Source organism: Eurypyga helias, unplaced genomic scaffold (assembly GCF_000690775.1).
Source record: "Eurypyga helias isolate BGI_N326 unplaced genomic scaffold, ASM69077v1 scaffold24625, whole genome shotgun sequence".
Classification (NCBI taxonomy): Eukaryota; Metazoa; Chordata; class Aves; order Eurypygiformes; family Eurypygidae; genus Eurypyga; species Eurypyga helias.
The window spans coordinates 1-60,741 of record NW_010252473.1 but is presented as its reverse complement, the minus strand read 5'-3'; the positions used below and the strand labels follow the sequence as shown (position 1 = coordinate 60,741).

The window sequence follows — 60,741 nt, the reverse complement described above, 5'->3', positions numbered from 1 at the left end:
GGGCACCTTCATGGATTTTCTTCAAGTACTGAGTCTGCTTTACAAATCTTTATAAACTTTTATTTTGGGCCTAATACGAAATGGCAGCTCTTCATCTACAATACCACAGACTCTGCTAATCTTTTATGAGTGAGTAATTGTCTTCATAAAGTACCCATTTAGTCAAGAGTGGATTCCATGCTGGTGCAAAGAATAATTCTGTATTTGGTAAAAAGGAACAATCCTGTGCTTTGAGTTGATGTCAAGAGTAAAGAGAGTCTCTAGGGAAAGGATGGGTCAGATGACTTTATTTTATGGAAAATATTCTTCACATGCACAGAATGGACTCTCATTACCTTTCCCTCCAACAGTCAGGGGAAAAAGCGTATGACAAAATAGGGAAGATGAACGTAGGAAAGGCAAAATATTGCACACATTTCTATTTCTAACCTAGATAAAAAACAGACAGACTTCTCTCCCTGTCACCCTCCTCACTGGACATTCTATAGAACTGTGTTGTTCTGAATGCTTTCCACAAGCTTTTGTTTAAAGAAAAAAAAAAAAAAAGTATTATTTGTGCTTTTTAACAAAAGGCATATTTTCACTTATAAAATCTGAACAGAAACAATTAAATGGAATAAAAAGTACAGTTTATATCTGTAATTTACTATAACCATTCTAATGTTTCAGACACCAATAAACATAGTTCGTTTCTATTTAATGTAAAAATAATCACTCCAAGATGGCATTAATTTGCCATCCTAAAGAAAACAAAAATAATAAACCTTTCACTTTCTGCATTCAAGACTCTTTGCACTAAGTTCTGTAACCTAGCTATATAAATATTCTAGTGTAAATATTTAAAAGGAACAACTGAATTATCTTTGACATGGAAGATTTCTTAACCTCTATTAATTCATCTTTTATTACTACTGTAAAAGGAAAATATTAATTACATCTATCAAATCTTGGACATGCTTACATGTCTTTCATGACAAAATCTATATTTTTGTTTATCCTTCCAGCTTTCTGAGAATGCCTGTTTTGTCCATTGACTTATGGCACTTATGAAGTGCAAATACCTGGTCCAAATGAGAAAAGTACTTGTATTCCTTAACTTACATGCAGTGAATATTTAGTTTAAGTGTTCTCTCTTACACTCATATGAACAGATGCTTTTTTGCTCTTTTACTGTCTGAAACTATATTAGCAAGAAAAATTGTCATTCTGGTCAATTGTCTAGGTCCCAGTTCTGTAAAATGAGTATCTGAAAGCTAGGCATTTTGGAAGAAAACTGAAAATTATGTTATTTTATATAAAATTAGAAACATGAAGTTGGCCTACTTCTAGGGCTAGGAACAAGATGAGAAAGCTGCCCAAAGCATTGACAAAACATGGAATATTTCTCACTGTGTGGCCTGTTGACTAATAGATGATGCAACAGGCTGGACAAATCATGAAACACATCAACATTATTAAAACTTAATAGTCTTCTACTAACAACTTCATAAAAGCTCTGAATAAATCTGTTCAGAGCTGGAACTCGAACAAATATTGGTCAATGAGAAGCAGAATATAAGCTGTGTTTCAATAATTACTGAATTATAATTGAAACTAAATTGTTGCACATGGAATAGGATAAAAACTAGAACTAATTAATTACTTTGGAACTAAATAAACATTGGTACTGTGGTGTGAGCCTAAGGGGTTTTTGTTCTTCCTTTGTGCTATCAAAGTTTTTATGCTTGGTTGCAAATGGAAAGGCCAAGATTTATCCAAGTTTAACTATCCTGTGGATATATGGGAGATACAGGAATCCAAGGTGAGTTTAGCAAGCTTTTAAGTGTGGTCCAGTTAAGGATCTGGACTCTAATTGGAACTTTGAGAACTCAGTACTGCTTACAGCCAACCAGTATAATGTCTGGAAATTGAAATGAACCATAAGTGTGATGACATGGAAATATGTACAAATACGAAATATCTCATGTTTCAGTCACTGTAGAGTCATTAATTGACTCTATGTTGTACAAGTCTTTGGATACCTAAGAATAAGGCTACTCATTACATATTCAAATGGTCAGTCAAAATTCGCCTCCACAAACACCCTCACAGTTTAAATAGGCTGCAATTTCAAACCATGGACATGGCAAAATACTTGATTTCCTACATTTGTATTGTCTCCAAAGACCACAGTGATGGAATTAGATGCTTCTTACAAATTCTTGCTATTAACCACACTGTGTCCACCTAACCAGGCACTGAGTATTCTCAGGGTTTGCCTCTCTCTCCTCATTGTTTCCAGTCATGTTGAGTTGCCCAGAACCTCACACTTACACTGACTGGAAAAGGTGTGATCTCTATCTGTGCCACATTGTACTTTGCTGAGAAGAGGCAAAAGACCAAGCTAAAGCTATATAGAGACAGTAGTAACAAAGGATCTGGCCTGAAAATCACCATTTTGAGAAAGCAATGGTATGAATAAGGCATGAAAAACCTTAGGAGAGAATTCAGTAAAGGGGCAAGGGAAGAAAAGAAGATGGACACAATGTGAGGTCATGAGGTTTCTTGTAAACTCAACGCAGTGGTGAAGTCACCACCGTGTGCACCTGCTTCTAAACATGGCTATCTGTGTAGCAGAAGAAAAAGCACCAGCATAGTTTGATAAGATACTGATCTTTAATCTATAGAGAAGATTAAATTCAAAGTTTAACAGTATAAAAGAATAACAAATACTTTTTAAAACAAAAATACAAGGTAACACACGGTTGCATCTTGGTTCCTCCTGCTGCCAAAGCCTAGAGTACATCAAAGTTTAACAGTATAAAAGAATAACAAATACTTTTTAAAACAAAAATACAAGGTAACACACTTGATTCCTCCTGCTGCCAAAGCTTAGAGTACACAATTTCTGGGGTACAATTCCACTGCATACAGTGTTTCCTATCACTTCAGCATCAGTTGAAATTGAAACAAAACACTTTTATTTGCAGAAAAGCTTTTCCAGGTACAAGCTCAAGCCAGGGTGCTATGATGATTAGCTAGTCACATGTCAGATCCCACACGTTATTTAAACAATCCAGAATAAAATCACTTCTTGCTGCAACATTCCTGCCTTTTCATGTCAGCTCCTAGATGCCAGCAGTCCATCTACCACTGCATCGATCAACACAGCTGCTTGTAACTCACAGTCGTTCGAGAGCTGAACCTTTTTTACTTGGGTCCCCTCCTCTAAATTCACATCCACAAGTTCTTATTTTCCTCAGGCACACACACAAAAAAAAGCACTGGGGGGAAAAATGACAGAGAAGGTATGAAAACTTGTGAGAATCCTTTCAGACAGCCAGAAAAAAGCCTCAGGCAGGGGTGATGTGAATAGCCCGTCCTGACAGCAACTGTTTGTAACTTGTTGAGCTTTACCTTTCGTGGACCCCGAGGCAAACTGAAGAGTTGATGGGGGTAGCCAGGTGTAGGGGAACAAAAGGTTGAACAATCTGTTTAGCCCTCCCCATCTCCTTATAGTTAGATTTACAATTCTGACCCATAAAAACTCTGCTTCTGCTTTGCACTGACCCCAGAAACATGCTTTTAGGCCTAGGCTGAACCAGACTGGTGTGACATTGCAAGCCATTTTACTCCTTTTTGGTTTGATGTATTAATAACTCAAGTGAAAACAAACGGGGAAAAATCCTACCAAAACTTATAATGGAAGACACCTCAAAAATGGATAAAAGGATACTTTTTTCTACAAGTATCCCAACTGAAAATAACTGCTTTGAATCCATTACTGGTTGCATTCTCATTGCGTGATCTTTGGAAAGCATAATAACAACAACAAAACCAAAATGAAATAAAATATTGCCACCGATGAAAAATCTGCTCAGTTAAAAACTGCAAAATCAAATAAACAGCAATTTACATGCTTCCCTCAGTGCTGCAAACCTGAAATATCCAACACTGCTTGGACAAAATTGAGAATACAGTAGACTTTTCAGCATAACTCAAATGACAGTATTGACTAAGAAAAACAAGGCATACTATTGAAACCAAAATACATAGAATCAGGTTTCTGTGCTACTCTTTGCCAAAAAGCTATCTTTTAAAAAATGGTTTAAATGCAAACTTTTACACCTCCAACACGTTTTACATATTTAAGACAACAAAAGAATACACATACATTGTATGTGATAATTTTTCAAAACTAGCCATTACATTTTCACAGATTAAAAAACAAAAGTCTGTTTAAATATTTCATTTCTACAAAGTGAATTTACATTTTAAGTACAAAGTGCAAATACTACAGTTGTTTTTATTGCCTTTTGGTGAGGAAATCTCCCACATGTCAGAGATCTGTCTTGGATCAGTAAGGTGTTCACCCTTGCTTCTTAGAAACTTGCTGAAAGAAAGTTGGAAAAATTTGCATTAATCATATTTTCAAGTAATCAAGTATCAACATTTATCTCTATTTTTCAGTAGTGTCCACATGCTACTATCATAAAAAGAGTTCTGCACAAAGATATATGGGGAATAAAAAAATCCTGGCCCTGTAGCTCTTAATGGCACCTACAAACAAGGGTATGAACAACATCTTTATTATTTAACTATAGCCTCTTTAAACCTATACCTGTCAAACACACAGTTTTAGCAACTGCCTGGGCAAATCCCTGGTGCAATATACCTTTCTATGGCATGTGATGTATAACGAATGGGCTGCTGGCCAAGGTCTTATGAACAATCTATGGTTGCCTTGTAAACTTTCTGCTAGGCTGCAAAAGACCCTCTGGGTCTCATTGACAGCATGTGTGCACATATGTGTATGTTTGTTGGACAGGGTGGAGTTGAGCAAGGGAAATATACCTGGCCACTACCCCAGTTCTGTCAGATATGTCATGTATTTGAACTCTTTCAGAGCAACCTCCACTGAGACTCAGCACATGAGTATATGCATCTATATCTGCTTCCTTTCAGTGAGCTTGTATGTGCGTGTACACATACAGAGGTACGCATATCCAAAAAAAATGTATTAAGGAATACATGCCTAGACACACACGAACATATATACAAAGGAACTGCCACAATAAACTAGTAGAAAATGAGCTCTTGAGTGCTCATCTCCTGAGTGATGCAAATCTGATTGCTCCTTATTACATGGGAGCTTTCATTCGAGCAGCTTCAACTCAGCCCAGTTGCTTTTCAATAACTTCCTTTCAAGTGAAAAGTTTTGTGATGAAAGCCACCTTCTGCATTTGCAGCCTTGTATTGTTTGAGCATGAAACTGCCAACAGATGGTTTGCTGAGCCAGCCTTAATTCAAGGCTATCATTTGTCAGCAACAGCTTTTAAAATAATTGGTGCTGAGTCAGCAAAATTATTGGACAAAATTAAAAAACATAGATGCTCTAGGACACTTTTATTACAGATTCTGCAAGTCAGGATCAGATTACAAGGAAGGGGAGAGGGCTTGTCGTGCTTCAAGTGTAATGCACGTGTGCCAGTAATTGCCATTATATAATTAAAATAACCCCTTTGAATGTTTTCAAGTTCCGACGGGATAATTGTTTTCAGGCTGCCCTGTTTAAAGCATAAGTGATTTGTGGGGGAAACTTGAAAAGTTAAGACCACAAACCTTTGTTTAAACAAACCAAAACTTATCACATCCCTCTAGCTGTGAGAATATTTTATATTCCATCAAAGGTATGTAGGAGGTCTCTGGTAGAGCCCACAACCAGTGTTGAGCTTGCCTTAGGAAGTGTGAACCTAACATCAAACAAATCAGAGATAAAGCAAGTAACAAATTGACTAGCAACAATGAGAGGAAGATTTCTCTTGGCTTGTAGGGAGGTTCACCCTGGGTTCAGTCTTTAACAAATTAATCTAGCTGTCCGATAGATGGGAAGACGTTAACTACAACTATGGCTTGGGGATATTTTTAGCCAAATTCCTTTTTTTCCAGCTGCAGGGATACCTGAGCTGTTCTTATATTTATAATAATATTTTTAAAAACAACTCATCATTTACTGATGCTTTTGTGTGGGTATTGATCATTTAATTTCTCTAATACAAAACTGCATTTTATGAATTGTACAAAGATGACTCTTTCACTAGACCATTCACATAACTGGCAGACTCACAAGTCCATTTTCAGACCCATGTATCAGTGCTAGAAAGGTGTGACCATGTTGCCCAGAAAAATCAGTCTTTAGGATTCATGATTATAAAAATAGTCACGCACAAATGAGAAACCCTTTTTTAACCTTTTTTTCCTGAGCTTCCACTTGAGTATCTCCTTCTTAATGTGTGCCTTTCCTCTATTAAAAATTCTGCTTTTGTGCCTTTTGTAGCTCTGAATGCCTAGAGCAGCCAAAACTCCATGAATGACATACACTGGTGTTATTCAGAAAAACAAAATCAAGTCTATGCAGAAAATTGATTCAAAAACAAATCATGGATTATGTTGTCAGGGCACTTGACATTTTATTTGCTGCAATCATTCTGCAGACCTAACCAATTTTAGTTTTAACATACATCAGCAGACTGATGCAAATCCTAGTTCACCAGCATAATTTTGCCCAGTCAGTAAAGGCATTTGAAAGTGACAGCTCTTTTCTTTACACTAAGATTTTAAAAGGTCTTTAAAGCCACCGTGTAATAATTCAGTGTGGTTTCTGAAATGTATAGATTTTCATAGGGCATGGGAAATGCATGGCTTTGTTCACAAAGAGTAATTTCAATCAATGTAGGTTTGTGTTTATATTTTGACTATAACTATTCAGTTAAAGTAAAAGGTAAATGAAGATAAAGCAATGCACATCTAAAAGTGTAGGGGAATGCTGTCATTCAGGAATGCAGAAGACTCATAGGAGGGCTCAGTTACACTCCTCTAATTGTCACTAACCTATCTGCCAATTCACACTTTACTAGGAACATACCATGCAGGCCTAATCCACTTTGCGTTTATGCATATTTACTTTGCACCTGTGGTTGACTGATTCAGGTTTCTTTAGACCAAAAGTAAGTCAAAATTTGGCACCTTCCTGGCAATTCTGCAAAATGGCAGATGAATGCAGTTTGAAGCTGCAGTGATAAATGATAAAACTGTAAGAATCAGGGTATTCCTGGGCAAGGCAGGAATGGAGATCTTGCTCTCCTCAGTACTCACCTGCCTACTGGATGAAGTGCTCTCCGTGTTGGTTTTAGGGGCCGCTAAAGGAGGGAAAAGAAAACGCTATAAATATGGTTTGCAAGTTATATGGAACATCCGCAAGAACTGAAGCCTTCATTCTGAAATGGTATTTTTTTTAGAGCAGGATAACTTCACCGCTTTCAATAGAAGAGATCAAATATTTCAGATCTTTCATTGAAACATCTACTTTTTTCTTTCCTCAATACAGGTGTTGCTTCTTTCAAGGAGTTATATGAAAGTTGAATGACATGTATGACATTTGCTTAGGACAGATTGCATCTAGTCAGTGTCAAACTCATTAAATCTTTAGTATTAAATGTAGCCTTGGAAGGAAGCGTGGACAAGCACTGTCTGGAAAGCATTCACTTTGCCTAAAGATAATGCACAGGAACAGCTCTATGAGCCAAAGACATTGTTCACATTTAATCTGTAAAACAACAAGATTTTCACTGTTTTTTAAATTTCTTAGTGGCAAAGTCCAACATACTGATCTACATGGGGAAAAAAAAAAAAAAAAAGAAAAAAACAGCTACATGAGTCTCCTGGCCCATTCAACTTCAGAAACAAACTCAGGAGGCAAAGGAGGAATTCACTCTTGTGCTTGGTTTTCCATGACAGTTTTCCAGTCAATCAAGTTTCACTGGGACAAAGAGAAACGAAACTGGACCTTGAAAAATAATGCAGCAAGTAACATTCCCCTGAGAAAGTATATTTTGCAGCTCTCTGGCTTAATATTGCTTCAAATGGTTTTCACAGGACACCTGGGATTCACACAGAATAATACAGAACTGGCTTATCTCAGCTCTCACACTTCTGTTCATGGGGTCTCACTGATTCCTAGAAATATCACACTGGCTGTAGCAAAGTAGAGATTGGTTTCTTTTGTATAAGTAAAAAGATTATCAGAAAGGAAATTTTAATTAACAAGCAGGAGAAACAAAACAGAATGCTGATATTTCAACAAAAGCATGTTTTACTCTCTTGTTTTTAAAAGTATGTATTTCTAGAAAAGCAATCAAATTATTTGGTTTTGTTTTTTTTTTTTCCAAAGTTGATGCCATTAGCTTTTCAATGCCAAAGTTTTGAGGTATTTTTTCCTTCCAAAAATGAATGTACTCATTATTGACTACATTTTTTTGGAGAAGTTCTATTAAAAATCTCCAGTTATGGTGAATGTGATTTTTACTTTAGTTATATCTCTGTGTGATCTTCATATAATTTCATGCATCACTCTAAGGTCCCAGACAAACACTTTGCCTGTATTCATGTTCTGTAACTTCTTACAACTTCCAGAACTTCTGTTGTGTTTACAATTTTTTTTTTTTTTTTAATTCTTCCTCATTTTCATGCATTGTGTTACTGAACTCTACAGGGACTGTTACACACTGCAGTTAGCTGTTCCCCTTCCTACCAGTTTGGCACCAAGGTAAGCTGGCTGTTTACCAGCAGTTGTTCCACCTGTTTGACAGATGACCACATTCCTCACAGTATCTCTAAACCACACTGGAGAAATAAGAAGTCATTAGAAAGCTCCACAATGTGCTTCCTTCCCGGCAGGAATCCAAAAAGCACAGCTCAGGATACTTCGGCTCACTCAGGACATAGCACTGTAATAACATTAAACTGGCTTTTTGATGACTGTTGATGTTATCGTATCCTCCCTGGTTTGTTGCTGTATTACATTTAAGGATCAGAATCAACAGCAAGGTTTTGATTCTGTTGGAGCAAAGTGATGAATTGCTTACACAGAAGCAGCTTTCCTGCCACCTGCCATAAGCAGCAGCTGCAGTAGCTATAGACAGGTATATTCTTCCACTTTGTATACTTCTGGCACATACAAATATCAGACTTCATCAGCTGTGAAGAATCTAGTAAAAAAGACAGTTAGAAAAGGTTCTTACTATGGTGTTTCTTTGTTTCTGCTTTACCTTCTTCTTTCGTTACTCCCAAGCAGCCCATTAATTCTTGAACTGACAAGGACTTATCGTTGTTCACATCACAGTATTCCACAAACTTCTTCACACATTTTTTGGGTTTTGATTTCTTTCTTAGGAATCTCTTAAATGGCTTGATTTCTTTCTTGCCAATGTCGCCACTGGAATTTTTATCTAGTTGTTTGAAATACCAATGGACCACTCTCTCTTCCAGAGTATGATTTGGATCAGGCTCTGAAACCCTGAAACAGAAAACAAGGAGTTTAGTCTTAATTCTGATACATGAACCTCAGATTATACCTTTATTTCAGAATAGTTAAAGCAGTGTCAGATGCTTTGTTACATAAATCATTCACTAGCTTCTTACAGTGAATCCCTCTTTTTTTCACTCTGACCAACTGTATCCCAAGTTTTACACTAAGGGGTGAAATCTGTTCTTAGCTGACTGTCTGAAACTGTATTGAGATCAGCATCATACTCAGAAAACAGTGCTGTCCCCTTTCTTTTCCTGAAACAGAGAGAAGTAAGAAATAAAAGACAAAAAGACAGTTTCATAGAGAGCAGACACATTAAAATGCTTAATATACCCAACTGAAGTAGGTCAACAGTCAGCATTGCCAAATACCTAGACTCCAATTACAACACATGATGGATGCTCTTAGAGATAAAACACCTAAATGTATTGAATTACAGGGTAAGTTATAACAATAAATGCCACCTCCAGTTCAGATGGTAAGAACTCCTGACCTGCAGACACCCAGTGTTTGACATTACTTACACATTTTTAATTCTACCCATGACTGCTGATAGCATTGGTTTGTTTTACAAGCAACTGTGCAAAATAAGAATTAGGAAGGTAGGACACATTCATCAAGCCTGAGATGAGTACGAAGACAGACACACTTGCACCAGCAGCTACAGATAAGCTCTAAACTGCACTACTGCTGAGAATTCAACTATCAAGTGCATCCCTGTTTAGTGGATATAGTCCACTGGGGTAACTTTGAAGTAAACTCTCCTAGACACGTTCCTGGAAATTTACCCTTTATGAACTGGAAATTTACCATTTATGAAGGCAGAATAAGAATTACTTCTCAAAGCCCTCAACAGTTCATTCACCACTGCCAGAATCTTTTTGAAGACACACAAGAAGGATCTGTAACCCACCGGCTAGAAGACAGTGATGGATCAGAGACTGCGTGCACCATATCCGTGGACAACGCATCCAAAACACTAGTCAGGAATTCATTCTTCTTGGCCCCAGGGCAACCTAGAAAACCAGATTTTTTTTTTTTTCTTGTTTCCTCTTTTTACAACACTCAAATGCCAACAATAGTTCAAACTTAGAGACAGATGTGACTCTCTGTTCCCATAAAATGTGGACAAGTACATAACATAATTCAAAGACAAGCATCTAAGTTCAGATAAATATCTGTAAAATAGAACGGGAATAGAAAAACATCCTTTTGAACTCAAGCAAGTGGGAAACTGGTTTGCAAGCCTTGGATCCCTTTCTTTAAATTTTGGGCATTATTTTTCCTCTTTAAAGATAATTTTTATCTTAATACTGGCTGCCACATTTTGAAAAGAACAGCTTTGAAACAACAGAAGTTTGTACATGACACAGACCATTTGAAACAAAGACTAGAAGTCCACAGTACAGTACTTCTTTCAGATTTCCACCTTTGTTCCTGTGAACTACCATTGGTTTTCTCAACACACATTCTCTCAATATATTGGTTTTCCACTCTGTAAAATGACAGTCATCTCCTTGTCTCTTTCACTTTTCTCTTGGCCAGGGCTTAACTCTCACTGTGACACCTAGCCCAGTTGGATGCTGTTAGTTGGCACTTTGGTTCATACTGTGGGATCCTCCAGTTGTGCTAGACCATCCTCATAATTATACTCCTTATGCCACAAGGTTCTTCTCTGAAACTAACAGCACATTTCAGAGACATAATACATCAGATGAATATATACTGAAAGATCCACTCTTAGAGCAGTGCAGCTGGAGCAGATAAATTCATCTGACAAGCACATGGATGTTGACACATCAAGGTTTGCTTATACAATACACCTGCTTCCTCTCCCCTTCCCTACAGCCCTGAGCCAAACATCAGGTCCATCCCTAGCCCGGTAATAGCTGAAGTAAACTCTAGGATGATCCACATGCAGTGACACAGAGATGACAAGCTTGAAGCTCAAGCCCACGACAGGACTTTCACAGACAATTCTGTGCTGGAGGCGTGCTTACCCACAGTTCTGTTCTTAAGTGAAAAAGGGAGATGCTTTGAAGTGTTGTGGAAAAGGAAGATTAGTCAATCAGTAGGGATTCGTTATTTCATTACACTTCTCAGAGACCTCTGGAGTAGGCAGTAGGATTATCTGTGCCTGAAAAGCCTCATCTTGCCCAGCAAATTACTTTTTAATACATCCCATGTTGATCCAAAGAAATGAACCTGTGTTATATTAGCCCTTAGCTGTGTTGCAGTAAGAATAGCTCAGCTATTATGTATAGCAGCAGCAGCAGCACCCACTACATGTTATTGTCTAACACATTCATGCAGTTATGAGTTCCCTGTCTCTAATGTGCTCGCCTTTGGCACCAGGGACATTTTATTCCAGTAACTGTAAAAGGCGTATAACAAGAATTAACTCAAGCAAGTTTCACTGCACTAAAAGTAGACATCTGAAACCAGTTGTCACCCTCCTAGATATATTCCTCTTTCCTTAGCCTTTAACAAATTAGAACGAGGGGGGGAAAAAAAAAAGGAAAAAGGAAAAATGAAAGGGAAAAAAAAGGCCAACCTAACAGCTATGAATATAATCCTAAATTTGAATTCAGTGAGACAAGCAGTTGAGCCTTCTCTGTAGGGCACAGAAATGAGAAGGGTGGCAAGAAAATAGTAGAGACGGACAGAAGACTGTACCAACAGATTCCTGGTAGCATTCAGTGTATAATTCAAAAGTATATTTTCCAGAGCAAAGAGCTTGCTGGTAAGTAAGGCTCAGACACTACAACAGTGTAAGTAAATTCTGCATTGTGATTTAAATGAAGCCACATGACTTTGCATATCACAAAAGAACATTTGCCCCGAGAGCAGGCAGAGCCCAGGCAGTTCCCTCTACAGAAGGCACATCCAGCTGGTAAGTCACTAAGCAACCTACTGAGCTCAGCACTACATCTTACTAGCAAGGATACTTGTCCTCTGGATCAGAGCTGGTTATCTTCAAAGGGAGAGGCAAAACCTGTCTTGAGTGATATAAGCTTTATCCACTTTGTGCTGTGGTTGTGTTACTGTCATCAGGCAGAAGCCTGAATCCTGCTCCAAACATGAGTTCTGAATTGATAAAGGGCTTGTGAAAAACACAGACAATAATACCTCAGCGTATAATAATGCAACACAATATGGAGACAAGACATTTTGACTTTTTTCTGTCTCTGTCCTTCTTTGGATAGATAATAATGTTAATATCCAATTTGATTTAGGAGGTCCACCTGCATTTTCTATGTTAGTTATGCATGTATTCCTGAAACATCTGGAAGAAACAAAAATGTGTTCTTTAGGTAGTTCCAAATGCTGTCCAGGGAGCTACTGAGTGTACATATGCTACAGATATAGAGACCAAAATCAGGACTTAGCATGCTATTTATGAGATACAGCTAGGTAGGCAAAAGTATCAACTTCTAAATTCACAAGAAATCATGGGGAAAAAATTCCATAGTTTAAAGCTAGTCTCTGACAATTTTTCCTAAGATTAAGTAAGATTCCTAAATGTGTATTGCATAAAGTTGCAACAGCAGCTGAAATCTCCTCATAGAAAAGAAATCTTGCTGTTAAAAACAAGCACAATCGGTTTCTGTGAAACATTCTGAATTATAACTCTACTATTTAACGTAAAATGACACCCCACAAAATCCTCACCAGTTAAATACAGAGAAAATATTCAGTTTCTCCCAATTATAATTTCTGCTGATGTGTGGGTAATCACACAGCAATTTACCTCACAGTGAAATCTCTGTTCTTTGCAGGTGTTATTAACTCAGAGTATTTCTCTGGAGGCTTCACGCTGAGCTTTAATTTTCAACAAACTTGTGGATGAAATGACAAGACTGGGGGAGCTTTAGCTTGATTGTAATGAATAATTCACTCTTACTGGACTAAATACAGAAAGGGAAAGACTAGTCTCTTATGGGAGCCTTATGCTTCTCACTATGGTTTATGTGCTTCAGTTTCTTCTGCAGCTGCTTGTCTTGTGTGAATTTGACAGCTTACATAAATAATAATTTGTTGTTAAAGTGTTGAAGTTGAAACCACATGGAGTTAACCTACAGGTTCAGAGATGTAACATAGAGTTTAGTGTTTGCTTTAAGGATAGTTTTACCCAGAGCAAACCTTAGACCAACAAATACATACCACAAATGACAGGAATATACAAACACCTCATTTCAGCTATAATATAAAGGTAACCAAAGAATCGTCATTATACATTATATATCTCATATGTACATGTGTCTCGCTATAAATATATCTACCATTAGTACTGAGGATGGATTTTGGAGCCAAATCTGTGGGGAAATTGTCTATAAACCTCCTAAAATATGCACCCAAGTGCCTTTGAACTCCCTGCTTGGTTGATAATAATCTACTAGTGTCAATTTTGAAAAATTATCTTTTACAGCACATCTGAAGTCATGAGCAGAAAAGTATTTTGTTAATTTCTGTAAAAGTGTGAATACAATAGATAAGATTAATCAGTTTAAAAGGGAGTTTCCATTAATCTTCCTGCAAGAGAAGAAATTGTCTTGTCTCAGTCACTCGAGTTATTAAAGACATGACAACTTCCAATTAGCAAATCTAAAGCTTCTTTTTTATTCCCTGTTTGTTAATATGAGTATTATGACTATCAGGCTTAGCAGTGCATTCAAATGTAATAACTCTAAAGCTTATAAAGAAGTTTAGATCTACCAAAAATCAAGATGATCAGAGCTATTCATGATTCTGTTGCAGTTTTGAGTTCACTGAACCACAGTGATACCAGGAGAAAAGAAAATTTAACAAAATTTGTCAGTGATATTGGTTATACTGGGAGAGCAGGCAAAACAAGGAAAATATTTTTTCTTGGACTTTTATCCTATACACACATATATGCATAGCTCATGAGTTTTTTTCTGTTGGTCCAGATAAATCACAAGTTTGTGTTTGTCTAGATACACTGAGGGCCCTCATCATTTTTTTTTTTGGAGGATTTCCTGAGCCCCATTACAGAAAAAAAGCTCTTCCAAAGCTTTTGAGCTTGTGAACTGAAATTTGTAACTCTGCTGGAAACTAAAAATCATGTCCTCAACAGAGTCCATGAATTTATCGCTCACTGCAGTTTTTCCCTCACTGCACCTCCTGGTAACTTTTCACAGGGTTAGTCTCTAACATAGGGGGGTTGAGGACATTATCATCTCTCCATGTTAATGACCCTCAGGTATTACTCTTTTTTTTTCTTCTTTTTTCTCTCAAATATTCTTACCAATTAAAAGAATTAAGTTAGACTCAAAGCCAAATATCTCTTTTAACGGTGCTTACTCAAATTTAAGAAATAATAAGAATACATCAGATGTTAGCTGCAAGAGAGTTACAGATCCATTGCTTTGTAGCCCCAGATCTCCATGTCTTACAGGAAAAAAGTATTATTTCTGAAGGGCAGGAAGCAGATTTCAGTTCTCCATATACATTTATTTTTGTTACTATTTTAAAATGATCTTTCTGTTCTAATTTTTTTTTTTGGGGGGGAGGGGGGGAGGGAGGGGAACAAAAGAGATAACAAAGGAAGTTCTTTCAAGGCCCCACCCTTCAATCCCCAGCATTCGTATCATACCAAAGCGCCTTGCGTGGGATTTGTTGAACTTGAGCCTCCTGAAATGTGGTGTCTCGCCCATAACAGTTATTTAATTCAGTATAAAGGAACCCATTCAGAAGGCATTCATCCCAACTACCTTAAACTTTTTCTTAGAATAGGGCACAATCTCCTTTAACATGTATCTCTCTTTCCCCATTAACTACTGAGGAAGCCCAGACAGCTAACTTACTCTCCCAGGTGATGGAAAACTGCTGCTGCTGAATTCTATATGTAGCTGGTTTGAACGTTCATTTAGGCTCAAACTACTCTGTTATTCTTTGGGTAGAAGTGGTGGAAAGAGGGGATAATGTTCATAGCAGACCCACATTTTTGCAGGCAACTGAGTGACAAAGTTAGGCTAGGCCATTTGGTGATAGGAAAAGCAGTTCATTACATTTATTTCAGTTCTTGTAATACCGTTAAACAAGAAAAGGAGAATCAGAACATCGCAGCATAACACAGGCAATGTGAAATGACTAAGTTTTGATGATCACTTTTTAGTTTGCTTTTTCTTCCATGAGAGTTTGAAAGGCTTTTGAGAAGCAAATTTCTTGCTGCTAAAAGTTCAGAGATGTCACTAGGAAAACAGGCAGGATCGAACAGCTAGAACACTGTAATCCTCTCAGACACCATCCAAAACTCAAAGCAGAACTTTAAAAGGTCTGTCAACCTTATTTGGGCTTTTAAAATGTTCTCTTGTAGACTCTTACCTTTCTAGTTTTGACTGGGAACAGGAAGAATTTTGAAAACTCAGTTGATAAGGAGGTCTTGCTCCTTAGCTGCCTAACTGGACACAACACAGCTGGTATTTTTATAAGGTAGTCACTGTCTTGCAATTTATACACCATGTTTGGAGGTCAAAGATATTTCAGTATGTGGAGAAGAATCTGAAATTCTCAGCATTTAGGTTCAACCTCTGCCAATGCAAAGTCCTAACCTACAGAGGCTTGTCGCCTTACATTTAACATGACCCGCAATTTAGGCATTTGGTCCAGCTCCAGTGTAAGAAACACAACATATTTGTCTGAAGTGTTGGCACCATGACACAAGTAATTCAGCCCACTGATTAGGGCACAGAGAGATGAGTTTCAGAATGAGAAAACGGCCCAAAAAAGTCCAGAAGAAAAAAGCAACTGGGTCTGATTTTCAAGAGGTTATACTTCTGCTTTACACACCACATTCCGTGACTGTCCCATCTCTGAGATACACAGCTAGTACTTCCGAAAGCTGTAACACTTTCAAGAATAACTTATTAAACTGAAGTGTTGTGGAATAACTTATTAAACTGAAGTGTTGTGGAACACAGTTTGGTATGGTATGGCAGGTGTCTGAATCTCAACATTATCACTCTGAGAGTCTTAACAATTAACAACTGGTATTACTTACAGAGTCAAAATGCAGTCCTTTTGAGTAGACATTTATTACTTCCAATTCACTTGTATTTTCATCATGCTGTTATGTTTCCTCTCAGGAGATAGGTATGAAATAACCATATTTAATTACCTCCATTTAAATATCCATTAAAAAGGAAAAGCTATTACAAAAAATGTATGTTGTTGCAATTATGGAAGTGACCTCAGAAATAAGGTGCATAATTCTGGTCTCCTGCTGGAAAAATTGAACTGTGGGGACTTGCTTAGTGGGGATGTTTTTTACATTAGTTAATTAATCTAAGCAGCCTGCTCCTTGGGAATGTTCATGAAAAACAGCTTCTTCTAAAAACCGTTGTTGATTTTAACCTTTCTGGATATCTCTTACTGAGACTTTTACCATTGGAGGCATCAGATGAAGATCCCAAAAGGATCCAGTCTCAGCTAAAGCCACAAAAAAGCTCTCTATTCAGATATTAAGAACCGATGGTCATTAAAGCAAAAAGAAGGAAATTCAGAGTTGAGTTAGAAGCTGTCAGTCCAGCAGCACACATTCATGTAAGGGCTATTTTTGAAGAGTCCCTGCCTACAAAGTGACACAAGGTTTTTGGAGAGCAGAGCAGAACCTTCATGTCAGTCTGTGGTTCTTACACTTTCATAACACAGGATGGATGAAGATGTAAGGCCTTTACTCCTTAAAGGTGCCTTTCAGTCCCTCAAAAGGTGTCACATACATGATGGATTTTTTCAAATGCGCTTCTGAAATTTTTTTTTTTTTTTTTTTTAATAATCCAAATGTAGATAGTACAGAGCAACTCCAACCTGTGTCTCACAAATTGGGAATCCCACAGATAGAGTGACTCGGTGTCTCTCTATGCTAGAAATGAAAGTGGTAGCAGAACCAGCAATTACTAAGCTAAGTCACTGCTACAAGGTCACAATGCATACTGTTGGATGATATAGGATGAGATGGAAAGGTGATGGGTGAGGCAGGAGAGGAAAGGAGGCTGAAGATCGAGCTATACTGCAAGCAGGCAGGCGAAGTATCAGAATTTTTATCTATACTTTATTTTGCTTATACAGATTCCTAAAAGTGCTGAATTTGAATTAGGATACAACTTTTCCACAGTTTTGTCTGGTTATTTTTTTCTCCCTCCCATAACTGGCAAATGAAAGGTTTAGATTGTATTTCCAGCACAGAGGGGAGCTGGGAATAAGGGGAGGCAGGCATGGCCATTTCTTGGAACATTAACTATATACTGAATTTTAACTCAGAATGAGTTTTTACAGCAGTGATTAAAAGAAGTTTGTAAAATGGAAATTGTGGAAGTAACTGAAATGAAACAAGAGTCAGCAAGAAACATTAAAGCATTACTTGAACACTGTGGAATGAAACAGTCCTTGGGAACTGGCATCACAAAAATATCTCTCTCTTTATGCAGTATTTAATTTGAGATCGGCAGTTGTGTTACCTCTGTAGACACTTTCCATTAAACATGACAGACTTCATCTGCAAATACCATTTCAAATCTCACTGGCTCATCCTGTGTTAAATAAAAAAGCTGTAAAATGACTAATATAAAAGCATAAGTAGAGCCTTACAATTGCTCAGTATGACGCTTTTACAGAGTATGTTATTATGCAGAAAAAACACCCTTAGTTCCTGCAGAAGGATATGGGCATACTATGACAGACTGAAGGCCCAGGCCTTAGTAATTAGACACTATTCATTTAATTTTAAAATGAAGATCCACTCCTAATTTGCCATTACCCAGCTTACTTCTCTAGGGTTGACACAGGGAGAGATCTCTAGCTACAGCAGGTTTCCAAACCAAATTTCTTTGCAAATTGACCTCTACTTGGAATAGATTCCCCAAGCCAAACATAATAGTGTGTACCTCATTAAACCACAATAAACTAATGTTCAAGTAATGATGAGCTTGACTTCATCCCACAAAAAGCAGGGCAATTCAGAGTTAATCATGTCACCCTTATTTTGCAATTTACAGTAAGCACTGAGGAAATGAACACATAGCACTTGGTAGCAAAGATCCTGCAATGACAGAAGCACAATGAAGTAAATTAAAGATGGAGATGAATGTAATTATGGTTCTAAAGTGTCTGCCAGGAAGGATGCAATGCAGCTGACTTCATGTAAAATAGTTTACAGCATGTGGTTTGATTACAAAGTGCCTTGGGTCGTTTTACAGCACGGAGATCCAATTACATGATAGCACTCCATTATGGATTATGAGGACAGTTTCGTCACTGGACCACTGCACTGTCTGCTAGTTTCATTGTGTACAGTGTGGTCTGTTTTCCTCATGGGCTACACGTCCTGCATTTGGTCCGGAACCCAGCTAGGAATATCCTGCAGCCAGGACAAGGTCTGGATTTCCTTGTATTTGTGAAGAACCTCACCCTGTCAACTTCAGCAGAGGTTGTGGAGTTTAATGCTAATCAAGTTGCCAGATTCATTCACTTGGTAGTAGCAGGTAATACCTGATATGGCAGAGGAGAGAGGCTACTGAAAAGGGAAAACTGTCTCAGGCTTACTGACCATGGGACTCAAGAGGAAGCAAAGAGACAGAGAAATACCCAACCATACCCCTCCAGCAGTCAGGCTTGGTCTGCAAATAACATGAACTCATTTTATACACAAGCTGACATGACATGGACTGCTGCAAGAGTACTCAGCATGTGTACATAATTATAGGAGCACGCATGTCCTATTTCTGGAACAGGCCATGAAATCTCATTTGTTGATAACACAGCAACACATGAAGGAGTTTCTCATGCATCTTGCTGCCTGCTTCTGCATAAATGGAAAGAGAGGGAAACAAGCCATCACATTATATCCTTGTGCCCTGGGCATTGCAGGGGATAGGGGAAAGTACAGTCTGAATGTACAGCAGCATGCCAAATGCTCATACCCAGCAAAACTGTGTCCCTCTTGTGCATGTATAATAAACTGATTTCCAGCCATGCATTTAGCAAGAGTAAGTGCTTGCCTGTTGGTGAATGGAACTGAAATAATGACTCTGATTATAATTCATACACCCACATTTCCATTCTAATTCTCCTGTGAATACTTCTTTGGTATAAATATGCACACTAATGTTGATTTAGTAAACAGCAGTCATTTTCCATCTCAAGTGAATGAATGTAAAGAACTCTTATTCAGAAATAGAGGTCCACACTTCATACTTGGAGGTACCCAGCACTGCGAAGTCCAACAGACGCGGACTTTCAGTCCATGAACTTTATATCACCAGTGTAAACTGAGCCCTCTGCAGATAGTTATAAAAGGGTTCACATGCTAGATATTGTCAAAAATTAATAGGTGATCTGCTGGTTAAAATCAGAAGACAGAAGAGAAGGTAATCAGAAAATAAAGATCCTTAAACCTTTAAAAATGCCTGGGATTAGATTAAGAAATTCAATATGTGTGTGTGGATTGCCAGGACAAGATAAACAGTTAAATCCATCCATTTCTGTCAACTGATATAAACACATTCATTCACAGAAGGTTTTGCAGCAGGGTTCAACTATGTGTGCCATCCCAAAGACCAAAGCATAAGACAGAACAACTTTGTGGGCAGAAGGAGGACATGAATACATGGTCAGGGTAGGGAAAGGGGAAAAGAAGCATGGATAATTAGAGAGAACCAGGTAGAAAGCCAAGAGAGAGAAGAGAGGAATGTAAACCAGTGGGGAAACCGTTGCTTAAAGTTTCAAGTGAACCCACGTGGACAGCCTGTGCTCTGACACAGACACCTCTGACAGCACTGACATTGACAGAAGGTTAATCTTCCACTCCCATTCTCCTCCACAAAGAACTTTAGTTCACTGCGATAGCTCTGGAGTTCACATGAGTAGGTTTCTGGTGGCTTTGTTTTCTCTGCTTCTGCCAAAGCCACGTGGATAACATGGCTAAATCTCAGCATCTTTAGCTGCTTTTCCAGAAGCAGAGGGTTTTTATATCTTCCTATTGCTTCTGGCGTTTTCAGTATGTGACCACGAAGTATCTCTCTCTAGGTCTGGCAAGGAAACAACAATTCCATCATGTGGAAAGTGTCAGGATTGGGTAATTTAGAATTTAGGCTGGTGCAGATTGAGCTTTTTTTTTTTTTTTTTAAGAACAAAACACCCCATCCCATCTTGGCCAAATAGCTTGGTGATGAGGGCACGCAGCTGAGATGGGGGAGACTGAGTTTCAGCTCCCTGATCCAAACCAGACAGAGAAGGGAGTTGAAACCTGGCTTGCTGTTATCCCAGTGGAGTACCCTAATCTCTGACACCAGAGCGTCAGGTTCAATTCCCTCCTCTGTCTGGTTTGGATCAGGGATTTGAACCTAGGTCCTTTCCTCTTCAGTTGAGTGCTCTAATCATCGACCTATTGTGTGTCCACAGAAGGGTTCCTTTTGTTGTGAACAAATTCTTCAGAACAAAGAGAGTGCCTATTGCTATACTAAAACATTTTCTTCAGAAAAATAACAACAACATTAGACTGGACAGCACGTTCTTTAAGTTAGGGCTTAATCCTTCGTGGTCTACAGAAATGCTACCAACGTATTTCAAAAAGCCTGGCAAGCAGGTCAACAGAGTGCTCTCACTAAATTAAATAATGTGCTTAAAGAAAAGCATGGGCTTCAGTGCTTTGCTGGCTCAAGGCCACTGCACTTTGTAGACTCAAGAGTCAAATTCTCAGTAAATAAGGTTTTTGCCTCACATGTTTAGGACCCAAGGTTTTCTGCCTTAACAAACAATAGAGTTGTGGGAATTGATGCTTAAGCAGCACTTTATCATTCTGCCATACTATAAGCCACTGTTTACATATTTTTTCAGCAGTGCATATACACAAGAGAAGCCTGTTGTTTGATATAGGAACTCATTAAATCTGTTGGATTTTATTTTCTAGTTTTAAATACATTCAGTTTAAAATTGAGTACTTAACTTGTCTATTATTCAAGATAAATGTTTCCCTTAAGACACATAAAGAGGATAGACAATACAGCTTCCAGTAGAACAAAGTTGAATTCAGAGCACACTGGAAAAACAGGGGAGCTGGAAGGAATCAAACATTCAGACATCATGGAAAGAGAAAAAAAAATAGGAAAGAACATTCATGGGGGCAACAAAAAGCATAGGGTACTTCAGTGGTTCTATCTGAATTTGATAGTTATATTTCCATTCACAACACAAGTACAAGTTTCATTTCAATCAGCTTTTTTCTTTTAATGGAAAAGGTTTCATTTAGTTGTCTAAATTTTAAATGGAAAGGGAATTTGGGGTTCTCACAGAGTACCTTCAAAAACATCACCGAACTTTATGCTTATTGACATGACATAGTAAAACTGTAATATTAAGTGTACCTTGTGTTCTTCTGATGCCTGTGATCTGCTGGAGCAGAATGAATATGATCTATGAATTTCATGGATTTAGAAAGATAGAAACATCTATCAAGACAAGGGCAGAGGATGGGATTTCCAAATTCAGGTTTTACAATAATTTTTAGTGACCTTTACTTTTTCTGTTTTCTGGGTTTTGTGCATGAAAAGGATCACTTTTCATGTCTCAGGTATTTGAGAGATTCTGTTAATGCCACTGATGTGTTTTGAAACAGTTACCAGGAAACAGTGCAAAAGAATATAACTGCCTAGCTATCAAAGCATATTTTAACAATAAACTGCTTTTCTTTTATGACAGGCATTTATCTGTAGTTTCTACTGAAAATATAATGAGTATAGAATGTCCTCACTTTATCTGTCCTGTCGTACAGTGTTCTGCTTTCTCTGTAAACAGAGATAAATCACAAAGAAGGAAAGGGGGGGCTAAAGGGATTGGGGAATGAATCTTTTGCTTTTGAAGAAAGGAGTTCAAATTTTGTTTTGGTCAAAGTCAAATTAACCCAATTAATTCCTGTTTGTCTCCAAATTACAAATGTTACTAAAGGAAAGTGTTAAAGCCAAGCAACTGAGAGAGAAAACAAATCTGTGAGGGAAAACTTGAGCCTATGCACAGGGCACGAATCCCTACTTTAATATAAAATACATTTTTAAGTAAATATTTCAAAAAAATAAATGTATTCCTCAGTATTAGGATGCAAAATGGGCCCACTTACGAGTGCCATCTGAGATTTAAGGCACACAAGGTGCCATTCTCTTTCTGCACAGTTAAACAGTTTCTGAAATTAATTTTAGGAGGAGGGAAACCTTCAGCATCAAGACATTCAAAGTACCCCACAATGAGCTCACTTTCTGTATATCAGCTATATCTTCCTGAAGTAAGAGAATGGCACAACATTACAGTTAGAGTAAGATCCAGTGGTTCTAATGTGTTTTTCTTTTCCACCCTCCCTCCAGAAGACCAGGTTTGATTTGGAACATGAAGTCTGGGTTTAATGGACTCATTCAGGTAATAGTTTCATGATAAGAAATGCATGCCTCTCACATAAACCAGTTTTCTGACCTGCTTCCCAGGGTGACTTTCCTTGTGTGGATTGTAAAGAATCAGAGCAGTGTGTATCTGTTCACATTCCTCCTTTTCTCCCCAGCTTTCTACAAGAAGCGACTATCAAGTGAAGCCTGCCCACAAGATACCCCACAGCCAGATATGAATGAGAGCTAGCAACAACAAAGCATTCACCCGCACGCTTAGCTAGGTCTCCAAGCCTAAAGCTAAAGCAGCTGAGGAATTTGACAAAACAAGGTTTCACTGTAGAATAAACCATACAGTTTTTACTCTCCCAGAAGAGTAAATAGCTTTCCCAAATAACCCTAGTTTCACCAAGCCACCTGCCTATGTCAGAGAAATTAATGAACTTCAAAAGTCAAAACAACTTGCAATGAACAGTGGGCCCTGTTTTTCTAAACATCGGAAATGCCAGCACCACAGCAGTGTGCCTTCTTTTTTACCAAGCCATACAGGGAGCCATAAATTAAAGCCTGATTCCTGGACCTGACATGTCCAGCCACTGCACTGCACATTCATCTCTTTCCTTGATTCAGTTGCCAAGTTTGCAATAAGTTGTGTGATGCATGTCTTGAACCACGAGCTTGGCTCCAACAGAACTGCGCACCCTGTTAATACAAGGGTCAAAATACCTGTCTTAAGAAGTGTGGTTCTTATAGGAACTTCAAATGAGTGATCTTTTTGTAATCCCTATTGGATTAAACTTTTCCTATTGAACAAACACATCTAGTGAACAAAATGCTACATATAAATTCTGCACAGCTCATAGAATGAATGAAATGGGCTTGTAAACATGTGAGACACAGATGTTGTGGCTCTGTTTGCCTTGATTTTTTTTTTAGTCAAGAAGCAAGAACAAGGGAAAAGAAAAAGGGAAGGAAGAACAAGGGAAAAGAAGCAAGAACAAGGGATATTTGTTTGCAAAAAAATAACATTAGCTCAGCTCACAATAGGAATTCATTGCAGTTTCATGAAAAAATAGTAAAAATGAAAGTAATTCAGGAAACAAAGTCATTTTTCAATAAGAGAAAGCTGCTTCTTTTGAGTCTGTAGGAACCAGACTAAGTTCAGTCAAAGAAACATACTTCCTTTCAAAATATGACACTGGGATTGTATATCTAATATTAATTATTTTTATCCATGGCTTTGGTTCAAATCGATATGGCAACGTCAATGACTTCTAGAGCATGAACTCTGTGTAGGTGTTGTTTACTTAGTTTAGATAATCCCAACCTCTACAACCCATTTGGTGTTCTAATTATGCAGAAGTATGCATAGCACAAGCAGATAGGAAAACTTGGATTCCACTAAAAGATTAAGGAGGAAGAGACATATTTACCAAAAGGCCTTAATTAACAAAGTGTCCTGGCTTGCAGGGGGAAAAAAAACCTCTTACTGTATACAGAAAGTAGTCCTTTGATATGTATGCAGCATAAGATGCATCAATCATATTTTTTCAGAAGCACTCTTCCTGCTTTTCTAAGAGAAAAGATGTTAAGACACAGTTGTAAGGGCTGGAGATTTTCTGTCATGCTTAAGTAGACTCCAATTTGTTGACAGGTCTCCACAAGAAATTTGGAAGATAAGTATGCAGAACAGATAAGAAGAGGTGGAAAATGTGGCCATTTCTAGTGCTGTACATGGTAACCTATCACTCAGTAGCTTTAAGTTGCATAGAAATCATTGATAAATATAGAGCGTGGATATGCTCAAGGAATCACATTGTATGTGCAGTGAACCCAGAATTGCCTGAGGCTGCTGAGTTCACCCACAGAGCATAGAGTAACTCTTCTCCCCCAAAGGAATATGACACAACAACCTTTAGGAAAGCAATGTAGGCACATACACGTGTCTACAGGAAAGGTGGGCTGGCCAGAGCTGTTCATCCCACCCCTGGTAGGAGAATAGTACAAAATCCTTACTAGGTCCCACTGACAAGATACAAAGAGCTCATTCATCACATCTCATCCCCAGCCCAGACTCACAACTGAGCAAGGCAGCCTCACTGCCACATGCAGAAGGAGGTGATTCTCCCAAGTCTTCCCAGCACAGGGGTGCTGGTGGCACCCCAACCTCACATCCTGCAGATGCTCCAGAATTTGGCACCTGACCTGCCTCACTCCAGAGAAGGAGAACAGAAGCAGAGGAACAAACCTTTGCTCAGATATTTGGAGAGCAGAAGACATGACATTTACACGCCAGGCCCCAGCACCACTCTTCAGGTAAAGCTAGTATTTGTTAAGAGAGACCTGGTTTGTAACACTGATGCTTCTTGAAACATTCTAGCAACCCCTGCTACTGCACCTCGCTTATTTCTTCTCTTCTGTGAAACAAAAAGCAATTAAAATACTAATGAAAATATCAGAGTTCTCTATACTGAGCTCTTCATAGGGATCAGTACATATACAGTCCTGGTTTACCATGTCATTTGTACCACTATAAACCCTAACAGATCTGTTTACAGTGTGATTATTTTCAATTCAAAGGAATGAATTAGAAGCAGAATGTGAACTATAGTTTTACAGATGAAATAAAACAAAGATCTTCTTACAAGCAAGTAACTGCCAAGCATACCAATAAACTATTATTTACTAAGTCAATTCCAAAGCTACTTTCAAACAGCTATCTATATAATCATCTGGATGATATCAACTAATGTTAGAGAAAGTACTGACATAATATGTATTTACCTATTTCTCTTATTCTTAATAAAATGGCACTTAACAAATTTTAGAATTCTGATAGCAAAACTACTGTTATCTTAAATTTGAATAGTATGGTCAGCTGGAGTAAGGCTAAGGAAAATTGTAATTTGTTTCTCTGAAATATGTTACAGCAATTCATTACAAACAGCAGAAATAGGATACAGCTCACAGAATGGGTTCAGTTCAATTAAATACATGGGAAAACTCTATTGACCTGGCTTCAACATATTAATATTAGAATCCGTTTAAGACCCTTTCACAGGAGGTGAGTTGAGAGGCATAAGAGGATCTCCAAATGCACACATGTGCATGTTAGTATAAACACAGGTTTATATTTAGGGCTATGTAAGCTATCATATAAAAACTTTTAATATGTGTAAATCAGAAACACGTTATTCCTGCATGGTGAAATTACAAGCACACATCACCCCAAACAAACACCAGTAGAAACTATACACCAATGAACCTTCAGAAACCCTATACAAGCACGTGTTATTTGGCGAAAAAGAATACAAAACTGTCTTGTATAAATACTTTAGAGAGTTTTAAAACATTTAAACATAGGAATATTTTATATCCTTCCAGCTGTTTCTTTGATACTGTGAATTATTACTAAAAATCTCACAGGGAGATAAAAATTCTAACTAATAAAATACTACTCTAAATAACTTAAAATTGACTTTCTGAATTCAAAGCCTAGTGGATCAAATACCAGATACACTGAAAAATATCCAAGGGTGGAAATATGTGCTATATATCTTAACAGAAACCCAGCAATCTTTCATTTTCAGTGGTTCAGAGATCTTATTCTATGACCATTTAAATATTACTTGTCTGAACTGAAATTAAGGAGATGGAAATCTCCAGCATACATGAAGGAGTAACTCTTTTTAGTCACTGGTGATTACTTACATGCACACATATACACATACATACATACATAACTAATGGAGCTTTTTATGCTTGAAATGTTGGAAATGAGAGACACACAGGAATAAGGGAGAATGAGACTGTAGAACTGAATGCCAAATGCAATTTATTTGTTAAATCCAAAATGCAGTTTATTCTTTTCACCACCAGATATGTGGTACATATAATGCAGCTAACTACATAGTTGAATATGCCAGTCAATAGCTATGCCTAGATTTTGCTTTTGTCTTCAGAGATCTAGCTAAATTTTTCAAACTCCAGGTTTAGTTTATGTGAACAAATCTTCCCAACTCTAGTAAACACTTCCTGTAATAACGAGATGGCTACAAAACCTAGGAACTCATTGCTTATTGGTACTTTTCACCATTATAATGTTCACTGCACAGGAGGATCTGTATAGATAAGTCATTAAAAAAGCCAATGAACCATTAATTCTGATTCTTAAGTGAATTTGATTCAATAACCTTTGCTTTGCATTTAACTGTGTTCCAAAGCTAATTTGAAATTGGATCACTACTTTCAAATCTGGATTATATTCTCAAAGAACACAAAATTCAAACTCCTAAGGAGAGATTCTGTAAGTCTCAAGTTAGGGAATAGGAGTAGTACCCTTGGATTGAAACCCCCTGACTTTCCACATGTTCTGAGTGCCTGCATCTCATTTAGCTATCAGAGACTACATAGCACATAGAATATCAAGGGTTATGGAACCAACCTAAACCTTCGTCCTACAAACACTTATGCCTGGGCTTAACTTTACAACCACATGTAAAGGTTCCTTTGATTTTAATGGGACTAATCACAAGAAGAATGTGATTGAAACCCCCTGACTTTCCACATGTTCTGAGTGCCTGCATCTCATTTAGCTATCAGAGACTACATAGCACATAGAATATCAAGGGTTATGGAACCAACCTAAACCTTCGTCCTACAAACACTTATGCCTGGGCTTAACTTTACAACCACATGTAAAGGTTCCTTTGATTTTAATGGGACTAATCACAAGAAGAATGTGGGTTTTAGCAGGTCATACATTGTATTTTAGGAATATTTACAATGAATTGCTTGTGGATGACTTACAGAGCAAGAGGCTTTACCCAAAGACATTTCTAGATAGCAAACAAATTCAAGAATTTCAGAAGAGTAAATTGCAAAATTTGTGAATAATTTATTTCCTAAAATTATTCATGGATTTTTGCCATATACTAACATCAGGAATCTATGAACAGTAGCACCCCTGCTGTGCTATAGAGAAGCAAATTTCTGAATCTTGTGAAGCATTCTGAATCCTTTGAAAGAATTCCCAGATGTTTTATGGAGTAATATCATTTCCTCCTTGAGGGCTCTCAGTTGTGGAAGCCTACAAGTTGTATTGCAACTGAGGAATAACATCATGTTTTTGAAAACCATTGGGATAGTCTTGTATACACTGTCATCTTTGTGAACAAGAATATTTGTTCCACATCTCTTCACTGAGCCCAGAGAAATGCATTCTAAATACCTGATACAAAATGGGCCCTGGAGGAAAGCCAGCTGGCTGAAGCTCAGCCAGCATGAAACGGAGGTGACACATGTTGGCAGACTGAAGCACTTTGAGGAATTGGCAGGAACTTTCACTGTCTCTTCAGTTGATGGCATCTGTCCACCCATTGTCCAAGTGGCTTTGCAATCAGCTAGACTGTAAATTTGCCAGGAATCAGCTTGTTATTCTGTGTTTGCAAAGTGCCCAGAACACTGGGATCCCAGACTTAGAACTATAAACTATTGTGATACAAACAATTAACTGTACTAAGCACGGAGACTTCCCAAGCTCAGCTCTGGTCCCAGGTTCTCCATATTAATAGCAGCAGGTATGCCGACCTCCAGCTGTGGTGGCATCAAGGCTTGCAGCACCTCCTTACCAAGACACAGCGTGTATACTCAAACATGTGTTTGCCCTTCATGACTAGGAGGACATAACCTGGCGTTACCTTTGAGCCTCGGCTGGAAACTCTGCTTAACACTAACATTGTACTTCTAAAATAAAATCAGCTTCAGTGAGAGCATGCAACACAGATTTGTCTCTTACACTGGTGACCAGTTCCACTGGACTTCTCAGGTAAACCATGCTAGTATCTAGCAAACATGAGCATTGAATACACTCTGATTGTCAGAGAGTCTTTTTCTCAGAAGTAAGTGAGCAAAAAGATTAATGCAGCAGGCTAATCTAAATTTTCTTCTGAAAAATGTACCCACTGATGTGAGATCAGAGTATCAAGAATTTTGACTTCACCTTGTTTATTTTCCTGTGTGCTTTTCACATGTGAGCCGAACTCCTTGCTTGACACTTTCAGTCATTACTCAACAGCCAAAACTGCTGCTATTTCTATATTATACATTAACTTACTCAAAATGTTAGGAAGTGGGAAGTCTTGCACTGGCTTAATTTTTCACAAGCCCTAACTGCATAACTCTGCCTGTATTTCAGAAAGTCACTGTTGGATACAAACCAAAAATTACTAGAGTGGTTCATTATCAGTACAGGGTATTTTCAAAGTTGCTGAGAACTGAAAATCCCACTGAACTCACTGGGAACTAAGTGCTTATTTTATTTCAAAACTGGAACACTTTGCCAAGTGATTAAATGCAAACAATAAATGCCTGACCATTGCTGTTCCTTCTTGAAAATATAGCTGCAGGTATAGATTCATTCAGAAATGTAAATATTTTTTTTCCACATCTACAGATTAAACATGAGAGCTGTTTCTGCCAAATAATCAAGGAAAACTTGTATCCAAGTATGAAAACACAACAAAGCAGAATATCCATTTTGCAGGGAACAGACTTACAAATCAACAGCATGTTTTTTCATTTATATCCTATCAGATGAAAAAGGAGAAGCCCCATACTATGCTTCCTAGAGGAAATAACGTCTTATTATGCAATTCCCACTCATTGTCGTGATAAAGCTCAGGTGTCATTTTTCATTATGATTACAGCCCTGGCAGACTAAAAGGTTTTCACCATTTCCATTCAGTCATAGGAGTTTTTCCTGCCATCTTTCAGATTGCAAGACAATAATGCTTGCAGGCATTCTGGCACAAAACACTGGGCTTATTCTACATCAACCTTCCCCTCTTGTGTTGTTTTTCTACTCCTCACTCATGAACTGCAATCCAGTTGCCCGAAGTTATTATAAGATACCTCTCCCATGTCTTCACTGTACCAGAAATTATTTCAAATGCATTTCTTGAAGCTTAGTAGCTTTAGGATAACAGCATCAAAGTTTGTTCAATGAAGGCAAATATTTTAATCCCTTTGAGGTTCCAATGTGATCAAAGTTTCACTCCGCTTATGCTAGGATTTTACACTGGACACAGACAGTATCTGTAGTCATGTACTTACAACCAAATCATGTACTTAGAAGCAGCTGTTTTAAAAGGGTCTGAGTTCTTTTCATCGTAAACTTCAGACTTCTTTTAAAAGAAAATAAGTACCTTGATTTTCTTAATACTCATATATATTTTCTGCAGAGACCTTACTAAAAGAAATAAAGATGTTTAGCATGCACTGTTTTGCACTTCCTCTTGGACTTCCTGATTAGGTTAATCTCTGCATCAAAACTTTTTACATAAATTCATTTCCTCCTTCTTTTGAGTATTAGAAAAAAAAGAATAAATACAAAAATGTAAGCATATGCAATGTTAAGTAGCAAAGAAGGGTGGCTGACAGCTCGCAATTCTAGAGCATCCCTGTTTATCCGCAGGGAGAGCTAAATGCCATGTGCTTTTGAGCAGCTGAATGCTGACCAACAGAAATCTCTTGAAGTAGAGGGTATTAGTCCATGCACAGAGGCTCAGGGCTTGTCATCAGTAAACAGGGCTGGGCAGTCGACATGAAGTGTTAGCTTAAGGTGAATGAAATTTAAGATTTCATTAGACTAAATTGGTTTCAGAGACCATTAGTCATTCCTCTTCCCCTCCTCCTCCTGATCCTATTATCCACAGTGTAGGTAATATTCCAAATACTTAAGTGTGATAAAGGAGTATCCAAAAAATGCCATTTTTCAAACAGATACTTTCATACCCTAATAGTACTATCAGACTTATTTCCCTGCTAAAAGCACTTTAGAGTAGAACAGGGCAAGAAGAACTGTTGCTGCATAATCCAATTGCAGCTGAGTACCATCGACCACAGCAGAGACAAAGCCAGGCTGTATCTCACTGCTTGTGGAATACCACAGCTGTTCATTTTCATGATCTGTTCAGGTAAGGTGGGAACTATGTCATTTAACTTGAGCTATGAAAATATATTCAACTATTGATGTTAGTCATGCTTGCTCCCTTCTATGGGGGACAGGCACTTCCAGAAAGAGACTCAACCTAAAACATATACCAATGGGACACAGAGACACAGTCCTAGCATAAGGATCTGAACTCATTGAATATTTATATATCAAAATCTCTATTCTACTTTTATATATTACCAAAGTGACGATTTGCTTGAATGGGTAGGAATGAATCCTTGAAGATATCTACCCCTTCTTTGGTGTGATGACTACAAGCCTATGACAGATTTTCCTACTCTGCCGAGTGTGGTATGACTAGTCATGCACTCTGAGTTTCTGTGCATTATATCTTCTTGTTACAGGTTAATATGCCATGGCATTACAAAGTCTGTCCAGACTTTCACTGATGTGCAAGAAGACAGCATTTGCTTTTAAGTAAGAAGTTCTTGTTGTGATCTTTGTTAATGAGTGGGCTCCTTCCTATAAGCAGTTCAGAAACATCCAAGCCAAATTACACCACGTGGAGGTAGAGAACTGCTTTTTCATTGCTGGATTTAGAACACTGTAGGCACTAAATTATGGATTAAATGTATGAATTAAAATGCATAGATAAATTAAAGGTAGGAATTAAAATATCTTTCTGAAATGTGCTTTTTCAGCTTTACTGAAGTTTTATGGTACAGGCTTCATTTAGTTTATTACTTCTCACCAAAGAGAAAACAAATATATGCGTTTATATACATGTATGTATGTATGTATATGTACTTTCACTCCAAAATAATCATTTCCCTACTAAAAATGGAAGAAAAGTGTCCATCCTTACCAGAATCCACGGCAAAATCACCAAAGCATGTGCCTACATATTTATATTGATTAGTGCAAACCAGCACAACTTCATGAGGGTCAGTGGACTTTTTCTGCGCACTCGAACTTAGAAAAGGCACTTCTGGGGGAAAGAATTCTCTCACTCATTCTTTGGGCCAGAAGACAAAAAAACACAACCAGAAACTCATTTTGGAGAGTGTTGGTGCAGAGGGAGTGACTGTAAAGCTGCTGGGTGACAACCTCCCAGGAAGCTAGCCAGCCACCAGAGAACATGCCTTTCTGGGCATGTGTCCCCAGAGGTGTCCCACTGCAAGGACTTTCTCAGCTCCTGCTGAGAGCAGGACCTGATGGCACAGAGCAGCACAGCAGGCAGGGCTGCTGAACTTAACAAGGGATTTGGCTGGAAAAAGAAGACAGCAACAAGTAAGGTTTATTAATTTATATTCTTTGGCATAGCCTCCAGCATTTTTTTTAATGCTGAGAAGCAAATGAAGTCAGTGTTTATTACTCCTAATATAGCTTTTTAAAATCAACATTAAATTATAGGTCAATATTAAATAATGCAATGAATGAAATGCTATTGCTAAGCCAGTAGCATCACCTTTAATTAGCTAGCTTTTCTCTTTTGCTAGCTGTGACACAGCTGTGTATTTCACTGGTGCTTTACTAGTAGCTCAAATGTTTTCATTGTAGTTTTTTTAGACAAATTTACACATAACTGGAAGACACAACAGCTCTTAAGTTATGTGCTTAAGTATTTTTTTTGTTTCAGACATTAATATTTCCACTTTAGGATGGGGGTAAGATATTGTTTTGTTAAGAAATGACTACAAATAGAGGCAAAACCAAAGCAATATTAAGAACTGTGGTCGGATGATTGGTAATTAAAGACAGGATGGAGAGATGGACAGAAGAGGGTGTGCAGGAAATAAATGTGATCTACAGAGCCTTGAAAAATAACTTGCAGGCCTTCCTTTCTCTGGCGAAAAACTGCCTGCTGGGAAACTACAATATAATCATGCAAGCAGACAACAGGGTAATAATAACAAAGCTCCTAAATCCAGAAACCTGAGCAAACTATTGTAGGTTAAAGAGAACAAGTCCTCTTTGGAGGATCAGCTGCCCTGAAGCCATGGTAGTGGCCTCAGGAAACACAGGACTTACTGTTGCAGACCTCCCTCTTTACATGGGGGTTTGGCCAGGAGACCTATGTAGTAGTGAGAACTACTACCTTAGCTCAATGTCCTCCCAAGCCACCACTACTCTACTCAAATAACCTCTTGTGTTACCGTCAGGGCACCCTGACTAAGCCTGTGCTTGTGATGCCAGCCTGCGCGCAGCGTGCATCCCAGTCTTCCCACCTGCCAAGCGCGCTCGTGTTGCATTAACCTCAGTGCAGTGCGGACACGTAGATCTCCTCTTTGACACCCCCATCACTGCCCGCTCAGCATCCCCCACCACCAATGCCTCAGGCTGCCAGCACAGAGTAACTGCAGTGGACTGTAACTTGAAAAGGGCCCTGCACCAAGTTGTCACTAACCTATGTGAAGCCTACAGTATTGGAAAGGCATCCAGTTTCTCAGGACAGCAAAAGGCTGGGAAGTCAGGCTCCTTCCTGCAGCCCCATACCTTAGAGGAGATAGCCACTACTTTGAAAGGGGAAGCAGGCATTCCCCTGCCTCCCACAGCACTATGGGGCTGGGGAGGCACAAGCCTGGCCCTCCAGCATATGTCTGACTTTGCTGTTGAGTCTCACCTCTCCAGCCCTCCCTGCAGACCCAGCCAGGCTCCAGGCAGGCCCCCTCCTCCATCCTTGACATGCAGCTATTTAGTTCTGCCATCACTGCTGTGAAGGTTTACACCAGCTTTGCAACAGCATTTCCTGGTCGTAGTTTAAACACTTAACCAGGCAGGTCTGCTCGATATAGAGACTTTTTGCCAAGTATCTCTCGGTACATGAAGTAGTAGAGGGCTCAGGACGACAGTCACAGGTTCATTCAAAACACCAGCAACTTCAAATAGTTGTTCGACAACGCAGAGCTTTAAGATTCAATAGCACAATGAGCTATTTTAAATATTAGCTCATGCAGCAAAAAAGCTGGTTACATCATAAAAATATAATCCTTTTAAATCACAGCTCAGTGGAGAAAGTTACATGCCAATTGACCTAACAACTTGAAGCTCACGGGAAGGCAGGCATATGTATCTAATCTGCATTATGATCAGAAATACTCAATTACTTAACTGATACCTTTAAGAACAAGCAAAGTTTTAGTCATTCAAATGTGTAGTAATATAAGATTATTTTCCACTTGGAGTTGGTACCAGACTACACAGAGGAAATGAAGAAGTGAGTGAAACTACAGTAAGCAAAGTGGGGTATCCAGTAGTGGTACCTCAGCATTTTAGCTGAGAAATAGTCTGGTATCCTGTGAAATCTGATATGCTCATGGTCAAAAGCAGAGCAAATGTAAAAGTATAATGAAACATACCTCGAAAGGAAAAGCAGTTAAGCCCCCATAACTCACTCTTGGTTTTTTTCTTTTTTTTTTTTAAGCTGTCTTTGAAGTAAGACACTCTATATCATGGTTGTTGGGCCATGGGTCTTGCATCATTGTGGTTTGAGCATTTCTGATTATTTCTTTTTAACTTTGGAAAAAAGAAGATGCACTGCCAACAACCAAAAGCAAACTGTACTTATCCGCAAATAATTCACCCCTTACTTAAATCATGAGTTTTGCTCCACAAAATATAAGCTGTTTAGGGTCAGTGCTAGATTATCGCATCAGAAACACAGTGGTTGAAGCCATTACGATAGGAAAATTGGGCAGTTAGTATACTTTTGTTTCTCATAAGTAACACAAATGTGAAATAAACCAATGAATTAGCACTCATGCATGATATAGAGGACAAAATATTAAGTGCTTGGAATACCAAGGTTAAACTAAGCTTATGAAGACCCATAGGACAAAAAAATGCCTAAGAACACAGTCACTAGTAGGTAGTGAAATCAGAAAACTACCTGTAGGTTAGTTTATGGGAATTTTTTTATTATTAAGATAGTTGATTGATTATACAAGCTCAACATGAGCCAGCAATGTGCACCTGCAGACCAGAAAGCCAACCATATCCTGCCCTACAACAAAAGAAGCATAACCAGCAGGTTAAGAGGGGTGATTATCCCCATCTACCTTACTCTGGTGATGTACTCCAGACATCACCTGGAGAACTGCATTTAGCTCTCAGGCCCCCAACATAAGGATGTGGACCTGTTGAAGAGAGTCCAGAGGTGAGCCACAAAGATGGTCTGAGGGCTGGAACACCTTTCCAATGGAGACAGGCTGAGAGATTAGGGGTTATTGAGCCTGGAGAAGAGAAGGCTTGCTCTCTTACATATTCAAGTCCCTTCCTTCCAGGCTGAGAGGAGAGGCAAGACTGGTTTCATGAAGAGGTATTACCTCACGAAGAGGTAGCTTATTCATTGTCTAAGACACTGGTCTCCATGTAGGGTACATGTAGCCCAAGGGGGGCACAACACAATCAATTGGAGTGCAGGAAGAAAATACTTTTTGTACTACTAATAAATACAATTTTTAAGAATTAAAATTGTGTTTATTTCATCTTTATTTCATCCTTTTTTGATTTCTGTAGTTGGGTAAGTTTTACGCTGTACTTAATGTATTAGTACAGTGGTACGTCTATGTAATTTATAAATAAATATACATCTATTGATGGTGCATGCTGAAAAATATTTTACTGATTATTTAAAATTAGAAAATACATATAATGCTTGAAAATTCATCCACAGACCCAGACATTCAGTTTGGCTGAACTTAACCTGTTGTCACTCATGATTTTAGGAAAATACAGGAGCACCTACACCTCATTCCACCAAACTATAGGTGTAGCTTAACTAGCCTTCATGCTATACTAATTTAAATGCTCTTGACCAACCTGCGTAGAAAACTGAATTTCTGTTTAACACACCATTAATCCAAAAGTCTGAAATAAACCATTCAAGGCACTTTACAGAATGTGTTGGCTCATCACAGGACTTCCATTTTACTGTATAACGCAGAGGAGAACAAAAGGTCAAAATACACACATTTGAAAACTCTGACCACAAGAAAAGGCCCTTCTTTTTCCCCAGTATGTGACATTCTCTAGGCTAACTTTTGGCTTCATTTTCATTATCTCGGAATAAGTAGTTTCTGAGAAGGATCAAAACCACACGTAACCTGAGAAAAATGCATTTGCTTTAAAAAAGGACTAGAAATCTAATGGGAAGAATTACTACTGTATAACTTCCAGTCCAATTTAACAGATACAGGTGGCTTGGGTCATTCTTACACACATTAGCTTAGCCTTCAATTTCAGATGCTTTATATTAAGTTACTCTTAGGATGTGAGGATATATTCTTAGCTCAGTTTAAATCAGTGGGAATTTTGCCACAGACTCCAAGGGGCCCTTACCTTCTACAATTTTGCCTTAATAATATATCAGTGTTTGCCAAAAAATGCATCTTGATTTATTTCCAAATTATTGCTAAAAAATATTTGGCTTAACATGTAATGGGTTCAAATTTTCAGGTGGTATAAATCAGCACAGCTGCAGAACTATGCCAATTTAATCCACCTGAGGATGTACCAGTGGGTTTATCCTATTTAACATCATTTATAGTAGTAAAGTAATTGTTTTAAAATCTTCCTGGTTTTACACAGTAGGCAGTTAAAGCAGTTTCACCCAGGGCTACCGCATTTTTCTGCATATAAGTTGCAAAACAAGCAAACCCATTCATTCAAAAATGTATTATTCCTTGAAAGTAAGTATACAATTAACCTACATTTTTATAAAGTCCTGGAACCACTCAGAAATCAGATGTTGTATTTAAATTCAGACAACAGAAATGCAAACATACCTTTGCACCACTGCTTACAACAGAAAAGCTAACAGTGGTTCATTTCTACTAAAAAGTTGATTTGTATTAGCCATTTCTGCAATTTTACCTGTTACTTGCTGACAACTAGCCACACCTATCCAAGATATGATTTAAATTTCCTTTTTTCAAAAAGCTACATAAAAACTCCTCTCAATTTCACTTGAGGCAATGTTTGTATGATAAGAGAGAAATCTGCCAGTTGAGGTCTCGTGCATTTCATAGAGTAGCTGAGAGAAAGAAAAAGAAAAAACACCTTAACACAACTGCAACTGTGAAGTAATCTCTTCCCCCCTCTTAATTCCATAGGTATGTTCTTACTCTATGCTGCTGCAGGGTAGAAGAGAAAGGTTTTTCTAGCTAACCCATTTTAATAACCCAAGTATTTATGAAACATTAGGAAATGGTGGTATTTGCCTTATTTTAAAGTCAAATATTAAGCAACATAAGATATGGGAGAGCCAATCCATGTCATATATAATAATTTATATCAGCTCACATTGCTTCAGTTGGTTTTGGACTAAAGTTCACAGAATGCAAAACACCACAAACTAGAAAGACAAAACGAAAAGACCTAACTTCATGAAAATTAATTTATCAGGTAGGAGTTTACCACACAGAAAGTTCTTATTAATTGTTACACGGGCAAAGTATCTTGATTATGGATAAAAACAATACATTTACTACTGTACTGTAAAAAAGCACTACCAGCTTGGATGAGAAATAGAAAACTAAAATCCTGCACTTGCCATTCCTCCCAGCTAGCAAATTCTTCTTCAAAATTTCTGGCAAAACGTGTGATCAGCAAGTGATATCTTTTAGGGCAAAACTTTTTTCTTCAGCTTCTGCTCTGCTATACTCTGAGAGTTCTTTTCACTCAGAACAAACACACATGAAATAAAATAATTATCCATGTCTGTGACTATGCAAGTGTTGTTTGAAATAAATGGTTGAAGATGGACAACTTTTCATTTGCTTTCACGGAGTAAGGACTGTAAAATACTTCCCAAACTGTCCCTGAAATACCTGCTAACTTTCCTGAAGTTACAACAGCAGCAACTTCAGTAAGCAAGACTGACTGATGAAAGGATGGATAAAAATCATCAACCTGACTCTCAAGAGAGAGTGTATTTACCACTAATTCGCATATCCAAGGAGTTATGTGGCACATGCTGAACCCTGTGAGCAGATAAACAGCAAAACTACAAGTCAGATATGCTCCATTCCTTTTTTGTGATGGAAGAGAAATGGAGACAGAGCTGTAAAAGTCATGATCCAAAGTGAATTTTTAGTGTAAAACAGCTTTTCATCTCTTAGTATATACATGTTCAGTATCTTAAGTCACAAGCCATAATGCAGAGTGAGTACCTCACTCATTCAACCATGTCTCCCACTGTCTCTTTCACAACGTAATCAATATCTACCTAAATAACTAACCAGATTTTCTGCCCCATTACTAGTCCTTTAGAAAGCTGTTGTCTCACTGTTTTAATAGTTGGAAACCACTTTACAGCTCCCAGGTGAAATTCATTTGGGGTAGGTAATACCTATTTTTATTGTGCCAAAATTGTCATGGAGCAAAATAATTTCTCTTCCTCACGGTCTCAGGAGAACAATATCACCCCTGAACCTCATGTTGTTTGTTCAAATGATGCAAATGCTATCTGCCTTCTCTTGGAAGGTAGCTGTTTAGCCTGATACATTAGTGCTAACTAACTTTTCCTGTATGTCCATTTTCCTGGAAAATGATGACCAGAATTGTACCCACAGCTTTACATAAAATCCAGAAAAAATAATAGGGCTATCTAAAAATGTTGAATTAATGTTTCTTTGTCTGCCTTGTCTGTCCTGTTCCTTCCAATTTTTACATTTACACTTCCCATTTTTACAGCCACAGTAATTGGGCAGTTTACAGTTGATCCTATGACCGACTTATTTTTATGTAGAACACAAAATATAATTATATATGGTATTAAGAACATATAATTAATATTTCTAACTTCTTTTTTATTATGCCTTGTATTAAATTCATTTCATGACAGGCAGTATTAATGTGTGCTTCATTCAGTATGCATTTCAACACTGATGGGCATGTTTAGTTAGAATTATTGTCTAGATGTTTCTCTGGGTGGCTAAACTGAAATATTTTTCATGGCACACAACATCTGCCTACATTATTTTCTTGTTCTGGTTCTTTACAATAGCTGACAGTGGTTCATAATTGCCTCATAACGTGCAATATCACTAAACCTGTTACATCTCAAGTTATTCAAACGTATTAAAAGGCCATTTCAGAAATGTAGCGAGTCTACTGACTTTGTATAACTTAACTATCCAAAGATAAGATCTCCCACATGCTTATAAAAAGTGTGAAAAAAAAGAGAAAAATCTAATAAACACCAAGGTTTGTTCCTGCAACAGAAAACAATAAAATAATATCATTCTGAGCTAACCTCATAAGGTTACTCTTGGAAAATAGTAAGTAGGTGATACATTTTTTAGACTGATTTGAAGACAAAGGTCAGCTTCCCATGGATTTTACTAGAACAAGGTTTATGAAGTACAGGCCAAGTTATTCTGGGCATATTTGCTGACTTTTCTGGTATGACAAACAAGAAGGAATAAATCCAGTAAGTAAATGTGACCGCCTTGAAACTACTGAGAAAAATGAACCTTACTTTCTCTGACAACATCTCAAGACCCATATTTACATACACTCTCCCAGAGGCAAAGACTTCATTCATTGGCAAATCAATATAGCAGTATCTAAAAGATACATTATTTTGATATAGGGTAAGAAATTGCTTTCTAATTTAATGCAGTGAATAAACAAAGCATTGGAACGCATGAAACCGAACTTATCTATTTTACTGACCTTGAAGCTGACGCCCTTTGTACAAATCCTTTGTTTTGGTTGGGTGAGCTCTGGCACCATTATCACACTTAGGTTGTTCGTACCTAAAGAACAAACAAGGAGAGAATAAAACCAGTCTACGTTCTTTCATATTTTATATAACTGTTTAACTTTGAAATTCTCCTGTTCTACAGTTCCCCAAAATGACACTTACTGAGTAGCATACTAAAATGCCTTATTAAAAGATACTAATACAAATTTTTGTAACAAAATATTATTTTTAAAAGCATTAAATGGTGGCTATGTCCTGGGTCCAGGCCAGACTTCCCATAAGAAAAATACCTGAGTAATCTGACCATAATTACCAGCCAGAATGAAAATAAAACTTTTTTTTTTCCCTTTGAGTGCTTAATTTATTTTCACACCATCTAATGAAACTGCCCACTAGTACACCAAATTTTGGCCACAGCAATAATGGATAGTGTTGTTTCATGGACATGGGAGAGCTGCAGGCACTTTTTTCTCCTAAAGAATGGTAGGAACAGAAGCTGCTTTGATAGCATGGGTTGGATTAAGATACCTGATGGATGACCACTTCAATCACCCAAGAAAAGAGTGAAAGAGAAATCTCTAAGCAATACTTACTAATGCATTATCTGGCAACCAGCCTGGTCCCCAATTAATCTGATACCTGAGTCTGCATCTCCTTTCATCCTATTCCGTTACTGTTACTGCTCTCTACCCACGCTTCCTTTTTTTGGCCTCTACTTCCTTTTTGGCTTATATTTCTGTTGTATATACATGTAGTTCATCACATGCAAACTAAATATATTAAAGTCCAATAGGTGTTAAAATGCTATAATGTGAAAAGTCCATATTTAACTCTTTAAAGCAACTGAAGAAAGACAAAATGAATCATTAGAAATTTACCACACAGGCACAGTCAGTCTAAGAACTGATAAGAAAAACACACTTGCCTCAGTTTTCATGGGAAAAAGGTGGGAAATGGATAACATCTCAGAATGGAGCACTGTCAAGTTAAAAATAATGTATTCAAAAGACTAAGTTACTCTTTTGAATTTTAAAGGGGAAAGAATCCCTAGCATGTATACCTAAACTCATTGAGAGCTTATGGAGTCTGCTTTATATCTCTAAGCAGTCTGTTGGGAAGCACTGAGTTTTACTGAGGTGGAGGAAGGACGATTTTCACAGGAATTCTACAGTGGAGGGAGCTTCATGAAGCAGCTAATTTATGCTCTTTTTTAAAAGAACGTAAGAATCATCCTCACGAATGTATTTAAAACGAATAACATGAAAAGTGCTAAACTGTTTAAGCGAAAACTTCACAGACCTGTCTATCCTTTCACTGTTGTCCCCTAGAGATTTAATTCAGATTTGTGGAACAGAGATTTCAGGATGTAATGCATCCATCTTGCTACCAGAAGTACTAATGTTACCAGTTCCTGCAGTAGAATTTTAGCAGATACTCTTCTAATTTGTATTTTGCAGTGGAAAGCTGGAAGAAAGCATACACCATTTTGCATGAGCCCCTGGTTCTTTAAACCACGAAAGGCATCCATGTTCATCCTTTCCATTCTATAAGAAAAAATTCAAAAATGACAACTGCATATTTCTCATCATTTTCTGATCCCCTATTACTTCCCCCTGCTAGGGGGCAGAAAGTTTAATTTTATCAATGTAGACTTAAAAAAAAAAAATCAAGAAATAATTAATGGGATTCCAGCCCACCTAAGTGTTTCCCAGAAATGAGGTCTAGACAGCCCTTTCAAACTCCAGGCAGTAATTCCACCTGCTTTTTTACCAGGACTGTAGATTCCTAAATACACCAGTCACTCTTTATTTAGTATGAAACTCATAAAATCAAGTACTCTGCTAACCCATCTGTGTTCAGAAATGTCCTCTCTGGGGATATTACAAAATATTACTTCCTCAGAGCTCCATTGAGGAATCCCCGTAAGTCCAGCAAGTCTGAACAAACTAGAAATGCTCAAGACCACAGCAGCTGATCTTTTAAGTATTAGTCACCAGGCAGAGCACTCACCAAGCAAGAGGAATATTTGTGTCTAAATCCTATATGTGAGATTGAATCCAGTCTGACAGCCTTCTAACTTTGGAGACATGCAGCACAGTGAAAGAACTCCCTGTCACCTCTTCTCTCACAGCTGAGTTACTGTGTAGTTCACAGATTCACGTACAGCAGACCAAAGAGAACAAAAAGAAGATGGAGATTGATTCTAGACGCGTAGGAGATGCATCAAGGTGTTGGGAAGACCTAGAATTCCAGTCACTGTGAACTAGAAGCCAAAGCAATCAGACACTGTCTCTGATTACATTCTCATAGACAAATTGATGAAGTATGGGTTAAATAAATGAACAGCGAGTTGTGTTGAAAACTAGTTGAACTGCCAGACTCAGAGAGTTGTGATCAGCAGTAAAAATTCCAGCTGGAAGCCAATCACCAGTAGAGTGCCTCAGACTTCAATACTATAGCCAATATTGTTTAACCTCTTCATTAATCACCAGAATGCTGGGACAGAAAACAACTTCAGCAAGTTTGCTGATGATACAAAATGGGAAGGAGTGGCTGGTACACCAGAGGGTGTGCTGCCATCCAGAGGGACCTCAACAGACTGGAAAAATGGACTGGCAGGATTCTCATGAAGTTCAAGAAAAGGCAAAATCAGAATTTTCTCACATGGGGAAGATTAACCCCTTGCATCAGCCAGGGCAAGAGGTAACAGGCTGTAACGCAATTTTGCAGCAAGGGTTTTGGATTTCTGATGGGCACTAAGCTGAGTCTGAGGCAACAATGTGCCCTTGCAGCAAGGAAAGCCAACAGCCTCCTGGGCTGCATTAGGTAGAGTATTGCCAGCAGGTCAAGGGAGGTGATCCTTCCCTTCTTTTTCACACTGGTGGAGCTGTATCCACCTCTGAGCTCCCCAAACAAGAGGGACATGGACATACTGGAGTGGGTCTAGCAAAAGTCCATGAATATGATTAAGGGACTGGAGCATTTAACAGTCCCATGAACTGGGACTGTTCACCCTGGGGAAGAGAAGACTCAGAGAGGATCTTACTGATATCTCTAAATATCCAAAGAGGGAAAATAAAGAAAATGCAATCAGACACTTCTCGGTGATGTTCAGCTACAGGAAAAGAGGCAATGGGCACAAAATGAAATACAGAAAATGTCATTTAAACATAAGGAAAAACTTTCTTTTTAACAGTGATGGTGATCAAATGCTAGAAAAGGATGCACAGAGAGGCTGGGGACTCTCCATCCTTGGAGATATTCAAAGCCCAGCTGGATATGGTCTTGAGCAATCTGCTCTAGCTGACCTTGCATTGAGTAGAGCAGTTGGACTAGAGAATCTCCAGAGATCCCTGGCAATCTCAACTAAATCTATATTGGTGATTCAATAATGAAATGATACTCATAAAGAAGAAGAAGAACAACAACAACAAAGCAGAAGTCCTATTGCTTGATGAGCACAAGAAGATGACTTGGACTCAAATTAGAGGACAGGAACCAAGGCTCCATAAAAGGATTTAAACAATAATTCAAAGAAGGATTTGCACTAAAACCAAGAAACAGTGAACAAACCTAGGGGTGGGGAACAGAGGAAGGGCAAGAAAGGGAGCCTCTGAAATCTCTTAAGGATATTTCTAGGCCCTCACACAAGATGTGAGTTTCAGGACCAAATCTGGACTATTTTTTATTGACAGTTTATGGTTCTCAACTTGCCAGAAACAGTGGATCAACAGTAACAGTAAGTCATGCTCACTTCAGCTGGTACTGTAATCAGCATGTTTTAGACTGTGGTATAAACAGTTATCAGTAAACAAGCACTTAAAAAATAGGCAAAAACCACTCCCCAAGTATATAATACTTTACAGCAAGTGGCTTATAATGTTTTTTCACAAACCTTATGCAAATGATAAAAAATTATTTTGGCTTAAGCTTGAAAAGATTTAAGATTGTATCAAGATACCCATACTGCCCACCAGCTTTATATGCGTTTCTATCTCATTCTTTCAAGGGCCAAACCTCAAAAACCAGCCTAAATAACATCTTTTGGAACCTGATACTTGTCTTGCCTACATCTGATCTCTGTGGCTAACAACACTTTACCATGTATCCGGCTTAGCTGAGACAACTGAACTCCAAGCTTCTATTAATAACACACTAAAATGTTATTTCCTCTCCATGGGTTCCCAAGCAGTTGTTCCACCAAGACTAGTCATACGAAATAGTTGAGGACATTGCTGGAAAAAATAAATGAACATTTTTGAAGTTGGACGTGGTTTCTGTCATAGACCATCTTACTTGGTTCTTCTATATTCAAGCTAAGGAATGTGAGGTTTCCTCTGGGCTTATTCATTATCTGCTCCAAGCCTTGGCTTCCCAGCACGAAATAGAAAGTAAAAAAGAGGCCTGAGGGAGCAAACTGCCTATGACATTGCAGCAAAACTGTCTTTGGCCGTCTGGCTTTAACTTCATGGCTTGTACAAATATTTCACTTCATGTTCATAGTGGAAGAAACCTATATGGTATAATTCCATCAGCAACAGAAATCTACATGCAAGTACATGCACTCTAAGGCATCTTTTCACTACATCTTTTGAGCACTGAACATGTATTCCCTTACCTTGTTGATGTACCTGGGATGGGACGTCCTGTATCCACCAGAACACACCAGCAGTAGCCTGTGGAAGGATGGCACTGCACTGGTTTGTAAAGGCCACCCTGAGCACACTCTGGAATGAACACATTGTCTTTCTGGGGCTGTTTAGCTTCCTCCAGGGCTGACTGAAGTTCTTGATCACATGATGAAGCTTTTGGAAGGAAAAGAAAAAATACTGAAGAAGCTATACGGAAAGGGTCTACTAGATTTATCATATGTTTTTTACGTCTTCGTTTGGTTGTATATAAGGATTGTATTTGAAGAGGCTTGCTACAGCTCAAAGACCAGTTACATTGGTTTATACTGTATGCTGTTAGGAACTTCAGTTTCCTTTTCATGCAGCTGCTTTGTAATATAGTCCTAATTTTTCTTTCGTATACTAGATATAATCTAGTATCCTTTTCCTGCCACCCTTAAAAATCTCTTCACCTACTCCACGGTCTCTAAACTACTGATTCTTTTCAGAGAGAACAGTAAAAATCCAACTTCTTGGGATTCCTTATTGGAATTATTCATCTAGATATTCATTTAGATGTTTATATTCTGCTCTTTCTTTTTAGTTTTGGAACAAACTCTTAATAAGAGTGAAAATTTGTCTACCTTCTTTTCTGGTGACTCTGGTATTGGTGATCTATCGTTTGCTTTGGAGACCAAAGTAATAGATTTTTATCTCTGCTTTAACAGTATGTCCTCTTCTGGATGTGAGAAAAGTTTACATGTCTACACATTCCTAGCCTTTATGCGAAATTATGAACCAGGAAGCAAAGAGCAGAAAACCCAGGGCCTGAGAATGCCAGTCAGTTCACAGATATCAGTAAAAAAAAAAAAAAAAACCAAAAACAAACAAACAAACAAAAAAACCAAAACACAAAACAAACCAAAAAAACACCTCTGCTGAGGATTTTTGATGACTACTAAGCTGGTATATGTGGCACTGCAGAAATAATAAATGAGACAGACTATTTAATCGAGTCATTATTTCTCCAGGAACTTCAAAGTCAGTCTCCTGTCACATGAAATTTAGTTAGTTAATAAAACAGCTTCTGTATAATTCTCAAACTAATTCAGTGAACAAAAATTAAATATTTGAAAAAGAAGAATGTTGATAACCATAAGCATTCTGCAAACACACAAATTACTGACATGACAATTTCAAGTTACTAGAACTTCAATCAACAAAAGATCCTCTCAGTTAAAGAAAAGTGATTTTAATGTTACAAAAAAATTTCTGTGGGTGATACTTGCTCTTTCAAGTCTGTTAAAGACTAGTAACACACTTATTCTCTGAATCTCTATCAGTATTTACTTCTTGATTTTTCACAGTTCAACCCACAGAAGAACATGTTGAATTCTGATTGGATTTTCTAGTGTATTTGCGATGTTTCAGCTTCAGTCTAATCTCATTTACTCTTATCCACAGGGTTCAGAAAATGCTTTGCAGGTTCTAAGCAAAAACTGACAGAAAGCCACCCTTTATGTCCAGAATGACACTGTTCCTTGCCAGCTGCTTGCCAATGCAGATGACCAAAATCAGTAAGACTTTGATTGCAGGAGAAAAGGTGGCTCCTAGTTTATTTAACTAGACCTTCTAGTTAAACACCTTCGTACTTCAAACTGCACACAATTCCATCTATACAATGGTGTGGTTTCCAAAATACTGTGTTTTCTTTCAATCCATGTAAAAGGTTTAGAAACAAGTATATGGCTTGTTAACTTCATTACAAGGCACCGATGGAGTGGGGTTTTTTCAGTTGTTTGATTTCCCTCCCCCCTCTTTTATTTCATACAGTATTTGAGCAGGACAGCTAGATAAACATTGATTTTTCATGTTTTTGTCTTAGTCTACCCACTGACATAATCAGATCTTGAATAGCTTTCAAAGCATCAGTGTTTAGATAATAAACTGTACTTAGAGAATCAAGTCTCCTTTAAAAAAGGAAAATGGCTAACTATTTGCATGTTAAAACATTCACAGAAATAGCTAAGGTTTTACAAATTAGAAATCCATCACCATCATCTTTTTAGAGCAGCCAAAATAAATCTTTCCCTCAGTGCATCTGGATTATCATGATTACCAAGTTACAAGGTACGACAACCCTGGAAAACACATCACTTAGCCTAGTTGTTCATTTTTTATGTTTTGTATATGATCAAGCAAAAAGGAGCAAATGGGGTGAAGCAGCTGCAGTGAGAGGAAAGAAATCATTACTCCTCTTTAAACTCTCCTAAATTCTTTTCTCATTCATACTGATAAACCTTGGGACCGTTCCATTAGCTGCTGTGACTTTCTCTCATTTTACATCCTTGCAACTAGCAATATAATCTGGCAGATGTGCAGGTATTATTATCTCTCGCAAACCCAGAGGAGCGATGGATTTTCAAGCTTTCAGCTTTCTTTAGAAAATGCATTGGTGTATAGAGACTACACAGTTAGGTCATCCAGACCGACAAAATCTAACATCACAGAAGGGGTGTGATGGAGAATTCCTGGTACAGAAGCAGCTATGGACTGTTTCAGCTGTGAGCATAAGCTACACCACCCAATTTCTAGGCAGCTCTATTTTCCATTGATTGAAACAACCAGCAAAGGACTGCACAGCTGGCTCAAAACCACTGGAGTCATGGCCAGTACAGTCACCTGTGCTTTAGGAGCAGGTGTTACAGACCCAGAAAAATGATCTTTACTCCCCTGAGCAACTTGTCAAGGCAAGGTTTTCTACAAGCTGCTGCTCAAGCTAGAAATTTGCCTCTTGGGCACTAGGTCAAGTTTGTTCTGGTCCTTTTTCTCCCCAGTGTCTGGTTTTAAGTCTCAGAGGTGCAGAGACACAGTATTATGGGAGAGATGTCAAAGGAAGGTTGCAAAACTGACTTATGGCTTTAGGAAGAACAGTCCAAAGACTGGTGGAATTTAAGTTGCAAGTGAGAATGGAAACGGGACAGCTAGTGACAGTAATCAAAGGAAGGTTTAAACATTATAAGGAATGTTCTTAATAGCAAAAGTATGGAAAATAGACAGAAAAACAGGATTCATACCAAACTCTAAGATAAAAGTTTTGTAACTGGGAGTACTTTAATGAGGAAAAAAAATCTGTCTTTGAAGAGCAACCATCAGCACAGACATTTGAGTAAAAAAACCACACCAAAAAAAAGAAAATAAAAAAAAACCCACAGATATAAAAGAAACCATGGTATTTTCATGGAACCTTTAATTTCTTACTGTTCCCCTACAGATGGGAAATTATAACAAGATGAAGAGCTTATTATTAGTTCTAAATTAGTTGCCAGGTAAAATGCAGATTATATTTGACAAATTAGAAAAAATATAAATCAGCATGATTAATCAAGTTAATTTACATGAACAGTAAAATGCCTCAATAGTAGTAGGATATAACACTTACTATGAAGTCTTATATCACAAGCTTATAATTTATTATAAATAAATCCTTATTTATTAAATACTCCATTTATTCATCTCTGATGGCTAACTTAAACTGTTAATTAATGTTTACTAGGGGATGTTCCAGAGGCAAAAAGAGGTGGCTTTTCTGTAAAACTCATCCTGAACAAACTGTGTAACAGTGTGTCTGTCTGTAGCATACCACAAACACCAAGCACCATATTATGTAAGTTATTATAATCATCTTGTAATAAGAGATGTTATAGCCCCTTGTTTCAGAAATTCTGGCAATTGTTGTGCTGTGTCTTAGCACAGCTTCTCCCAACGTGTGGAATTTTCATGTTTACAAAAAACGTATTTTCTTTTCTTAAATGCGAATCACTGTATTTATGTCTAAACTTCAGTGTGCTCTGCAGAAACAAGTTACCAAATCTGTAGAAAATTACAAAGGCGTCTGTATGTTACTTTAACATTTCCTGTCACTATACAAACATTTCCTTTCAATTTCCTCAACCCCACAATGTGTATATGACAAACAGAACCCATTCCAAGATACTCTGTTTTCAGTTGGTTCCCTCTCCCTCCTTTTCTCATTACCATAATGGGCCATGAAAGGACAATTTATACAGCCTGGTTTCCACAGTAAAGGGACCTTTTATTAGGTCTTGAAGCTCAATGTCCTTTATAGAAAGCAGGTAACAAGAAACTTGTGAACAAAAATACTCCGAAAAGTGATACGCATGCTCTGGAAGAGTGCAGTGTAACGTTAGAGACAGTTAATAATGCAGTTCTCCCATGTTTCTGAGAGCATACACAGAGAGAATATACTCACATCCAAATTTCAGTATAAAGGGACTTAATTGTATGACCATTTCTGCTAATTAAAATGCTATGCAAATCATCTGCCTGACCTAGTTAATTAGGCCTAATTTAGGTACTGCTTAAGAACACTTCAAATATTGATTTACAATTTACAGTAAGTTCTGTGCTAGTTTATTGCAGAACCATAATAATTAGGATCGATAAATAGTCATCCCACTGTCACCCATGAAACACTCCAACAAATTCTCATCTCACAGGGATAAGCATTTGATCCATTTGCTTAGGATGAACCCTCCTTGAACCAGTGAAGTTAATAGGCCCTGAGGAAACTGATTTCAATGTGGTTTTATATTTTCAACTAGTTTTCATAGTCTTCATATTTTATTGAATGGATTTACACTTCGCTACACCAAATTGTATTTCCACACGACTGAAATGTTCACTTCAAAAAGGCAGTGGGAGGTGGCATGATTTCTACTGAAGCTCTGCTCCCCCTGAGGAAGAATTTACACTGACTAGATGGGAAAATGATCCACTACAGCAGTGACCCTGTTCTTTCTAACTCCAGCACACATGTACCTTAAAGGTAAACTAGCAGGTTCTTTACCTGTCACTGATCAATTTCATCACCCAGAATCCATCATGTCTGTTCCTGCTATAAATGCAGCATCCAAGGAAACATGTTAGCTAATATGAATGAAAAAATCCTCAAATTATTTCATTCTAGTGAAGGAGAAGTGTAACTAAACAGCTTCATACTCTTTCAGAGTTTCCAGCCTACATTTAGACCTTCTCTAGCATGACAGATTCCTTCTCTGAAGACATAGATGAGGTGGTATAATGCGGTTTAAGATACCAACCTCATACACTTTACGAACACAAAATTATTTTCTCATCCCTTAAGGCCAGATTATGGGCATCTCACACTAATCTTTCTTCAGAAACCCTATTCTTACAAGAATTTTCCTGTCTGCCCTTGGCTGTTTCAAATAAACTAGTCTCCAACAGAAATCAAGTGCAGCTCAATGCTACAAACAAATTCAGGAACAACTTTGCTCCTGCTACAAGCCTTTTACAAAGACTATTCATAAACCTAAATCAAGCAGAGTACTTTTGTAGCCCAATTTTCCCTCAGTAGAAATCCATGGAAAAATACCCACTAAATTCAATGGACAATATATCAGTCCTCAGCTCAATATATTCACATGCAAGTATGTTTCCAATTAAGCCTAATATTTGCTCATGGATGAAGTACTGATTGTAAGGAATAGGTAACATTAATAAACACTCAACCTTAGCCCCAACATCTAGATGGCAACCAAAACCTAAGACTAAATTACAGTAGTAATACTCATCTGGCACCACATGTTTTGATTTATGTTAGGTTCAGATATGCATCAGCATGAGGGTTCTCAAGGCCTGCAGAAAGCTGGCAACATTCCTACCCATACTTATCCTTGCTTGTGAAAACTTGTGGGAACCACATATTTCAGAGCCCTTGTGTGCATTTGCAGAGTACTCTCAATGTACAGCTGATCACTATTTTGCATTTTTGAAGCTTGGATAGATTATTGAGACTGAACACAAAGCTCATGGCTTCAACACAGCCCTGAAGATTAATTTTTGTACTTTACTCCACTGAACAAAGCAGGATAAATCACAGACAGATGCTCTCATTTATCTATGTGGTTTCATATACAAAAACACTGCAATGCACAAGGAGAATCATCTGGAAATACACTGAGCCCATCAAAAAAGGGATCCAGAACACAGAGACCACCAGCTCCCTTTTAGCTTGACCTTAAAAGAACATGACCACATCCAGTCCGATCTACCTGTATACACCAGGATTTTCTCAACTTTTACCCTGCGTTTGAGTAGCCAAGTGGCAATATGTCAAATCAACATTTCTGCAATACACAAATTGTAGTTCTACCAATAGACAAAAGTTTGGCACCCATAAGATCTCAGAGGAAAATAGGATGACTTGCTCTTTAACCAAAATCCAAACCCACTTGTCTACTGGATTTTTTAAAAGTGTTTCTGGTTTAGGGGAGGTTTTATACATACCTCTGCAATTCTTTATTTTTCTCAGAATTTGAAATACTGTGAGTGCTGTGAGAAAGGCTGTAACCACAACACTGTAAAAGCAAAAGAATAGTTTTGCCACAACAGGCTGCTATTCTAGCAGTTTGTTTGTTTGCTTGTTTGTTTAATCTTTAGTTCAACTTCTTGGTTAAAGAGATGAAAATATTATGTAAGTATTCAGATGTTTCTCTCACAGAAGTATAACTAATTCAATTTACTGAATTATTCATTTATAATCCTTTTTCTACTTCACTAAGTTGTGAAGTAGTTGTACACTGCCATTGTACAGATTGAAAGGGATCAAATTAGCTGTCTGTTTTCATACAAAATGTAAATCCAAATTTTGCCATTCTTATTCATCTTGAATAAATCAGTAGCAAGATCTGTCCACTGAGTTGGTGAAAACCCACAGAAAAGCTATTCTTCACTTAGAAGCGTGACAGAATCTGACTCTACATGTTTAAGTATTAGTATTTACTCCTCCCATAGATAACTAACATGAAGTTAGTGTAAATTAAGACTATAAATCTGAGTTATTTCAAAGATGCATTTTGCATTAGAGCCAAAATGTATATCCTCAGCATCCTGAGTCAAACATTTATTATACCATCTATAAAACGTGAGAAAGCAGTGAACCAGGAGTAGCACATTTTCATTAAATCTTTAACAGCAGTGTGAGAAAACAATAGAAGGCCTTTGCAAAGTGCATCACTTCAGTCAGACTTGATACAAAGACTTTTTACACCCTATCCTCTACACTGGATCTTTGAATGCAACCTTAACACAAATCAAAAATTGTTTTAACCTGGCTGGTCAATCACATGGCATCAAGATTTACAAGGGGAGTGAAAAATCTTCTGGTATTCTGAGGAGATAAGGTCCCTCATCCCCTTTTCCTCAGTGAGTTGAGGACATTCACTCAGTTACAAGGTTGGAGAGAGGATGGTTTATCATCTCCAGGTGCTCTTGCTCAACTATATTAACTTGGGTCCCCTAAAATGGGAGAGGATACTGTGCAAAAGACTGACCCATCCTGCAAGGATACAAATGAAAGTAGTTATTTGCCCAGTGCAATAAAAACTGCTTTTCCTACATAAGAGGAAATGACGGCCCCTATTATTGCTAGGTATGGGTGCCTCACCCTGCCAGGGCAGAGCAGCACCATAGCATTCAAACTGTAAAACCAAACAAACAAAAAAGCCACCACCCAAAATTACAGCAAATAAAAATCACTGACTTTTCCCAAACACAGTGGCTAGCTGGCCAGTTTGCTATAACAATCTGAAGGCTCGTTCATTAAACAAAATTACGCAAAGCCACCATTCTTGCTTTGTGAGTATATTGACCAGCAAATGTTAGTCTTCTGCCAGTGGAAAAATGTCTCATTTTTAAAGAAATATTTGAAGTGAAAACAAAGCTGTTTCACTTTTTCCACAGAGCTGTGAAAATGAAAGTCTTTGCCAGGTGAGCTGAGGGTACATATTTGTTTGAATAGCTCTACTAAAAATTACAAAATAAAATGTGCAAACTGGGATGCCTTAATTCATACTTTAGCACTTAAATAAGACAGCCAACTTAGGGGAATGTTTATCAACCAAGCACTTCACTTTCAGTGAAAAAGGAGTTTTTCCTGTTCACCCTCTGTGAAACTGGGATACTTACACATCAGTGCCTGGATATGACTTTGGATACCTGATCTTAGGAACCCAATTAATTTTAACTTGAGAAGTGTGCACTGGATGCAGTTTGTGGCACATTCATGCAATTGGTCCACATTGCTAATGCTGTTGGCACTGTGCAGTGTTTTCTAACCGTATTGCTTAACTCCCACCTGCAGTGGCTGCACTCCATCTACACTTTATTTTCTAAGTATCAGCTCATTTCTAACCACCTTACAGACAGCTCCCCTGGATATATACTTACTCAAGATGTAAACAAGATTAACATAACAATCCAAAAAATTATTTCACTTTTTTTCATAATTCATGTAATTCTTGCACAATTCATGTATTTCTTTCATTACAACATCTACTGTGGCTGTGGTGCTTGTGATGTGGGCTGCACAGTCAACCCACAAAATGGCAATCTCAACTCCCTGCATTGGCATATGAGACAGAAATCTCTTCCCTCTGTCTTGCCAGGGTACCCGATTGCTCTGGTGAGCCGTGGGAAAGCACAAGGGAAGTAGGTATTGCCATGCTCTGCCATGGTTTCTCCAGAAGAGGAGTGTACTCCAGCGTGAGCTAGACTTCCCTATGTTCCTCACTCACAGGGCTTGCCCAACCTGCCTATGTCCTCTGCAGCCTCAAGTCTGTGATTTTTGATCGTTGTATCCTCCCAGATTTCATTGTAATAATCTCAGACCACAGGGACATGAACCCTGGCTACTGTCATAGAAGCCATCAGGAGCCAGAAGGACTTCTGACTGGTTTATGGAAATATGATTCAATGTACACAGTTAAAAATATGCATTTATATTAAAGAATAAGAGAATGTTATTTTGCATTTAGGTAGCTCTCCTTTACATTTCTCAGAGTATCTTACAAAAGGTCAATATAATATACACCTCCATCTAGCTCATAGGAGACTGGATGTGCATTACAAAATGATAAAGTTTGACACTCTGACACTGAGCACAAATAGAGAGCTTAAACAGGCTGTTGAAAAATAAATTCTCCTTTTTCCCTTAGTGTTTCAGGGAGTGTTATTTTGACAACCATAATGCAAAAGTTTATGTTACTGCCATTCCCACTGCCACTTTTGTGGTTAAGCAGAACAATTCCAACTCCAGAGCTCTCATATATGTACCCCTCAAACTACTTGATTTAAAAAATCCCAGCATTTAAAAATTGTACTAATGCTGAGAATATAATTGCACCCTTTATGACAGATTAATTAAAACCTGACCACTTCTATACTGACTTGCTCTTCTTCATCCTGTCAGAGAGAAGGCAGGGGTTGGAAAATGAGCATGCATATTACTTCTCATGCCTCTAATTACAAGAGCTGTGTTGTGCAATGAAAGTCTTTTAACAGAGCAAGAAGCAAATTCTGTGGAGTGCCATCACCTGTTGAGTCACATTGCTCTGGAATGCATTAACTCTTGTCCTTGGTATGAGACTCAACAAGTTATGTGAACATGAGCCTTGGTCAAAAGGTAACTGCACTGCTTTAACCCTGCACAAATCTGAAGGCTCATCTTAGATTAAATGCTGTACAGGTCTTTTGCCCTCGGCACATGATATCCAAAACACACTATTTATATAGCATGCAGAAGTCAGTATTCGTAACAGGAGAGGTACAGGCTTCAGATGGAAGAAAGATCCTTCACTGATTTTGGCCAAACTTTGTGTGTAATAAAGAGGATGAGCCAAGGAAGAGTAAAAGCCAATAAAATATTCTAATACTATTTCTTGCAGCTCAAACAACTTTTTAATATAGTTTTATGCAGCTCTTTTTTATTATTATTATTTTATTTTCTCATATGGCCATGGTTAAACAGCTCAGCTTGTGCTTTGGTTTCAAGAACAAAGCCATATCTTTGGCTTGGCTCTACCTTCAAACTTTGGAGAAAAACATGGGCAGTGTGAATTAAAAATAATTAAAAAAAAAAAGATAATTCCACCACACTTTCATCTCTGTTTTCAATGGAAATAGCTCTCTGAAGTGTAGATAATGTTAAATATGGCGTGATAGTGAAACATCCTTATGCTTCTGAAGGATGGAAGACCCCCTATCATGATGAAAATCCCAGGCCTCAATCTCTAGTCCTGTAAACTGGAACCATTCTACTGAATGCAGAAGAGTCAGTCCCTAGCACACCCAGAACAATTTTAAAGGCTTCTTAGATGATGCATAGTAGCAAAGTCAAAGACCTTTTGAACTGGTAAAATTAGAATTGTAAACTGTGACTAATGATCCTTAATTTTTTAAGTGCTCAGAAGATTATTAGTTTTAAGTGTTCTTACCACACAAATGACCTGTATCAATGGAAAAAGCCTCCCATAAATACTTCCTAACAATCCTTGGTGTGTGAGAGTAAAGAACAGGTTTCAGAAAGTGTTATTTTTTGAAGTGTTTGCTTAGCATGTTTCCCACAAATATTTTCAACCCTTTCAGACCTGCTCCCATCCTGTCTCCCCACACACACAAGCGTGCATCTACCTCAGGCCTCATTTATTTTGAAGCTCTCTCTATGACAAACAGAAAATCCAAAGGACCAGTTTTGGCAGAACTGTTCAGATAAAACAGATTCTAAATATTTAACTTTTCCAGATAACTAGCATCCCAGGAAACAGCAATGTTGACATTCAGTCACCTAATAAGGAAACGTTTTTATTATAGCTCATGTGAAAAGAGTTCTGTTGTTCTTTCTACATATTATACATTGTATGCTTTGTTTTCTTTTTAATTTGGGAAGATTAAAGGTTGTTTGATGGCTTGACAATAACACAAAAGGAAGCTCAGTGCATGAAGCTCCCAGGAGGTTGTGAAGCTGTTGCAACCAGAGCTGTTGCTGATTAAATCTGTCTATTGTTATGAAGCATTCTGGGCCAAACCAATCAACCACTAGTATAATTAATGAAGTCCCAAGGACCTTTAGTGGGACTTAATTTCATCAATCAAGAGGAACAAACACAGGCTAAAGTGGAGTGGAAAATTCTGTGTATTTACAAACCTGCATGGCTTGGGTCACAGCTTGTAAATAACTACAGAATAGTCCCATAGTAAGTACCATTACTTACCAGAAATTTTGTCTCAAGCTCATAGACTTATTTACATAAGGATAACATGGAGATGAAGACACAGGCTCTCTCTTTCACTGAAGTCTTGGGCATTCTCATTTTGCTTTTGTTCTACCTATATATATTTATTGCAACTATGCAATGCCAGGTACAGTTTGCAGAAAGGATGGGAGGAATCTTTGAAGTTGTCAATCAGTTGCAAGGAAAAGGAGTGAAAATCCAATGTCAGGATTTCCATGACTGAAACAAAGAAACCAAAAGTTGTGGGTTTTTTTTTGTTTTGGTTTGGTTTTGGTTTTGGTTTTTTTTAAAGCAGGAAGACTAGATACAAAACTGAAACTGAGAGAAAAGGTTTAGGTTGTATCTTGTCATTTAGGGAAATGCACCTAATTCTACTGGTCAGTACAACACTTCTTTCTTTACTTCCACCTTCTATACTATACAAGTCCGTAAAACTCCTTATTGTAATCAATAGCCCCGTAATAGACACGATCTGAGCCATCTCTCTACTTGCTCTGGTCTGCCCAGACTGCAGCAGCCCTCCCAGAAGCACGGCCAGGGTTAGAGCCCTTGAGTTCCTGGCTAGCTGCCTCAAATGTAAGCACTGAAACCATGGTGCCTCTCTGCACTACATGACGTCAGACGCTTTCGCATACAATACTCTGTAGGCTGCTTATGTCTCCCCAGTAACATCCTGAGGAAGTAAAATTGGCACAGAATATAGGCCAAGAATCTGAGCACTGGTCATTCAGACTAACGGTGTTGATGTTATGACACTTGCACTGTTTTATTTGAAAAATACAAGTGAACTTCCACAAAAAAGAACCCACAGCCTTGACTATGGAAACATTCTTATTTGAAAAGCACTGGGTTTACAAGATATGCTCCACTAACTTTAGGATCAAGAGCTAGTTGCTCCCTGAGTTTGGTGTCCTTTGGTATCCTGCAAAATAGATACCACAGCTGTACAAGGTATACCTGAAACAGGCCCTAAAATCCTGCATAGACAGGTAATGACACTTTGCCATGCTACTCAGTCTAGGAATGAAACTCTCTAGAACTCCCAGCTTTGTTTTGGAGTCTGCATTTTCTGAACATGGAAAAGAAAGCAGACTGCAAAGAAAGGACTGGAAACAGAAGAGAGAATTCTGTGTACAACCAACAGTAAGGATGATAAATTATGCTGGAGACAACAGAGACTACGATATAATTGCATAAAGCTATAATAAAGGCAGGTATGAAGAAAGGCAAATTAATCTTACAGATTGTATTCTGACCCATAAACTTTCTCAGGCAGCCAGTTGCACAGGGGACAAAAAGAACCAAAGCAAGACATTTTTACTCTAGTCTTTCTGCAGTCAGGGGATGCTCCATATATGACTTCTGAATATGACTTCAATGCGTAAAACACATCACCTCATCTGGAGAGAATTAAGCTGTACAGAAAGGTAACAAAGAGAAAATACTTTGTTCAGTCTTTCAGCTGGCAATACAAGTGGAGTAGCTGAGCCTTTGTGCTGACAGCGTTATCCACTGAAGTCCAAAGGAATTCCAGCTATACGTTAGCAGCTGGATTGGGGTGAAATATCCTATTATCACTGAACCAGCAGGCTGATATACCACATACTAACTAATTAAAGAAATGAGTGTTCACTGCATTTCCAAGAAAGGCAAGAACACCATCATCAGTCCTTACCACTACTGTTCCTGGGTAGAGGAAAATTAAAAGAAAAGTAAAAAAACCCCAAACCCTCCAGGCTTGATTCTCTTCTCTCTATATAATGCTTCCAGTGGAATTACCCTTCCTACTGCAGTGGAGTCATTCCTATTTACACTGCTCTGAGTAAAATGAGGCTTTTTGCCTGCTGAAAATAAACCATTTCCTCCTACAGTCACTTGCTATTATTATAGCGGACTGTTTAGTGAAAGGAATTAACTACAGGATGTGTGACTACATTAGAAAGAAGTCGCTGTTTCATACTGGAAAGGGGGAGAACTGACCTCTCAAACCTCTGATATTTATACTGATATTTTTGGCTTTCTCTGGTGTATCAACTCAAAGGAACTAAAAATCATGTACTAAAAATTATCTTAAATTCATTTTTAAACCTGATTAGAAACTGTGAGAACACTGAAATTGTAAGTCCCTTAAGCTGGGCAAGATGTAGCCTTTATGCAGACAAACAGGAGAGCAATGAAAATAGTGATTCTCTCATTACCTTCAGGCAGCAAGGGCTACTGAGGTTATGGCTTTAGCTGCATGGTGGAAGTTTTGGGAACGTCTGAGAGGAAACATCCAATATCAAAAGTTACTTACATTTCTGATCCCCAAACCAATTACGTAAGTCAATTAAGAAAAAGGGTCACTACCTTCTTGCCAGCCAAAATAAGTGGGCACGGTGTTATTGTGAGAGAAGGGTGAACTGCACCATGACAGTCTGATGGCCATGAACCTCTGCAGCTAATCACACTTACTAAGTCTCCATTGTGATGGAGTCTGTGGATCAATTCACTAAATGACAAGTAAACATAACCAGACAGGATCAATCCTTGTCACGCCTTACATCGATGGGAGTTTGACTAAATACAGGCCTGAAAATTTGGCCTAATGACTGAGAGAGAGCATTGCAGACACTCAACCCTTCCTATGATTTGAACCTGGACAGATCTTGCAATCCTGTACTATTTTCTACTTTCTTGTCAAAACAGTATCTCAGCTTTTGGGGGCACAAGAGGCATTCATTTGATTTTATACTCTGCTGCTCCCAAACCAAACACCAAGCAGACTGTTGCCCTGATCTAACTGAGTGCACTGGAAAACAATTCAAGGGCACTACAGGTAACCCATATTCAAGGACTTTATGCATTTATAATGCATACTACTCCAACAAAAACTGCATTTAAGCAGTCATCCAAATAAAGGACAATAATAGTCCTTACATTTTGACAACTTGTCTTTACTCACTGAAGTACAATAAAATTGGTAAGTTTAAATAACATTAAGATCTCACTGGAAAACAATGGAACAAGATATCTAAGTGGTGATAATAAAATTATTTTTCATAGTTTGCTATGACTGTAATAGCGTTGGTTGAAAAATTTCATTGTGACTGTCTGGAGGAAAACTAGGTCCTTAAATGAAAAAAATATTTTTCATTCAAAGTGTTTGTCTTTCATTAAAATGTGATTTTTCATAAGAAAAAAAAAATCACAACAAGTAGTGTTGAACTTCCCACAGAACCACAAAATCCAAGATGTCTACAAGTTTTCTGAGGTATCTCTGTGTTTTTTAAAAAGGGGGAACCATTATATTCTGCATGTATAGTCAGCCTAAGGACCCCAGCCCCTGATAAATAAGAAACTACTGAAGTTTTAAAATTACATCTCCCACAATGCATTACAGTGACCAATCAAGATTTTGAGCCAAAACTATTTGGCTTTGGAAGGGTTTTCTGTTGGTTTTTTGATTTTTCATCTTGACAATACAATTTTTTTACCCAAAAATGCATCTTTTCAAAGTCCCCTAAAAAGTCAATTTTTTCCACAGAAAGCTGCATTTTCAACCAGTTGGGTATACTAAGCTTTTCCCTCTCTTTTCTCTTGTGTTTTGTAATGCTTTGAGAGAATTTAAGATCTGAAATTTAATTTACAGCCTTAATCTTATTTAAACATAGTTTTATTTGTGGTTGACTGCAGATGCTTGGCCTGCCGTTCTTAAACTAAAACAGGTATTAAAAAAGCTTAATGAAAAACAGTGGTCTGTCTCGTCAACCACTGCTTCTTCTCCAGTAACATAGAAATCTAGTTCTTTATGGCAACAATAGTTAATGTTATTTGTAGGCAGTGCAGAGCACAGGGAAAGCATAGCATCTAGCATTTATCTGGAACAGTCTGCTGTGAGAGAGGACAGAACATGATGTACAGCGTGGAGTGAAGCAGAAAGCAAGGCAGTAATACCTGGGGTATACACAGCATCTTACAGATGAAAAGATCTCAAGGTGGTTTCATGTACTTTAGCAATGTAACTGGACTAGAACAAGTTCCCTTGTGCCAATTATGACCCATAGTGTGGCTTTTCATGGAAAGAAGACTCTACACCCGTCCCAGTCAGAAAAGCCAGTGTACTGCATTAAGGGCAGACTAGGGGAATGGATCCATGGATGACTGCATTAACCTGGGACCTTAACAGTCCATGAAAGCAGATGCTGAAGTAAAGGCTTGAACTGATTCAAGAGCTGCATTGCAGACATGCGGACGACACACAGGTTTTGGGGTGAATTCCACTCCTCCCACAGAAGTCCCCGTAGGATTTGCATTTTTCTTGCTTTTGTACCAAACGGAAAATGCAAGTATTATTGATGAAACCTTAAAAAGTTCCTGTATTACATGACATTTTTTTCAAGAACTAAGGAAAAAGCCAAAAATTTATTGGAAATAATTAAACAATACATGAACTGTAGCACAAGCTGTCAATCTTCTCAGGAAGTTTGTTTAGAGGTACATGGTTTGGCAAGTAAGAAGGTTGAAAGTCTTACGTAATAAGTCATCCCATTAAAAATCCCTCCAAAATTAAACCACTGTGACTGCCCATAACCTCATCCACTAGGGAACAACCAGAAACTAATTCAGACTGTCAGAAACGTACGTGGCAGGAAACTGAGGTAAAGCTTTGACTCCTGCCACCAGAGCTGATTCCTGTCACATAAGATATTAACAGGAGAATATTTTGCTGTAACTGGTTCTAGTTTTTTTTTAAAACACTTCTTACTCAATAATTGGAAAGGTGGAAATTTGGTCATTTTACTTCTCTTCATGGAAGAAAGAGAAAATTGCTTTCCTCAAAACTGTGTAACCTGTCTTGTAAAACTGGAATAATCTTGCCAGAATAGCTCACTGGTTGACTTTAACTAAAATAAAGAGTGAAACTTAAAATTTTGAGGTTTGTAATGTTAGCATATTTGAAAGTTTTTATCAGCTTACAGATGAAAACATAAGGAATCCTTAACCTTGCAAAAGGTTAGGAGAGAGTTTGGTGGATATCCTTGGAGTGATGGAGTAACTTTCTTCACCATCTATAATCCAAACAGGGTTTCTTCTTGTTCAAGAGCATAACTACCAATTTATTGAAGTTTTGGAAATATGTCTCAGAGCTCTCTGACATTGCAGGTGTTACTTTCACTTTGTAATATATTTTTTACTGGCTTGACATCAAGAATAGTATTGGATTCTAAATATTTCAGGAAAAAAAAAAAAACAAACCAAAACCCACCAGGACAATCGTTTAGATGCCAGTTTTCAAATTCAGATGCCTAATTCTACATGCTCACACTTGACCTGGGCCTCTTGCCCAAAGTACATCAGAATCATGGAAAATGTTGTCTTTACTGTATTGATAAAGATATGCAAAGATCTACGTTCATTGGTTTTAGGGGTGTTGGCTGAGATGGAACAGGGCAGGGACGTCATCTCTGCACGGAACATGGACATTTTATCCTAATATCATGTTATTGGGATGATGATGGAAGGCCTGGCAGCTCTTACTGTCGACCCTGCTGGACTTCTAATTGCTTACAAAATTTGGAAAAATCTGTATTTTACATACTACCCAGCAATTATCCACCTGAGGGCATTGAGGGA

The 60,741-nt window shown here is 38.0% G+C and overlaps 1 protein-coding gene across 1 annotated transcript; it reads right to left on the bottom strand.

The window, feature by feature from the left end:
• Positions 1 to 3,975: 3,975 nt before the first annotated feature.
• Positions 3,976 to 44,203, bottom strand: LOC104510233 (SPARC-related modular calcium-binding protein 2-like; the record flags this gene model as incomplete). The annotated part of the gene is made up of 6 exons (XM_010152410.1): positions 3,976 to 4,372; positions 7,135 to 7,178; positions 9,087 to 9,334; positions 10,260 to 10,362; positions 39,368 to 39,450; positions 44,017 to 44,203. Coding segments are annotated over 6 exons (689 nt in total), but the record flags the coding sequence as incomplete, so codon positions are not given.
• Between the last annotated feature and the right edge of the window lie 16,538 nt (positions 44,204 to 60,741).